Source organism: Ips typographus, linkage group LG1, assembly GCF_016097725.1.
Source record: "Ips typographus isolate SLU linkage group LG1, UJ_Ityp_2.0, whole genome shotgun sequence".
Lineage (NCBI taxonomy): Eukaryota > Metazoa > Arthropoda > Insecta > Coleoptera > Curculionidae > Ips > Ips typographus.
The window spans coordinates 31,062,426-31,121,059 of record NC_138422.1 but is presented as its reverse complement, the minus strand read 5'-3'; the positions used below and the strand labels follow the sequence as shown (position 1 = coordinate 31,121,059).

At 41.1% G+C, this 58,634-nt stretch overlaps 2 protein-coding genes, 1 long non-coding RNA gene and 1 pseudogene across 4 annotated transcripts; all 4 read right to left on the bottom strand.

The window, feature by feature from the left end:
- Positions 1-1,022: 1,022 nt before the first annotated feature.
- LOC145727562 (uncharacterized) lies at positions 1,023-1,460 on the bottom strand. The gene has a single exon (XM_081977251.1). It carries the CDS (start codon positions 1,458-1,460, stop codon positions 1,023-1,025), a length of 438 nt encoding a protein of 145 aa, XP_081833377.1.
- Positions 1,461-39,583: 38,123 nt separating this feature from the next.
- Positions 39,584-40,320, bottom strand: LOC145726663 (uncharacterized). The gene is made up of 2 exons (XR_014177639.1): positions 39,818-40,320; positions 39,584-39,735 (listed from the first exon to the last, which is right to left on the bottom strand). It is a non-coding gene; the product is annotated as an uncharacterized LOC145726663 (long non-coding RNA).
- Positions 40,321-42,230: 1,910 nt separating this feature from the next.
- On the bottom strand, positions 42,231-43,476 carry LOC145733128 (protein OPI10 homolog). The gene is given in 6 exon segments (XM_081985793.1): positions 42,231-42,459; positions 42,462-42,527; positions 42,530-42,639; positions 42,693-42,906; positions 42,958-43,087; positions 43,181-43,476. Coding segments are annotated over 6 exon segments (585 nt in total). The 5' UTR covers positions 43,217-43,476; the 3' UTR covers positions 42,231-42,430.
- Positions 43,477-44,022: 546 nt separating this feature from the next.
- Positions 44,023-53,323, bottom strand: LOC145727029 (uncharacterized; annotated as a pseudogene). Its single transcript, XR_014177771.1, has 5 exons — positions 53,132-53,323; positions 52,090-52,174; positions 51,784-52,011; positions 47,534-47,997; positions 44,023-45,275 (listed from the first exon to the last, which is right to left on the bottom strand). The product of XR_014177771.1 is annotated as an uncharacterized LOC145727029 (transcript).
- Between the last annotated feature and the right edge of the window lie 5,311 nt (positions 53,324-58,634).

Here is a 58,634-nt window from a genome sequence, read left to right as displayed (position 1 = left end):
TGCTTTGGACGCCCATATTTGTTGAAGCTCTTGCACTATCTCAGACTGGAAAACTTTTCCCCTGTCGCTTAGAATAGTACGGGGTACGCCGTGTATCAAGAGCACCTTTTCTAGCAGAAATCTTGCTACTGGCCCTGCCTTGCCGTTAGGTAGGGCCGCTGTTATCGCGTACCTTGTTGCATAGTCGGTTACCACCACAATGGTTGTCTTTCCCAGACTGCTTTTTCGAAAAGGACCCAACAGGTCTATCCCCAGCTGATCGAACACTTGTCCCACTTGAATAGGCTGGAGTAGCCCTAGGGGTTTTCTGTTTGAGGTCCTTTTCTTGCTTGACAATCCCTGCATCCCCGTATGTACTTGTGCACGTCCTTCACCATGTTGTCCCAGTAGTATTTTGGGCTTAGTCTGCTCAGAGTTTTGGTCATACCCATGTGTCCACTGGTGGGTGCGTTGTGGGCTTCCCATAGCACTTCCTCCCTTAGTGCCCGTGGTATTACGAGCGCATATTCTAAGCCGTCTTTATCTGCGGTGGCTTTGTATAATGTTGTCCCTTATTCTGAAGTTCTTTGCCTTTCGTCGTGTTATTGCGTCGCTGGTACTATTTTCGGGGTCCATGATTGCTTCTCTCAATTCCCTTAAATCCTTGTCTCTGTTTTGCAGTTCGTCTATCTTTACTGTCGAGATGGTGAAGGTGGGCACGTCATCTAACTCCTCGATTTCCATATTATCTATATGTAGAGCGGGGTTGCGAGATAGACAGTCTGCGTCCTGATGCTTGCTGCCTTTCTTGTATACCACCGAGTAGTCGAACTCAGCTAGTTTTAGTGCCCACCGTGCTAACCGCCTAGAGTGGTCTTTTATGTTGTGTATCCAACAGAGTGCATGGTGGTCGGTGACTATTACCACCGGTCTTCCGTAAATGAGATGTCTTAAGTACGTCATCCCCCATACAGCGGCCAGCAGTTCCAATTCACTTATAGAGTAGTTTCTCTCAGCTTTTGATAGTGACCTGCTTATGTATGCTATGGGGTGGTTTTGCTTGTCATCTCCTTCTTGCAATAGTATTGCCCCAATGCCCACTGTGCATGCGTCTGTGTGGAGGTGCACCCGATGTTAGGGTTGTAGTGTTTCAACACTGGGGCTGTCGTCAGCCGTTCCTTCAGTTCCTGAAATGCCTTTTCCTGTTCTGACCCCCAATGAAATTTGTTTTTCTTTGTGGCCTCATGTAAGGGCCGTGCCAATACTGAATAATTTTTTATAAATTTCCTGTAGAAGTTGCATAGGCCCAGGAAACTTTGGAGCTCTTTAGTTTTCCTTGGTGTCGGGAATTCTTTAATCCCTGTTAGCTTCCCTTCTTCGGGGTATATGCCTTCCTCGCTTACTGTATAACCTAGTATTCTTACTTGCTCTTGCAGGTACTCGCATTTGCTAGGTTTTAGCGTTAGGTTAGCTTCTCTCATCCGTGTGAATACTTTTTCCAACTTCTCGATGTGATCTTCTAGGTTTTCGGAGAATATATTATATCGTCTAGATATATCAGAATTTCCCTCCACTTAAGATCTCCAAAAACTTTGTCCGCTAGCTGCTGGAAGGTGGCTGGGGCATTGCAGAGTCCGAAGCTTAACACGTTGAACTCATAGGAGCCATGCCCTTGTGCCGTGAAGGCCGTATATTGCTTAGAGGTTTCCTCGATCGGAATCTGCCAATACCCTGAGAACATGTCCAGTGTCGTGAAATATCTGGCTCTCCCCAGATAGGTCAATATATCATCTATCTGCGGTAGGGGGTAGCAGGATTTTTTCGTCACTGGGTTGATGGTTCTCTTGTAATCTACACAGAATCTGGTGGACCCGTCCTTTTTCTTAACTAGGACTACAGGGCTTGCCCAGGGAGAATGGCAGGGTCTTATTACCCCACAGTCTAGCATTTCCTGTATCTGGGTATCTATTATCTCCCTTTCGTTCTGTGAGACCTTGTACGGGCGGCATTTTACCGGCTTGTCCTCAGTTACCTCTATCTTGTGTTCGATAAGGTCTGTTTTTCCCATGAATTTGGGTGATTTGCAGAACACATCCTCGTAACTCGACAACAGTTTTTTTAATTTTTCTTTAAAACGTCCTTCTGGTATGTGTTCTAGCTTATGATCTTCTAGGTTCACCCTTTCATCGTTTGATTGGCGGACCGAGAATACTTGACTTGATGCTGCTTCTTTTTCAATTTTTGCTATTGTGGTGCCTTTATACACTATTCTTGGCGTTGGGCCGACGTTTTTGAGTTCTATCATGGGGCTCTCTCTGTTTTGCCCGTAGTTGCCCAGTAGGTGGTTCCTGATCAACCAGTTTTCATTAGGCACCACGTGTGTTCCCTCTGTTGGAGTATTCTGTGGTCGTGTTTTTATTGTTCTTGTCTCGCCAGGCATGATGACCACGTCTTCTGTAGCCCTTAATTTAGTTTGTTCTGGCGGGATTTCCTCAAAGTAGTTCGGTAGGATTTCCCATCCTGTTTTCGCTTTACTGGCGCGTGTTTTCCTCTTTCCTTTTCCTTTTGATATCCAGATTTCTATGTTGGTGCCTCTAAACGCGTCTGTTAATTTTTCTTGTTGGTTGGCCAGCTTGTGGGATCGCCTCGTTGGCTTAACCTTGGTAAGGCGATGCTCCTAATTTCATGTTGATTCGCCCATTGTCTCAGTGCCGTGCAGCATCTTCTGAAAGGTTCGATGGCCTCTTCGATCTGTCGGCCGTTTTTTGAGAAGAAATCCAGTTCTCCATGTGGGAGTCATTCATTTTTTCTACCCCTGCGTGGCTTCTGATGACCTTAGCAATACCCCCGTCGTTGCAGGGTGTCGTGGATACTGTAAATGCCCAAGCCGTGTTTTTTCGGGAAGGAGAAAATCGATCTGGGCACCTCGTGTATGCTAGGCTCTGGTGCCCGTGAATTTGCTTGTTTTTCCCTGTTTTTTCCCGCTTTTGCTTGCTGGGTTGCTCTGCTTGGGTCACTTTTCTTGTTTTGCGGGTGTAATGTGGGTATTGTTTGCTTGCGCTTTTTGCTTGATGGCTAAACCTTATGGTTAACCCTTCTTCAAGGGTTAACGTCTTATTTGCCATGTCTATTATCGCTTTTGTATCCACCAAAAATTCCATTCCCGATGAGGGGTTGGGGAGGGTTTCTTAGTATAGTCGCTCGTATGTCCCATTTCCCTATGTAGTTCCCTACTATCTCTAGTGATGTTTTCGTTTCCCCCAGGCTGGGATCTTCTGGCCCCCTGCCGTGAGCAGGAGGGTGGAGTGTCTTGTGCTTCTTTGCTTGTCTTCTATTAGGTGGTCGCTTACTATGTTCAGCTCCGCCCCTGTGTCTATTATCGCTGGTATAAAAAATCCATTTAGAATAACGTTGATTGTTAATACCTTGTTGCACGCGGGCCCCAAGTGGAGAGGGTGACGGGACTCAGTTTTGCCACCCATTGTCGTTTGGGTGCGGCGGCCTGCTTCTGCAGGTTGCGGCGAAGTGCCCGATTTTACCACACCGGTAGCACGTGGGCCTGTTATCTCGTGCCCTTGTGGCCGAGTAACGTCTCTGAGGCGGGGGGGTGCGCCTTGTGTCATATTCCCTTCTGGGTGGTGGCGGGGTTCTTTCCCTTGTGAAAGGGCGGCGGTTTTCGTATCGTACTGGCCTTGTCAAGCTGGAATTATCGTATGCTTGACGCTGTGGGCGAAATGTGGGCGTGTCTCTGTAGCCCGGGCGGCGGGTTTCGTACCGTGCCGGTTCCCCAAAGTTTGTGTTATCATATACCCGCCGTTGTGGCTGAAATGTGGGCGTCGAGGGTCGTGGGGGTGGCTCTGTGGGGGCGTTATCCATCGTGATGCACAATAACTTGATTTCTTCTAGCGATCTAGGTGGCTGGTTGGGGAAGTGTGTGAGCCAGTAGTACCTAGCTTTGGCTTCGGTTGTTAAACCCTCTGAAAGATCTCCTGGAATTCCCCAAAATCGATATTCCGCTTGTATTCCTCGTAGCGGACCCTTAGGTCGTAAAAAGTTTCTTGTGGGTTCTAGCGGGTCCTGTGTTCTCTCTCGGACTCTTGCCAGCAGACGTAGGCTGCTGTTGCTGTCGTCGAACTCGTTTTTAAATGCCTGACATATGAGGGGCCAGTTACTGTCCGGGTGGCCTACTTTATATTCTGTGTACCATAAACTTGCAGCCCCCTGCAGAAAAGATTGAAAGTACAGAATCTTCAGGGCATCATTCCAATTGTTGGCCACTGCCATTCGGTCATATGTTGCTATGAAAGATTGTGCTGAATCTTTGCAGGGGTTGAAAGTTGGGGGGCTGATAAACTGTGGCAAAGCGGGCGTTTTTTCCCCCGTTTCTACCGTGGAGATCGTAATGTTTGCCATTGCGCCGGTAAGTGTCTTCGATTCCCTGTTTATCCCCTGGGAATGTGCTTGATTAATTTTGTTACGTTCTCTATGTCTGCGTCACTTTTTCCTGCTTCTGTGGCGTCTTTTTGCCGTACCAGGGTCAGGGTGATATAACTCGGCGATCCCTCTGTATTTTGGTTCTGAATGTTCCCAACACTCGAACTTCTGTGCCTTGGTGCAAATGGGCTGTCGGGTTTTGCGGATCTCAAATTGTACCCTTTATTCATTCCCTTTTTCCTGCGCCGTTAACTGCGTCTGCGAGGGTGTGTCTACCAATTTGGAGATTAGCAGACGGGGATGAAACGAGGCGCCTCCACCATGTCACGTTAAGGGGTTGCTCAGACGAAGAAAACCACAGGTATACAGGTAAGCCGTTTTTATTTAAGATGAATCAACAAAAGGTCTTACCCCCAGATTGCCAAGAAGGCGAGGATCATGACGTGAGGAGCGTCTGAAGGGTTTCGCGGCGAGGGCGCACGCTTACCGGGGTGAATAGAACCCTAGACTAGTGTCCCAGGGCATTCACCACGCCGAATAAGACGCGTTGGTACTGTCAAAGGGAGATAAGTCGGTACGGCAACTAATGCTGCTCGCCCGTGCTATTTCCTTTGACAGGCTGATTACCGGGTGCTTGCACTTGGTTACCAACTGTTCCACTAAAAGCTACACAGATGGTAATCCCAGACTATCCCAGAGATCAGTAATCCGTACGTGCTTTTGGTACCGTATTTATACTCACATCATGACCCCAATTCTCCAATCTTGCTGACACACACATGGTACTGGGGGGAGACCGGGGCAACTTAAGGTAACGGCACTTAGTGTAATGTCTATGTTACAATATCGTGCAAGCTGTCCGAATCAGGAACCGGGAAGCTATCATCTTGGGAGACTTTAACGCCAAATCGGAAGAATGGTGCTCTCCGGTGAGCGACCTCCGAGGACAAACTCTGGCAGACGCAGCAGCAAGCCTAGATCTTATAGCGCACAATAAACCAGGACACCCGACATTCGTCAGAAACTTTTCACAATCATACATCGATGTCACATTTACGACAAAAAACCTTGCGAGACAGGCAAACAACTGGACAACCCTAGAAAACGAACCACTTACTTACCACAAGCACATACTATTCGAAATTGGACAAAGCATCAAGGAAACTACTGGAACGTTTGAATTTAGAGGAAAGTGCATATAAACAAAATCAAATTCAGGGACGCAATGCGCAAGCACTGTGATGGGAAAAATCTAACAAGTACCCAAGAGCTAAATGCAGCATTAAAACGGTGCTACAGGACCGCCCAAACTAGACAACCACAAAGCCCGAACAGCGCCCCCTATTGGTGGACAGACGAAATTGACGAACTACGCAACGCATGCGTAATAGCTAGAAGATTATACCAACGACAAAACAAGCACTATGACACGAGAAACACACAGGCCGAAGTACTAAAAACGACATATAAGCACAAAAAGAAAGAACTGAACAACGCTATCCGCAAAAGCAAAAGTCTATGTTGGGAAAAACTGTGCAATGATCTAGAAACAGATATATGGGGCCAAGGATACAAAATGGTGATGCAGAAGTTCAAAAGTACTAAATTACCGTATACAATGACAAGCGAATTTAGGTCAGGAGTTATAGAAACCCTGTTTCCGTCTGCGGAAGAGCCTTTGATACCGGCAGCAAAAGATCCAAATCCACCTCTCTTTACCACAAACGAAATAAAAGCAGCAGCCAGTGGACTAAAAACTGGAAAAGCCCCGGGCCCGGACGGTATTCCGGCCGAAGCTGTCAAGGAATTAGCTACTCTGCAACCTGAACTTGTTAGAGACATCTTCAACAAGCTTTTAGTTGCTCAGGAAATCCCAGCAGATTTCAAGGAAGCGAAACTGGTGCTAATCCATAAAACAGGCAAACCCATGGACTTACACAACTCCTACAGGCCCCTTTGTTTAATCAACTCTACTGCAAAACTGCTAGAAACAACACTTCGAGACAGACTGTACCAGGAACTACAAGAGAACGGAAACCTATCGCCAAACCAATACGGCTTTAGGAAGGGCAGAAGTACTTTGGATGCGCTGAACAAAGTCAGGGAAATTGCAATAAACGCCAAATTTAGCGGGGCCGGTGACAGATGGTGCATCCTGCTGACTGTTGACGTGAGGAATGCGTTTAACCTCTGCTTCTTGGAATCAAATTCTCCGAAGACTACAGGCAATAAACATCAGCAAGTACTTAATAGCGATAATCAGAGCTTACTTCCATAATAGAACCATAGTGGACGCCGGCACCAGCTACACACTAACGGCTGGAATCCCGCAAGGGTCCGCAATGGGACCATTATTATGGAACATAATGTACGACCCGATTCTCGAAGTGGATTACCCTGACGGCGTGGAAGCAATAGGATTTGCGGACGACCTGGCTGCAGTAGTAGTGGCCAAAACAAGAGACGAACTCAGAACCAGAGTGAGCAGGACTATCGACAAAATAAACCAATGGATGGAACATAACAAGCTATCCATAGTGCCGGAAAAGACAGGAATAGTAATACTGAACGGTCCACGTGCACGCCGGCAGTTTAAATTTAGCCTGAACGGTACGGACATTGCCATAGCCAAGCACGTAAAATACTTGGGAGTGACTATCTCGGAAAATATGTACTATGCCCAACATGCAAAAGAAGCTGTCGCAAAAACCGGCCAAAAACTCCAGAGTCTTACCGCGCTCATGCCTAATATAAAAGGACCCAGTTTCCAAAAAAAGACGCTTGATGTACGGCGTACTACAATCAACACTGGTGTACGCAGCGCAAATATGGGGAAGCATAGTGCAAATAGAAAAATATAAGAAACTTGTCGAATCTGTTCAACGAAAAGCCCTCATTAGAATCACATCGGCGTACAGGACTATCTCCACAAAGGGCTCTCAAGTTATTGCAGGCATTGCCCCAATCGACTTAGAGATAGCTTCTAAGCATACCGCGCAAGGAATAAACGCAAAGGAGTGGATCATGGAGAAATGGCAGGAAAGATGGGAAAAGGAAGAAGAAACAGCCCAATGGACAAAAAAACTGATTCCAAACATAAAAACTTGGACGGACTGCAAACACAGACACACGGACTACTATTTGACCCAAGCACTGTCGGGACATGGCTGTTTCAAAGCCTACACTCAGAAAATTGGAAAAACCGATGGAAACTGCCATTACTGTGGAATGCTAGACACTGCAGAACATACATTTTTCAAATGCGATAGATGGATGGAACACAGGCGACGCGCTGAAACGAACTTAAACAGACAAATTACACCTGCAAACATGATCGATCTGATGATAGCATCTAGAGAAAACTGGAAATACATCCATGCCATGATACGAGACATACTTGTCAAAAAAGATTCCGACGAAAGGAAAAGACAATAGAACTAGTTTCCCACCCCCCCCACTGAAGAAATGCGCAAGCGGTCCCGGGGGGACAAAGGGGTGAAGAGAGGGAAAGGAGTTTAGTCGGTCGGTGATCCCTAGATTGGGAAGCCAACCCGGCATGCGCGAGCACACAAGAACGCTAAATGCCAGGCTCGCGTATCTGGACGGCAGATTCTCTTATCCTCTATAATCTCAAAAAAAAAAAAAAGGTTAGGTTAGGTTAGGTTAGGTTAGGTTAGGTTAGGTTAGGTTAGGTTAGGTTGAAGAAAGAAAGAGAGATCCACCACATACATACAGGGCAAACACATGCAAGGCGAGGCTAAAAAGGCCACCCTGGAAAGCTGGAAAAGCAGTTGGTCCTCATACGAGGGAAAAGCCAAAATTTTTATAGCAGACTTGGAGCTATGGCTGAAGGCAAGCTGGACCGAAACGGACCACTACGTGACACAGATTATAACAGGACATGGGGTTTTTGGGGAATACTTATTTAAAATAGGAAAAAGGGAAAACGCGTTTTGCAAATACTGCCAGGACAACACGATTGACGACGCCGTGCACACCTTACTAAAGTGCAAAAGATGGGACGAACAAAGGCAAATGTTAAATATAAAATGTGGAGAAGCCATAACAAGGGAAAATATTGCGACACTATTAGTGGAATCTAGGGATAAGTGGGAGTCAATAAAGTCGTTTATGACGGAGGTGATAAAAACAAAAATAGAGGATGAAAAAATAGACCAAATTTAAATGTGAACAGCACTAGCAACACAATGGAAAATACCCCTGAAGTAATGCCTAAAGGCGGTTCCAGGGAAGGGTGGCAGAGGGCTCCGCCCCCACCAGCGAAGTTTTTTAGTGGGTCGGCAAAAACAACGCCACCCCCACACTACCTGGCGATGGGGATCAGTAACAACGATCCCCCCGGTGCCTGATAAGCAGGTTTTTCTTCGCTATAAAAAAAAAAAAAAAAAAAAAAAAAAAAAAGGTTAGGTTAGGTTAGGTTAGGTTAGGTTAGGTTAGGTTAGGTTAGGTTAGGTTAGGTTAGGTTAGGTTGCGGGCGTAAAGTGCGGGCAATCTGTCCAGGGACACAGATGGTGTTTGCTAGTGACGCTTGACGTAAAGAATGCTTTTAATTCGGCTTCTTGGCGGGAAATACTCAACCAACTAGAAGAGAGAGGTGTCTCGCCTTATCTTTTCAATATAGTTAGAGACTACTTTACGAACCGTACCATCCTGTATGATAGCATAGCAGAATCAACTTCTGCGGGAATCCCACAGGGCTCGGTGGTCGGACCTCTTCTCTGGAACCTCTACTATGACCCGGTTTTGACGCTGCCGTATCCGGAGGGCGTGGAAGTGATTGGCTTCGCTGACGACCTGGCCATCGTGGCTCAATCTGGAAAGGCGGATGATCTCTTACATAAAACAAACCGAGCAGTACAAATGGTTGCAACCTGGATGCAACAAAAAGGACTGGAGCTGGCACCCGAAAAGACGGAGCTGTTAGTGCTAAACGGCAAACGCAATCGCTCTGGGATCAGCATAACGGTGAGCGGCAAAGAAATTAAACCCAGCAAAACTGTGAAATACCTGGGTATACACATTGGTCAGAATGCCTACATGGGCTTCCATGTACAAAAAGCAACATCTAAGGCAGAACAAAGACTCTCAACACTAGCAAGAGTAATGCAAAACGTCGGTGGACCGAGCTGCGAGAAGCGTTTGCTGCTCTATGGAGTAGTACAGTCCATTGTATTGTATGGAGCGCATGTCTGGGGCGGCATTCTTTGTATGCAAAAATACAAATCGATGCTCGAAAAATTACAGAGGCGGGCTCTCCTCAGAGTTATATCTGGGTATAGAACGATATCTACAGAGGCGGTCCAAGTTTTGGCCGGAATTCCTCCAATTCACCTTCTCATATTAGAAAGAACAAGACTGTCGATCAGAGCAGAGCGCAATGCGCAGGCTCGATCAACAGAAAGAGAGACCATAATAAGCGAGTGGCAGAAGGAATGGGGAAAGCGGCAGTGGCAAAGGATTGTGGACTAGGGAACTAATAAAGGATCTGAGTTCGTGGGTCAATTGCCAACATAAAAGAACGGACTACTTTTTGACTCAGGCATTAAGTGGACACGGCTCCTTTAAATCCTATACAAAGAAGATAGGCAAAACGAACGATACCTGCATTTACTGTCACGATGTTGACACGCCCGAACACACAGTGTTTATATGTGCAAAATGGGAAAACTATAGAAGCACAGCTAGTTTACAACTAGGATACCCACTGACAAAGGAAAACCTGATAGAGACGATGATTAAGAGTGAGGAAGCATGGAATGTCGTACACGATATGCTAAAGAAAATTATGACTTCTAAGGAGGATGAAGAGCGAATCGCGCAAGCCCAACAGTAAAATCACTTACTTGCGACAAGGAAAATGGACCTTTTCCACCCCCCATCTGATGTTAAGCCTCGCGGCGTTTCCAGAGTGGAAATCGGGGTGAAGAGCGGGATGGGTTTAGTGGGTATTAGCTGCAAGAGCAGGACTGGAGTCCCACACTCCCAGGTCAATTTACCATCAGAACACCAACGACCTGGGGTAGTGCGTAAATGCATTCCTGATCCGCTATAGCAAAAAAAAAAAAAAAAAAAAAAAAAAAAAAGGTTAGGTTAGGTTAGGTTAGGTTAGGTTAGGTTAGGTTAGGTTAGGTTAGGTTAGGTTAGGTTAGGTTAGGTTAGGTTAGGTTAGGTTCCTCCTCAAGGAGCTGTGTGACCTTGTCGTTGGTGGGGAGGCATAGTAGGTCTCTTTCCTTGCGCCCGACGGGACAGGGATGGGGACCGAAGCCAAGGACAGCTTAATCATCTGGGAGAAGGTCGGAATTCCTTCGGGAAACCGGCCTGCGGGGGGATATGCGAAGACCGTGGCTTAAAACCCGCGCGTTCGGAGCAGAAGACCCAGCCCCAGATGATCATCACACCGTAAACATCCGGCTGTCTCCGGCGGGGCGGCTGTAGAAATGCACGACGCCGCGCCGGTGGCCGCCGGGTGAACGGGGATCTCAGGATCGCGTGGTGAGGCCACTATAACACCTCCCAATTCTCAAGGTGTGTTGCGCGCTGAAGGGATGCAAGGATGGGGGGAAGCCCATCCATTAGCGGACTCGTAGGGGCCGACACCGTCGGTGCGGGCCTGGCAAGCTCGAGGTACCTTAGCTGAAATTATACTTACCCCCTAGAGTATAATTTCTCCATACTTACCATTTCCCATCCTCAAGCCGCAAGGTAATCCATGGTGGTCCAACTCCTACGGTATTAGGGCATCCGAGGGCGAAGGAGTTTCCTGTTTCTTACCAGTCCCTAAAAACAACCAAAACCTGGCAGTAGGTTAAAAATGCAAACATACAGACAGACACTATGCAATGAATCAGGGAAATGAAAATCAGTTTACGGTGCAGGGGAGGGATACCCCAGTACCGGTCGGATCTCCGGGTGCCCGAGCAGGCTCGGACCGACCGTCAGCCAGTGACTGCTTAACGACTCCAGTGGGAAGCCAGGCTGGGTCGCGGAATACTACTGGACTCGATAAAAAAGGTTGGAGTGGTGGAAGGGGCTGTGATAGAAAAAAATCACTTCCTGACGTCGACCAGGATGAAGAACCACTTCCCTGGAGATCCATGCCAACAAAAATAAAATGAGTGTGACTACATCTCCACCGTGGTCAAATAAGCAGCCAACGGCGGAAACACCGACGCTGAATAAATCTATATGTATAGATTTGTGCTGGGATGAAGACGAAGGAAAGTCCATCAAAAAGCGCAAAATTTCCGAACTCGGAGAACATCGCGGAAACAACGCCGAGGCAGAAAATTACCTAAGCACCGCGCAAGAAACAGACGCCCGCAACGCAAAATTGAAAAGCCTAAAAAAGCTGATTAAATCAATAGACGAAGCTACCCGAGAACTCTCCAAGCTGATCACAAACAATACAAATACAAAAAGGGAAATCAAAGAAGCTGCTAGCAAACTTAGGACGAAATCCAGCCTCATGAATACCGCAGATATGTGGGATTTCATTAACTCAATAAGAGCAGGAGAGGGTCTGTCGACAAAGGAACCGAGGTACCAGGCTACAACATAGACTGCAATACTCAAACGGAAGACGAAAACAATCAGCCCTATAGGCCCAGTGTAGAAACCCGAACACAAGGAACACAAACAGACTCTGCTGAAACTACGGACGAAATACGGGAACGGGATAAAATACTAGGAATAGTGAGCGATGAAAATGTAAGCCTGGATAAACTCCAAACGATAATGGAAGTAAACTGGCCAAACGAATGTTTCATCAGGACCATAAAGGAAGAGGGAAGTGTACTAGAACAATACTCGCATGACATTGTAGTAATAGCAGATGCTAAAAAACAAAATAGCAAGCTACTGGAAGAAATCGCAGAAACAGCACCCCAAATTCGCAAAATTCTGAAAGAAGGCCTATTAGAACCAAATAAAGTTTACTCGCTGGCACAAAACTCGGTGCTCAAGACAGACGATGAGGTACAAGAAGATGCGTGCTACAAATACATCTTCTTGTCTGGAGTTGACGGGGAAAGTGACGATTTAGAACTGACCAAACGCATCTGGGACGCTCTAGTCAGAATTAAAAAACTAGCTACGACAGAAAACAGAAATAACCTGGCCGTTGCGTCAAACTCAGTAAAAATGATAGGCAAAATTAGAAAGCTATGCGAACACATCTTCTATAATGACACTACCAAAAGTATTAAATCTACGGCATACCAGGAAAGACCAAAAAGGAAACGAAAAGGACGAAAAGAAATCAAACGGAAACTAACGAAGCACAAGCTGAGGAGATCATGGATATCGATCTCAACCCCGACAAGCTAGAAGGAAACTGGAGAGAAGTAGGGAAAAAGAAAATAACGAAACTCTTCTAATAAAGATTGAAAACCCTCAAGCAAACTATTCGGACGTCGTCAAGACGCTGAGAAAAAACATTAATCTGGAAGAGGTCGGAGTAAGCATCAGGGGAATAAGAAAAACGAACAACGGACATGTTCAATTAAAAATCGAAGGAGGAAAGGAGGAACGGGCAAAGTTCGCAGAAGCAGTTAAAATAAATACAGCCAATGAAGGCACCATCGAATCTATGGGAACAACACAAACTGTCTTTATAAAAGATTTGGATGAAACTGTAGATACTGAAGACCTTAAAGATGCTATTAAAACAAAATATGGTATTGCTGACGACGAAATTAAAGTGGATATTTCAAAAAAAATCAATAAATATCAAATGAGACACGCCTTTGCAAAGCTTCCAATAGAATACGCCCGGCAGCTTATCAAAGCCAGACGAATACGAATTGGATGGACAAACTGTAGGGTGGAAGAAACCGACTCCCAGCCAGATGCTTCAAATGTAACTTCTATGGCCATGTTTCAACCCAGTGCTCAAACGACAAAAAAGTGAGTAACAACATCTGCCTAAACTGCGCAGAAGAAGGGCACACGACTAAAGACTGCAAAAACGACCCAAGATGTTATATGTGCAAAGAAAACAAAGACCACAGAGCCAAAAGTATGAGTTGTCCAATTTATAGAAAAGCCGTAGAACGATGGAGGAGGGAACGTAAAAGAGTGGCCGAAGATACGATATAACAGACAACAATAAAAATACGAACATAAAAGAAAACCAAATCGCTAGAGAAAAAAAACAATAACATACAGGTGCTACAAATAAATCTAGACAACATACGAGCAGCACAGGACATGCTCAGACAACAAATGTACGAAGACAGAATAGATATTGTACTAGGACAAGAACCAAACGACAAGAACAATCAAACATATATATACGGCCAGAATAAAGACAGCTTTATATGGGTCTCCTGTAGCTATAGAATCACTAAGAAGCATTCAGGAAACGGCTTTGCGACGGTAACGACAAACGGAGCCACATGGGTTTCCTGCTACTTTTCCCCAAATAAAACGACTGAACAATTTGAAGAATACATAAACGAACTAAATTCTTTCATTAGATGCATACAAACTGAAGTAATAATTGGAGGAGATTTCAACGCTAAGTCGAGCCTCTTTGGCGCGAAAAAGACCGATAGACGAGGGCAGATCCTAGAGGAATTTGTTGAATCTAATAATTTTATACCAATAAATCACGGCGGGAGACCTACTTTCCAAAATGCCAACGGCAGTTCACTAATCGACATAACAATGTGCACACCCAAAATAGCCACCAAAATCGGCAAGTGGACAGTCGACGACACCAAGGAAAGCATGAGCGGACATCATTACATAACTTTTGTACTGGACAGAGACCAAAACCAAACCAAACCACACCAGGGACTACCACGGGGCTGGAAGATAACGGAGAAAGGACTTACTGAAATGGAAAAAACATGTCTGCAAGATGCGAACGTCTCAGACCCTAAACAGCTCATGAATAATATCCGAACACAATGTGATAAGCAATTCAATAAAAAGAAAAACACTGGAAAAAATTGGAAACCGGCATACTGGTGGACCGAAGAAATTGCAAACAAGAGAAAAGAGTGCATTAAGAGCCGAAGAGAGATGACGAGAGTAAATAGAACTACGCACACTCAGGACATCGAATATAAACAACGAGAATATCGGGCAGCAAAGCAAGACCTAAAAAAACTCATCATGAAAGCAAAGTCGGACAAATGGAAAAATCTCTGCGAGGACCTCGAAAACGACATCTGGGGGAAAGGTTACCAAATAGTATGCAAAAAAATACCTCAAAAACCAAGTAAACCTCTCCAAAGAAAATATAGTTGAGCAGTTTTATAAATTGTTCCCGACAAGACCAAGCAATGCATGGCAGCCAAAAGAAACAAATAAAGAAAACATCACTTTATTCGACAACGAGGAAATACGAACGGCTATAAACAATGCAAAAAACAAGAAAGCCCCAGGGCCAGACCAAATAACTTCGGAAATAATTAAAGCCTTTGCCAAAAAAAATGCCGAGAGTATAAAACATACAATGAACACGTGCTTACTAAATGGACACTTTCCGAACATCTGGAAAATAGCTACCCTAATCCTTATTGAAAAGCCAAAAAAGTCACCAAACGCACTGCAAACATATAGACCAATATGTCTCCTAGATACCATGGGGAAAGTTCTAGAAAGGCTCATAAAAACACGATTGGAAGAAGAGTTAGAACAAAAAAACATACTGTACCAACATCAATACGGATTCAGAAAAGGAAAATCAACCATCCATGCACTATCAACGTTAAAAGACATAGTAGGACAGTTAAAACAAGTAAGTCACCGTCACAGGCATTACTGCATTATGATAACTCTAGATGTGCAAAACGCATTTAACTCAGCTCCGTGGGAATACATCATAAAAGCACTAGAAGTATACAAAGTAAGCACTTACCTAATAAATATGATAATGTCGTACTTTACGAATCGTAAAATAGTATTAATGGAAGACGATATCCGGGATGTAACATGTGGCGTTCCGCAGGGTTCAGTGCTCGGCCCAGTCCTGTGGAACATATTCTACAACAGAGTACTCCAAGGGAAACTGCTAGGGGAGTATACAAGATAGCTTACGCTGACGACCTTGCTGTTATAGTTGAAAGCAATTCAAAAACCAACCTAAAAGAAACAGCTGAGCAAACTTTGATAGAAATAGCAGACGACCTCCAAACTATGGGTATAAAAATCGCACCGGAGAAAACCGACATGATAATACTATGCGGAAGAGCACGGTTCAAACAATTTGAGATAGTACTATCAGGCGCAACCATTGCAGCAAAGGACTCACTAAAATACATGGGCGTTACAATTGGACAGAACTTCAATATGACGAAACACATCCGACACACAAGCCAAAAAGTCAACAATATAATGAATCAATTGTCTAGGGTCACACTCAACGTAGGTGGTCCTTCATATAAAAAAAAAGGGTACTGATGACAGCAGCGACATCTGTAATAATGTATGCTGCTCCAATATGGGCTGAAGTTCTCAGATACGAGCACTACAAAAATATCCTTGAGCAACTGAGAAGGAGAATGGCGCTTCGAATAACAGGAGCATATAGAACTTCACCTACTAAAGCAATTTTGCTGCTAGCAAGACTTCCACCAATCGAACTAGCTGTAAAAGAGCGGCAAAAACTACACGCAAACGGGCCTGACGCAAAAACACAGATAACTGAAGACACACTGGACAAATGGGAAATAACGTGGAGACAGTACGAAGGATGGGCAAAAACATTCATAAAGAGTGTCAAGAAGTGGATAGAAAACAAATGGGCGGAACCAGACTACTTCATAACGCAAATATTCACGGGACACGGAGTTTTTGGCACGTATTTAAAAAGAATCGGATGCCAGTCTACGTCGGAATGCTGGTACTGCGGAGAGGAAGACTCCCCCGACCATACCGTTTTTGTGTGTGGTAGGTGGGAAACAGAAAGGCTTGAGGCAAATCTGGAATGCAACGAGCAAATAAATAAGGAAAACATATCCGAAATAATGCTAAGAAGCAGAGCAAACTGGCTAGCAGTGAAACAAATGTTTACTAAAATAATGAAACAAAAGATTAAAGACGAGGACAAAATAAAGCATGCACGCAATGCAAACTAGAGACAACACAGATAAGTAACAACTAACCAATTAACTATCTAACAAGACACAAATTAAGAACCGCCAATAGACAATAATCTACTGGCGGAAAGACTAATAAGCTGTGGAGATAAAAGCGACTTACCCTGAAGTAATGCCGAAAGGCGGTTCCAGGAAGGGTGGTAGAGGGCTCCGCCCCCACCAGCGAAGGTTTTTAGTGGGTCGGCACTTCCATCGCCACCCCCACACTACTGTGTAGATGAGGATCACAACAACGATCCTCCCGGTGCCTGGTTGCAGGTTTTCCTTCGCTATAAAAAAAAAAAAAAAAAAAAAAAAGGTTAGGTTAGGTTAGGTTAGGTTAGGTTAGGTTAGGTTAGGTTAGGTTAGGTTACACAGTGTTTATATGTGCAAAATGGGAAAACTATAGAAGCACAGCTAGTTTACAACTAGGATACCCACTGACAAAGGAAAACCTGATAGAGACGATGATTAAGAGTGAGGAAGCATGGAATGTCGTACACGATATGCTAAAGAAAATTATGACTTCTAAGGAGGATGAAGAGCGAATCGCGCAAGCCCAACAGTAAAATCACTTACTTGCGACAAGGAAAATGGACCTTTTCCACCCCCCATCTGATGTTAAGCCTCACGGCGTTTCCAGAGTGGAAATCGGGGTGAAGAGCGGTATGGGTTTAGTGGGTATTAGCTGCAAGAGCAGGACTGGAGTCCCACACTCCCAGGTCAATTTACCATCAGAACACCAACGACCTGGGGTAGTGCGTAAATGCATTCCTGATCCGCTATAGCAAAAAAAAAAAAAAAAAAAAAAAAAGGTTAGGTTAGGTTAGGTTAGGTTAGGTTAGGTTAGGTTAGGTTAGGTTAGGTTAGGTTAGGTTAGGTTAGGTTAGGTTAGGTTAGGTTAGGTTAGGTTAGGTTAGGTTAGGTTAGTTAGGTTAGGTTAGGTTAGGTTAGGTTAGGTTAGGTTAGATTAGGTTAGGTTCCTCCCCAAGGAGCTGTGTGACCTTGACGTTGGTGGGGAGGCATAGTAGGTCTCTTTCCTCGGGCCCGACGGGACGGGGATGGGGACCGAAGCCAAGGACAGCTCATACACCTGGGAAATGGTCGGAATTTCTTCGGAAAACCGGCCTGCTGGGGGATATGTGAAGACCGCGGCTTAAAACCCGCGCGTTCGGAGCAGAAGACTCGGCCCCAGGTGGTCATCACACCGTAAACACCCGGTGGTCTCCGCCGGGGCGGCTGTTGAAATACACGCCGTCCCGTCGGGGGCCACCGGATGAACGGGGATCTTGGCTCCCAGGATCGCGTGTTGAGGCCACTATAACACCTCCCAATTCTCAAGGTGTGTTGCGCGCTGAAGGGATGCAAGGATGGGGGGAAGCCCATCCATTAGCGGACTCGCAGGGGCCGACACTGTCGGTACGGGTCTGGCGAGCTCGCGGTACCCTAGCTGAAATTATACTTACCTCAAAAAGTATGATTTTTCCTACTTACCTTTTCCCATCCTCAAGCCGCGAGGCAATCCATGGTGTTCCAACTTCGACGGTATTAGGGCAACCGAGGGCGAAGAAGTATCCTTTTCTACCATTCCCTAAAACAAAACCTGGCAGTAGGTTAAAAATGCAATAAATAGAATGTCGACTGATAAATTTACATTACCCCAGGCGGGTACCGGAAGCTCCGGAGAATCCCGCCCTGCTACGGCAGGCCGTCCCATGGATTCTGGGGGGGACAATCAACCGACAAAAACGACCCATCGCTCAACAAGCGATGACGAGGAGCTACCACCGTGGAGACCAATGCCGAAAAGGCTAAGCACCACCACATCTCCACCGTGGTCGAACAAGCAGACTGAAACACCAAAGCAGAGTGAAACGCCTCTAAATAGAAGCATCTGCATTGACCTGTGTTGGGACGATGACGAGGCAAGATCTATCAAGAAAAGAAAAAGAGCCCAAGAGGAGCCCGAAAACACGAACAATCCGAAAGAAGCAGATCACAAAAAACTAAAAAAGGTTAAAGATCTCATTAAAAAAATAGAAGAAACATCAAGAGAGCTAACCAAACACGTAGCGAACAATACCAACACCAAGAGAGAAATCAAAGAAGCAGTCTCGACACTAAGAGCAAGGACAAGCCAACTAAACACCGCGGACATGTGGGCACTAATTAACTCCCTGACTTTCAACCAAGGTCATATAGAAGTAGAAGATGGTTACGAGATAGAGACCACAGAAATGTCAACACAAACGGATACCAGCACACCAGTTAGAGTTATAAACCAGACGGAACAAGGAACGCAAACGGAGCCGCCAATGGAAATTACAGAACAAGCAATAACCGGAGAAGCAGACAAAATTAACAGAATCCTACAAATAATTGGCAACGAAACCAATGAAACGAGCCTGGAAGAGGTAATAAACAAAGAATGGCCGGAGAAATGCTACCGAAAATCCGAAAAAGTACCAGGTAGCATCTGGGAAAAGGAAGATGGGGGCCTCTTCCTACTAGTAGACAGCAAGAATCCTGACGGCCGATTGCTGAAAGAGGCAGCAATGATAGCTCCTGACTTTATGAAGATGATCCAGGGAAAATCTTTTGTAAACGACAAATTATACACCGTGGTGCAAAACGAGAAATTCCAAATCGATGGCGAAGAGCAAGAAGAAAATAAAAACCGGCAAATATCGATTATTGGAATCGAAACTATAGATGAAGAGCGAGGGACTGAGCTCCAGCATATATTAGCAACGGCAAAAAAAATTAAAAAATCAGTGGCCGGAAAGGACAGCTTTGCTGTAGCGGCGACTACAACTTCTCTCATGAAGAAAACAAGAAAAGTTCTTGAACACGTCTTCCGAGACATGTTAATATCCATTAAAATATATGGAATATCAATAAAAAAATCTACTAAAGATGGTGACGGAAGCAAAAGCAGACACCCTACAAGACAAATGAGCACAGCAAGCGACACACACTGGGAATCGGCTAAAAAACGGAGCAAAGTGGAAACGTTGGTAATCAAACCAACTTCTACGAACTGCGGCTACGCCGACATCGTCAAATCATTGAAGAATAATATTAATCTAGACCAGATGGGAATACAAGTCAAGAGCATGACTGAAACAACACGGGGCTATGTCAAGCTGAAAATAAAAGGCAAAGAAATAGATCAGAAAAATTTTGCTAATGCCATCAAGGAAACTACACTGGAACGAGCTGAAGTAACTGAAATTTCACGGCAACAAACTATTTTCATCAAAGATTTAGAAGAACATACAGAAGAAGCTGAAGTAAGGAAAGCAATTGCGACAGCAGCTCAAATGGAGGACGAAGAAATAAAAATTCGACTTGCAGAAAAAACAAACCGAGCTAAACAAAAGTATGCATTTGCTACGCTACCTGTAGAAAAGGCAAAATTGTTACTGCGAACAGGAAAAGTCAGAATTGGCTGGATAAATTGCAGAATTGAAGATGCAAACAAACCAGTAAAATGCTTTAACTGCAACGAGTTTGGACACATGGCCAACGCGTGTAAAAAGGAAAGCAAGGTGAAAGGAAAATGCCTCAATTGCTTGCAAGAAGGACATGAAGCCAAAAACTGCACAAACAGTCCCCGCTGCTACGTGTGCTCGGAAAATAGAGAACACAAAGCTCAAAGTGGCCAATGTCCGGCGTACAGAAGAGCGGTAGATGAGTGGAGGAAAAAAAAGATGAATATCCCCTCTCAACATGACAAGTAGGCCTCCCCGCAAAAATAGACAAAGCATAGAGTCGGAAATATCGTTCAAATGCCTACAAGTCAACCTAAACCGATGCATAACAGCACAGGACCTTTTAATACAAAGAATAAAAGAAGAGGGTACAGATATTGTGATAGGACAAGAGCCAAACAAAGCAAGATCCAAAAATTTCTTCTGTGATATTCACTGTGATAGTTTTATTTATACAAACATACAAGAAAATATTTTAAAATGTGTACATGGTGATGGTTTTGTAATCGTGGAATACTCGTGTGTCGTCCTTGTATCGTCGTATTTCTCGCCAAACAGAGAGATCGTGTACTTTGAGACGCTACTCCATGAATTGGAAGGACAACTAAGAAGGTTCAAAAAACCAGTAGTGCTAGGAGCGGACTGGAATGCGAAGAGCCCGGCAATAGGCTCCAGCACTCGTAACGCCAAAGGAAACCTGCTAGAAGACTGGATGACAGCTAACAACATGATTGTCTGCAACCAGGGAGAGACACCTACCTGTTCTAGAGGACAGGGATCAGTAATAGATTTTACTGCAAGATCGGAAGACTCTTTTCTGTTTATTCAGGGATGGAGGGTGGATGTGGAAACCGAAAACTTCAGCGACCATTATACAATACAGTTTAACATTAACCTAAAAAAAAAAGTAACTAGGAAAAAAGAACTTTCTGTAAAAAAATGGAAAATCTCACCTACTGCACTGGAGGCCTTTGCCGGGACAGCCTCGGAGATCTTCTCTGCTGGGGAACCCGAAACACCTGAAAAACTGATGGAGCAAATAACAAAACACTGCAATAAAACTTTAAAGAGGTCAGGCTCTTCTAACCCGAAATATTTACCGGTCTACTGGTGGAATCAATCTGTGGCTGAGAAGCGAAAGGAGTGTCACATCATCAGGAGGAGACTTACGAGGCTACGAGCAATGCCGCACACAATCACGGATGAACAGGCGCTAGGAAATAACCTAAAGGAAGCAAAACTTCGGCTAAAAAGGGAAATTCGCAAGAGCAAACGTGAAAAGTGGAAGGAGCTCTGCAGAGACCTAGACGAAAATATCTGGGGAAAGGCCTACAAAGTTGTCATGCAGCGACTTACAGGACAAAAGTCAGCCACTGTGGAAACAATTAGGAAACAGATAACCAAATTGTTCCCGGCTCACGACAGAATCGCATGGCCAGTCAGGACTGCAACTTGCCAATTTCCACCCTTCACAGAGGCGGAACTTATGACGGCGTCACTGCAAATAAAAAAGAAAAAAGCACCAGGGCCAGATGGCATACCACCGGAGATAGCGGTGATTAGCGCTCAGAGAAATATGCAAATATTTCTGGACGTTTTTAATAGTTGTCTTGGAAGGGGAGAGTTTCCGAGGATCTGGAAGAGGGCTCATCTGGTCCTCATTGAGAAAACCAAGCCGGAGGCGGTGGAGAAATCTTATCGACCGATATGCTTGTTGGACACCGTGGGCAAACTCTTGGAGGCTGTAATAAACAACCGACTGATCCAGGAGTCGAAGCACAAACACATGATCAGCCAATACCAGTTTGGATACCGAAAGGGCAAATCGACAATAGATGCGATACGCACAGTCCAGGATGTTGTGGATAAAGTGAACGAAACATCATACACGCATAAAAAGTTTGCCGCCATGGTGCTGATTGACGTCAAAAAACGCCTTCAACTCGGTTTCGTGGAGCAGAATTATACAAACCCTAGAAAAGCATAACATAGAAGAGTACTTAATAAAAATAATACAGTCATACCTCTCGGAAAGGATAATAATCGACGGACTTGGGAACGAGCACATCATGAGCTGCGGTGTTCCACAGGGGTCAATACTGGGACCTACTTTGTGGAATATTTTTTATGACAGAATCCTCAAAACGACAGTGGAGAAAGGGGTAACCCTGGTAGCCTACGCCGATGACCTGGCTATGGTAGTGACTGGAAAAAATAAGGAAGATCTAGCAAGCAAGGTACAAGATACGATGCGGCAAATCACACGTGAGTTAGGAGAAATGGATCTGGAAGTGGCGACGGAAAAAACTCAGATAGTAATCCTTGCAGGAAGAAGAAAATGTCTGGACATTACCATAAACATGACAGACATAGAATTTAGAAGCGAAAAAAGCGTCAGATACCTTGGCGTACATATCGACAAAGATATGAAAATGAGGGAACACGTCAAGCAGGTGAGCCAAAAGTGCCATCAACTAATAAACAGGCTCGCAGGAATAACATCTAAAGTGTCGGGACCTCGGCAAAGTAAGAGAAAACTGCTAGCCAGTGCAGTTCTATCTACACTACTGTACGCAGCACCTGTTTGGCGAAAAGCTATTGAGAAGGTCAGCTATTTGAAAATCCTTGAAAGGATTAACCGCAGAGTGGCTATAATGGTTTCAGCTGCGTATCGCACAGTGTCTACTGAAGCGGTCCAGGTCATTGCAGGAATTCCTCCTATAGACCTGCAAATAATAGAAAGAGAGAGAAATTATGGCGAAGCTAAAGAAGAACAAATAAAACACAGAAGGGAGCTGATGCAGGAGTGGCAGATGAGGTGGAACTCCTACCAAGGATGGGCTAAAACCTTTGTCAAGGATGTTGACAAGTGGATAAATCGTAAATGGGGAGAGACAAACTATTTCCTCACGCAAGCGATGACAGGGCACGGCACTTTTGGGACCTACCTCTATAAAATTAGGAAAAAAGAAAATCCCACCTGCTGGTTTTGCGAGTTACCTGACGATGTGTCACATACCATTTTCCACTGCAGAAACTTTTCGGATAAACGAAAACTGGCGGCCGAAAAATGGGGACAGACAATAACGGAGACTAATATTCGGGACGTAATGATGGAATCAGAAGAAGGATGGAATATAGCTGCTCAAATGATATCATCTATAATGAAGGAAAAGGCAGACTATGAAAAGCGGATAAACCCGTAAGAAACAACAAAGAAGTTGGTTTCCACCCTCCACCTGAAGTAATGCTGGGAGGCGGTTTCCGGAGTGGATAAAGGGTGAAGAGAGGGAAGGAGTTTAGTTGGTCGGCCTAGTAGCCGGAGTCCAACAGTACCTAGGGCGCTAGAACATCCGAACATCAATGCCCTAGGTCTGCATAGATAAGCATTCTCTAAACCTCTATAAAAAAAAAAAAAAAAAAAAAAAAAGGTTAGGTTAGGTTAGGTTAGGTTAGGTTAGGTTAGGTTAGGTTAGGTTAGGTTAGGTTAGGTTAGGTTAGGTTAGGTTAGGTTAGGTTAGGTTAGGTTAGGTTAGGTTAGGTTAGGTTAGGTTAGGTTAGGTTAGGTTAGGTTAGGTTAGGTTAGGTTAGGTTAGGTTCCTCCCCAAGGAGCTGTGTGACCTTGACGTTGGTGGGGAGGCATAGTAGGTCTCTTTCCTCGGGCCCGACGGGACGGGGATGGGGACCGAAGCCAAGGACAGCTCATACACCTGGGAAATGGTCGGAATTTCTTCGGAAAACCGGCCTGCTGGGGGATATGTGAAGACCGCGGCTTAAAACCCGCGCGTTCGGAGCAGAAGACTCGGCCCCAGGTGGTCATCACACCGTAAACACCCGGTGGTCTCCGCCGGGGCGACTGTTGAAATACACGCCGTCCCGTCGGGGGCCACCGGATGAACGGGGATCTTGGCTCCCAAGATCGCGTGGTGAGGCCACTATAACGCCTCCCAATTCTCAAGGTGTGTCGCGCGCTGAAGGGATGCAAGGATGGGGGGAAGCCCATCCATTAGCGGACTCGCAGGGGCCGACACTGTCGGTACGGGCCTGGCAAGCTCGAGGTACCTTAGCTGAAATTATACTTACCCCCAAAGTATGATTTCCCCTACTTACCTTTTCCCATCCTCAAGCCGCGAGGCAATCCTTGGTGTATCCGACTCCGACGGTATTAGGGCAACCGAGGGCGAAGGAGTATCCATTTTCGTTCCACTTACCTAAAACAAAACAAACAAAAATTATCATGGAAAAGTCTCATAAGGATAAAAAGTTTACGATGCAGGGGAGGGATACCCCAGTATCGGTCGGTGAGATGGTGCAGGCGCAGGCCACCCCCGACCGTCAGCCAACTACTGCGGCCACGTCAGCTACTGACGTAAACAACCAGACACTAGAAAACGACATTTTTGTTATTGAGGAACAGGAAAGCCCAGACCAGTTTCTGCGTCGACTTGCTTGCACAAACAAGCGGAAGAGACCCAACTCTCCCGAAACGGAGGAAGGCGAAACAAAACAAGGTGCAAAACAAGGCTGCCAGACAATTACCAAAGCCAGGGCCATCCTAGATGGATTCATGGTAATTTCTCAACTCTGCGAGAGACTGGCGGACAACATAGATAGAAACACGAAAAAACAGATCAAGGATATTAGCATCCAGCTATCCCGGAAAGCAGCCAAGCTCAACCGAATGGAGATGTGGGACTGGCTCGAGGAAATCGTGGATAACTCCATAGAGACCTGGAATAAACCCGCTACGGCAACAGTACAGGATAAACTAGTTACACTTGAGCAATCGACTCAGACAGATCCGACCGAAGACTACAGTAAGCCAATAACGGTCGATATGGACGATCAATACTACACCGTAGGCCCTATCCAGCCTAACACGCTAGAGGAACTCAAAGCCGTTCTTGAAGAAAACTGGACCGAAAAATCATTCAAGCGCACGACACTAGTAGTTGGAAACCCTTTAACGCACAGAGAAAAACCTGACATTGGCATACTCCTGACAGGCACCGAAACAGCGCTGGATACAGGCATTTATAGGATCCTGGCAGACCACATCCCAGAGCTGCGAGAGGACGACACTGAGGACACAAACCCGCGATGTATCAGACTCTCGACTAAATACAAAAAAGAGGGCGCTTGGTTGGAGAGGCACAGGAACATCTACAAAATGATTATTCAAAACAGTGAACCCAAAACAATACTTACTGCACTTCAAACTCTAGCAGAAACCGCCAGCGAAGATGGATGCACAGATCTGTCAGTCCCATTAATTACCGAGGCAGACCCGGAGACGATCAGGAAACTAGCTGAAATTGCCACCAGCGGGAAAAACCTGAAAATAAAAATACACGGACCAAAATCAGTAATGGACAAGATACTTACCGAACAAGGACGCACCACATCGTTGAGGAAACCACAGGTGGAAACTGTTGGGCAACCCACCGCTACTCAACGCCGCCCATCACGCAGCGGAAACGTCGCTCCCAAGGAAAGGGTGGACCCTAGAAAACAAAAGACGGCCGTAATTGTCAGGACTCAAGGCAGGGAATATTCTCAGGTACTCAAGTCTATCAAGGACACTATCTCAGAACAAAAAGACAAACCTACACTCGACGGGATCATAAAAACCAAAAACGGTGACGTTCTCATTACAATGGACAACGGCATCAATGCCACCCTATTACAAAAGACTCTCACCAACAACGCATTTGCTAAGGAAGACGTTGTGCTAAAAACGGGCAAGAAACGTATACTGCACATAAAAAACATAGATGCCATAACAGACAAAACTGAAATAGAAGGGGCCATAAAATCCATCACTTTGGGCACCCAAGGCACTATGGAAGTCACAAATATTAGGCCATGCTATGGCGACTGCCAAAATGCCACTGTCAGGGCTGACAGTAAAATTGCTGAACGGCTATTGCAGTGCGGATCGGTTGTAATTGGGTTCACCCGATGTAGGATAACTGAGAGGATAGAAGTTGCCAAATGCACCAGATGCTGGGCGTACAACCATTCCACTAAAAACTGCAACGGCCCGGACCGTACACAGATGTGTTTGAGATGCGGACAACCAGGACATAGAGCAGCAAGTTGTAAAGGACCAGTGTACTGCCCATTATGCAACACTGAAAAACACTCAGCCGTCAGCCTACAGTGCCCCCACCACAGTAGAGCCATACAAAGGACTCGCAAGGGCAGACACGACAATAGTAACAATGACATATAACGACCACACTACTACCGAGACCCTTGGACAAGTAACACGAACAACTAAAACGCAACTAAATCTACTACAGACTAACCTCGGAAGGAGCTATGCAGCACATGACATAGCATACGCCACGTCTCTCGAAAAGGATGTTGATATATTAATTGCTGCGGAGCCCAATAAAAAGATCGCAAGCGGGAGAAATTGGATCAGTGATAATAGAAGGGACGTCGCGGTAAAGCTTATAAACAGCAATCTGCAAGTCCGCCGTGTAGATAAAGGGGAAGGTATATTGACGATCAGTTTCGTTAACTTCGACCTTGTCTGCTGCTATGTCACACCAAACTGCCCTGATAGCGCCTTCGTGAATTCGTGAATAATCTCGGCACACGGATGAGGGCAGGGAACAAGAGCTTTATCCTACTGGGAGACTTCAATGCGAAGTCTCCAATGTGGCGGTCTCCCAGTAGCGACCGAAGAGGCGACGTGCTGGCTGAAGCCGCCACAACCTTAGGAGCGACACCTATAAACGCACCAAACATGCCAACCTTCGTGAGAGGAAGCTCACAGACATACATAGACGTGACCTTTATATCAGATACCCTGTTGACATCACGCGGTGGGCTGGACCACTCTGGATAATGAGCCAATGACTCACCACAAGCACATTTTTTTCCAACTCCAGAAAACAACACCAACGAAAAGAACCTTCCGGGAAAAGACCGTCATCGACAAAAACAGATTAAACGAACTACTTACCACTAATGACTTCAAGACATCAATCTCTGACCCCAAGCGCTGCTCGGGCGCGGCTAGGCAACTTTACTTACAAGCGTCTGTTAGAGGAAGGCAGCTGCAGAGAACCCTCCCATATTGGTGGTCCGACCGGATAAACCTAAAAAGGAAAGAATGCATCTTTAATAGGCGCAAATACTCTAGACTACTTACCAACTCTGGAGGCATAGACTCGATCGCTGAGGCACTCGCATCCTATAAGGACTGCAAAAGGGAGCTAAACCGACTGATTCGTGAAAGCAAGCGACAACATTGGACAGCTCTTTGCGCCGAGTTAAACAACGATACTTGGGGAAGGGGCTACCAGCTGGTGGTGAGCAGCCTCAAGGGCACTAAACCAACTTTCCAGCTCACTGAGGAGAGGAAAGCGACAAATCATCGACTCCTTGTTTCCAACAAGGGCTGACATCCTATCAAAGCAGACCCATACCACTGAGATCCCACAGTTCACGATGGGGGAATTACAGGAGGCTGCCGCGAAGCTGAAAACTGGCAAAGCTCCAGGCCCAGATGGAATTCCTGCGGAGTTCGTCAAAGAACTTGTTAAGCTGGTCCCTGAGCAGCTGCTGGAAACCATGAACGCCGTTCTTAACCAGCAGAAACTTCCCAGGAGCTGGAAAAAAGCCGGACTTATACTGCTCCAAAAGCCAGGTAAGAGTTGTCGCTGGACAACTCTTTCAGGCCGCTCTGCTTAGTCAACTCCCTTGCTAAACTGGCCGAACACCTGATCAAAGAGAGATTAGAGCAGTCTCTAGAAGCGGGAGAAGGACTGTCCGTAAACCAATACGGCTTTAGAAAACACCGTAGCACTATCCAAGCCATAGAACGGGTTTTAGACTTGGGGAATAGCCAAAGAACCCACGGAAGGGGCCAAAGGTGGTCAGCTATGATCACCTTTGATGTAAAAAACGCCTTTAACAGCGCTCCTTGGACAAAGATTATTGCCGCCCTGGAAACTCGGAACACTCCTCGCTACCTAATCAATTTGGTAGTGGATTACTTTACCGGCAGAGTGGTGGAGGATAGGAGCATAAAGCACAGAATTTCGGCCGGCATTCCGCAGGGATCAGTTCTCGGACCCCTCCTGTGGAATATTCTTTATGACTCCTTGCTTAAATTGCCATTCCCAGAGGGAGTGGAGGCTGTTGGTTACGCGGACGACTTGGCGACAGTCATCAGCGCTGAGGACACTTTTGAACTGGCCGAAAAGATAGACCATACGGTGCAAATTATTCTCACCTGGATGTCCAGCAATCACCTGGAACTCGCCCTGGACAAAACCGAGTTTCTGGTGCTGAGTGGGAAGAGAGACAGATCTAATCTCTCTTTTAACATTGGTAACCACACAATTACACCAAAGAAGCACGTGAAATACCTTGGTTGCCACATAGGTGAGAATATGAAGTTCGGACATCACGTAAGCGTCACGGCGTCGAAGGCACTGGAAAAGGTCAACGCAGTGGCGAGACTTATGCCAAACATTGGCGGACCCAGCAGCCAGAAAAGGCTGTTGCTGTATGGCGTGGCGCAATCCACAATAACATACGCTGCAGAAATATGGGCCGACATAGTTTCCATTGCCAAGTACAGGATAATCCTGGAAGGAGCGCAAAGAAAGGCGCTACTCAGAGTTTCATCGGCATATCGCACTGTCTCGTCCGAGGCATTGCAGGTGATAACGGGGACACCACCCATCGACCTAATCCTGCAGCTACGCAGGGAGTGTCACCTGGAGAGGAAAGAAGGACGCAGAATATCTAGGAGTGATCAAGAGAACACACTTGTAGCAAAATGGTCCGCAAGATGGAATGAGACAACTACAAAGGCGGCATGGACAAAGAAAATAATCAAAAATATCTCAGATTGGAAGCACTGTGAACACAGACGAACGGACTTTTACATGACTCAGTTTTTAAAGCGGACATGGAGCATTTAGGACTTACACCAAAAGACTAGGAAAAACATGATGATGTGTGTATTTACTGTAACGCAAAGGACGACGCGGAACACACGATCTTTACTGCCCACGATGGGACACAATACGGACTGATACAAACGAAAACTGTGGACTGAAACTTACATGTAACAACATTATAGACACGATGGTCAGCTCTAATGAAAAATGGAACGACATACATAACATGATAAAAAGCATCATGTCAATTAAAGAAAAAGAAGAAAGACAATGGGAGTCGTTATAAACCGCATGGCCTAATAAAAACTTACTCGACGGAAATCTATTCAGATAGTTCCGAGTAAGAAGTTATTTTCGAAGACGCAGAAAGAGGAAAGCAGTTTAGTCGTTCGGTGATCTCTGGATTGGGACGGCCAACCCGACACTATGTGAGCAACCAAGATCGCATTACGCCAAGCTCACAGTCTGGAAGGCAGATTCTGTCAACCTCTATAAAAAAAAAAAAAAAAAAAAAAAACCTAACCTAACCTAACCTAACCTAACCTAACCTAACCTAACCTAACCTAACCTAACCTAACCTAACCTAACCTAACCTAACCTAACCTAACCTAACCTAACCTAACCTAACCTAACCTAACCTAACCTAACCTAACCTAACCTAACCTAACCTAACCTAACCTAACCTAACCTAACCTAACCTTTTTTTTTTTTTTTTTTTTTTTTTTTTTTTTTTTATAGAGGTTTACAGAATCTGCCTTCCAGACATGTGAGCTTGGCGTAAATCGATCTAGTGTGCTCACATAGTGTCGGGTTGGCTTCCCATCCAGGGATCACCGACCGACTAAACTGCTTTCCTCTTTTTTGGTCCTGGTAGCGTACAGTTGTTCTGCGGAAACATCTTGGTGAGATATACTTCACAGAGCACTTACGAGTGTCTGGTCTTAGCTATTGGTTCGACCACAGTCTTTCTTCTTTTTCTTTCCCAGTCATGATTGCGCGTATCATGCTGTGTAACGCATTCCAGCTTTCCTCGTCGCTGATCATTAAAGCTACTAGGTTGTCCGGTGTCAGTTCCGCATCACAGTATGTGGCTGCTTCCGCCCTTTCCACAGACCATCTAGGGCAGTGGAAGAGCGTATGTTCTGCATCGTCCACGTCGTTGCAATATATACAAGTATTGTCAGTCTTTCCAAGTCTGTGTGTGTATGCCCGAAAGGAGCCATGTCCTGTTAGAATTTGCGTCAAGTAGTAGTCGGTCCGTCTATGCCCACAATTTTTCCAGGTTTTGAGGTCCGGTATAAGTCTTTTGGTCCAAATTGCGTTCGTGGTGTTTTGTGACCATATTTCTGTCCAAATGTCCATGATACGGTTGTTGATGCCCGTCCTAGACCATAGATGTCCCTCTTTTTGAGAGAGGTACCTATGCCTGCGTCCTTCGCGTAGGGTCAGATCTATAGGTGCTATGCCAGACACCACCTGGAGGGCCTCATTTGAGACGGTCCTGTACGAACAGGCAACTCGTAACAGGACTTTACGCTGCGCTTTTAGGAGCATGGTTTTATATTTGGTTAAGTTGGTCCAGTCGGCCCAAATTTCGGCAGTGTATGAGAGCATAGATTGAGCTACCCCGTACAACAGAAGTCTTTTTTGCGTGTTTGGCCCACCCATGTTGGGCATTATCCTTGACAGTGAGTTAATTTTCTTTTCAGTCTTCTTTACCGTGTTGTCTATATGGTGACCAAATCGCATATTTTCCCCTATATGGCAGCCTAGATATTTTATGGATTTGCTGGGTTTTATTGTAATTCCCCCGATGTTTATGGCAAGGTGACTCCGATCCCTTCGACCGTTGAGGACCAGGAATTCAGTTTTTTCTAGAGCCAGCTTCAAACCATTGTTTTCCATCCACCTTTGTATTAGATTGAGGGTTTGTACAGTTTTTTGGTTTAGTTCCCAGCTATCGGGAGCAGTTATCACAGCCGCCAGATCGTCAGCGTAGCCCACGGTCTCCACACCATCCGGATAAGTGAGATTCAGCACCGGGTCGTAAAAGATGTTCCAGAGTAGTGGGCCCAGTACCGAACCTTGTGGTATACCAGCTGTTATTCTATGGGTAATCTTTCCATCCTTGATTACCCTGCCAGTGAAATAGTTCACGACAAGGTTTACCAGGTATGGCGGAATGTTTCTCCTTTGCAGGGCCTGGATTATGCCAGCAAAAGACGCGCTGTTGAATGCATTTTTGACGTCAAGCGTGACCAGCACTGCCCACTTCTGGCCTCTCCCGTTTAGTTTGCCGTTTCTACCCAGTTCCAGGACTCTGTCAATCGCATGGATGGTACACATGCCCTTGCGGAAGCCAAATTGGTTTTTGGCCAAGTCTCCATCTGACTCCAGCGCCGTTTCAACTCTCGATTTTATGAGATGCTCGACTAGTTTTGCCAGTGAGTTAATGAGGCACAATGGTCTGAAGGAGTTGTCCAGGTCCATGGGCTTGTCTGGTTTGAGTAGTAGCAGTAGTCTTGCTTTTTTGAGGTGGTTTGGAATCTTCTGTTCTTTCAGGATTGCGTTCATGGACCGTAGCAGTGGGATAGGGGCGCACTTAACCAGCTCCTTCACCATCTCTGCAGGAATGCCGTCCGGACCCGGAGCTTTTCCTGTTTTGAGCTTGGCTGAAGCCTCATTTAATTCTTTTATAGAGAATTCCGTTGGCTCTTCTTCCAGATCCTCTTTTGTTAAAAAGTCTTGTCTCGTAGGGAACAATGCGCCTATAATTTTCATTTTACGCTGTTCAGCTAGTTGGAAGGGTAGGGGCGTGCTTTTTAGATTTTGCATCACCAGGCGGTAACCTTGCCCCCATATGTCATCGTTTAGCTCACTGCAAAGCCCACGCCAGTGTTCGCGTTTGCTTTGCCGAATTAGTCGGTTCAGGTCTCTTTTACTGTCCTTGTACTTTGTTTTCGCCGCTGCTGCGAGGTTTGGATTGCGTGTGTCACTAAGTAGTCGCGTGTACGTTCGTCGGTCGGAAATGCACTCTGCTCTTTTGCGCTCAATGTCGTCGTTCCACCAGTAGGGAACGGCTCTCTCCTGTCTCGTCGCTCCGCCGGTGTTTGCTAGCTGGTATAGTTTCTTGATTGTGAATACGAAGCGCTTAGGATCCTCTAGTTGGGATGTGTAATTTGCAGAGTCGAGTAAAATCTTTAACTTTTCCCTGTCTAACCTCACTTTGTCCTTGAAGAGCCTTTTTGGAGGTGACTCATCTTTTACTGCAAAGTATATATGTTTGTGGTGAGACAAAGGTTCATTTTCTAACGTCTGCCAGTCAGTCAAACCTAACCTAACCTAACCTAACCTAACCTAACCTAACCTAACCTAACCTAACCTAACCTAACCTAACCTAACCTAACCTAACCTAACCTAACCTAACCTAACCTAACCTAACCTAACCTAACCTAACCTAACCTAACCTAACCTAACCTAACCTAACCTAACCTAACCTAACCTAACCTAACCTAACCTAACCTAACCTAACCTAACCTAACCTAACCTAACCTAACCTAACCTAACCTAACCTAACCTAACCTAACCTAACCTAACCTAACCTAACCTAACCTAACCTAACCTAACCTAACCTAACCTAACCTAACCTAACCTAACCTAACCTAACCTAACCTAACCTAACCTAACCTAACCTAACCTAACCTAACCTAACCTAACCTAACCTAACCTAACCTAACCTAACCTAACCTAACCTAACCTAACCTAACCTAACCTAACCTAACCTAACCTAACCTAACCTAACCTAACCTAACCTAACCTAACCTAACCTAACCTTTTTTTTTTTTTTTTTTTTTTTGATGAGGTGGTTTGGGCAAATGCATTTACGCACCATGAGAGGGCCTTGGTGTTGGCGTTGTTGGGCGGCCCTCCCGTGTGTGGGGCTCGGCGTGCTAATCAGGCCACTACCCACTAAACCACTTCCACCGGCGGGGGACATGCGCAGTTCGCGCCCGCCCTTCGCCCCTCACTATTCTGGAACCGCGTGAGCATTACATCACAACAGTGGGGGCGGACAGCCTTCCTGACGCCGTTAAACAGCTGTTCGCGTCGTTTCCTGTTTAGAGAGTCCTAGTCGTTGTCCTGTTGTTGTAGCAGTTCGTCCTTTTCCTTGTCCTGCATAATGTTTTTTAATGTAGCGTGTATGGTGCTCCATGTAGCTGAGTCGCGAAGCATAAGGCCTATCATGTTCTCCTTGGTGATGACTGTTCCAAGTTTACGGCTTGCCTCCGTCCTGTATTCATCCCATTTGACACAGTCGAACAGAGTGTGTTCTGCGGTGTCTACTTCGTTGCAATACAAACATCGGTTGTCCGTTTTCCCCCAGCTTGAAAGTGTACGCTTTGAAGGAACCGTGTCCACTCAGAGCCTGCGCCAGAAAGTAGTCCATTGTTCTATGTCTGCACTCAATCCAAGTTTTCAAGTCTTTATCAGTGTTTTAGTCCATTGTCCTTTTGTTGTGTTGTTGTCCCAGTCGGTTTGCCACGTTTGTATTGTCGTCTGTCTCTCCAGGCTTCTGGTATGGTTGTCTGGTTTGTCGATGGTTTTTTTTCCGCTCCTGTATGATCAGGCTTATTGGGGGTATACCAGCCAGCACTTGCACAGCCTCGGTGGAAACAGTCCGGTATCCCGAGACGACCCTGAGCAGGGCACGCCTTTGGAGCCTTTCCAACATTTTCCCGTATTTCTGGATGGCAATGACACCACCCCAGACGTGAGCACCATACAGGACAATTGACTGCACGACACCATACAGTAACAATCTCTTCTCGCTGCTTGGTCCATTAATGTTTTGCATCACTTTGGAAAGGGCGGAGAGCCTCTCTTCAGCCTTGGTAGTGACCATCTGGACGTGGGGGCCAAGGTAGCCATCTTGTCCAATGCAGATTCCAAGATATTTCAGCTGCTTTACTGGTTTTATTTCCTGTCGATCTATTTTGACAACAATTCTGGACCTGTCCCTCTTGCCGCTAAGCACCAGCAATTCAGTCTTCTCAGCTGCCAGTTCCAGCCCTTTACTTTTCATCCAGCCATCAATCAGGATAAGTGCTCGGTTTGATTTGCTTATAAGGTCGTAGGTGTTTTCCGCCTGTATAATAACGGCAAGATCATCAGCAAAACCCACCGCCTCCACATCTTTGGGGTATTCTAGCTTCAAAACCGGGTCATAGAACACATTCCAGAGTAGGGGGCCAATTACGGATCCTTGGGGGATTCCTGCTGACGTGGTTTTGATTACTTTATCATAAGTAATCGCTCTAACCTAACCTAACCTAACCTAACCTAACCTAACCTAACCTAACCTAACCTAACCTAACCTAAAAACCTCTCTAATACCCCCCCATTCTTTCAATTTTTTTGAAAAGTGAAAAATTTTAAAGTGCTTTTTTTGTGCTTATCTCACCTAATTTAATGTTCTTTTGTATAAATATGCCCTTTGCTGTGCATTGGAACCCTTATAGAGCAAAATAAAAATTTGCCAAAATTGCACTTTTGACAAAAATTGAATTTTCAGACTTTTTGAAAAATCGTAGCTCTTTTATTTAAATTCGCAGAAAATTCGTTCCAACGCCATTCGAAAAAGCATAAAAAATACTACAAAATGGGTTAAAAATGGCCTCTGTAGCTCCTCCCGTTACCGAGATATTGAATTTCAAAAAGTACCTAAAAAACCTCTCTAATACCCCCCCACTCTTTCAATTTTTAGAAAAGTGAAAAATTTTAAAGTGCTTTTTTTGTGCTTATCTCACCTAATTTAATGTTCTTTTGTATAAATATGCCCTTTGCTGTGCATTGGAACCCTTATAGAGCAAAAAAAAAAATTGAAAATTTTGACAAAAAATGGCATTTTTTCGAATTTCTGAAAGGTTCAAAGTGGTTATTTCCCTTAATTTGAGGTCCTTTGCTATAAATATATCCTTTGCTGTGCATTAGAACCCTTATGGAGCAAAATAAAAATTTGCCAAAATTGCACTTTTGACAAAAATTGAATTTTCAGACTTTTTGAAAAATCGTAGCTCTTTTATTTAAATTCGCAGAAAATTCGTTCCAGCGCCATTCGAAAAAGCATAAAAAATACTACAAAATGGGTTAAAAATGGCCTCTGTAGCTCCTCCCGTTACCGAGATATTGAATTTCAAAAAGTACCTAAAAAACCTCTCTAATACCCCCCCATTCTTTCAATTTTTTTGAAAAGTGAAAAATTTTAAAGTGCTTTTTTTGTGCTTATCTCACCTAATTTAATGTTCTTTTGTATAAATATGCCCTTTGCTGTGCATTGGAACCCTTATAGAGCAAAAAAAAAAATTGAAAATTTTGACAAAAAATGGCATTTTTCGAATTTCTGAAAGGTTCAAAGTGGTTATTTCCCTTAATTTGAGGTCCTTTGGTATAAATATATCCTTTGCTGTGCATTAGAACCCTTATGGAGCAAAATAAAAATTTGCCAAAATTGCACTTTTGACAAAAATTGAATTTTCAGACTTTTTGAAAAATCGTAGCTCTTTTATTTAAATTCGCAGAAAATTCGTTCCAACGCCATTCGAAAAAGCATAAAAAATACTACAAAATGGGTTAAAAATGGCCTCTGTAGCTCCTCCCGTTACCGAGATATTGAATTTCAAAAAGTACCTAAAAAACCTCTCTAATACCCCCCCATTCTTTCAATTTTTTTGAAAAGTGAAAAATTTTAAAGTGCTTTTTTTGTGCTTATCTCACCTAATTTAATGTTCTTTTGTATAAATATGCCCTTTGCTGTGCATTGGAACCCTTATAGAGCAAAATAAAAATTTGCCAAAATTGCACTTTTGACAAAAATTGAATTTTCAGACTTTTTGAAAAATCGTAGCTCTTTTATTTAAATTCGCAGAAAATTCGTTCCAACGCCATTCGAAAAAAGCATAAAAAATACTACAAAATGGGTTAAAAATGGCCTCTGTAGCTCCTCCCGTTACCGAGATATTGAATTTCAAAAAGTACCTAAAAAACCTCTCTAATACCCCCCCATTCTTTCAATTTTTTTGAAAAGTGAAAAATTTTAAAGTGCTTTTTTTGTGCTTATCTCACCTAATTTAATGTTCTTTTGTATAAATATGCCCTTTGCTGTGCATTGGAACCCTTATAGAGCAAAAAAAAAAAATTGAAAATTTTGACAAAAAATGGCATTTTTCGAATTTCTGAAAGGTTCAAAGTGGTTATTTCCCTTAATTTGAGGTCCTTTGGTATAAATATATCCTTTGCTGTGCATTAGAACCCTTATGGAGCAAAATAAAAATTTGCCAAAATTGCACTTTTGACAAAAATTGAATTTTCAGACTTTTTGAAAAATCGTAGCTCTTTTATTTAAATTCGCAGAAAATTCGTTCCAACGCCATTCGAAAAAGCATAAAAAATACTACAAAATGGGTTAAAAATGGCCTCTGTAGCTCCTCCCGTTACCGAGATATTGAATTTCAAAAAGTACCTAAAAAACCTCTCTAATACCCCCCCATTCTTTCAATTTTTTTGAAAAGTGAAAAATTTTAAAGTGCTTTTTTTGTGCTTATTTCACCTAATTTAATGTTCTTTTGTATAAATATGCCCTTTGCTGTGCATTAGAACCCTTATGGAGCAAAATAAAAATTTGCCAAAATTGCACTTTTGACAAAAATTGAATTTTCAGACTTTTTGAAAAATCGTAGCTCTTTCATTTAAATTCGCAGAAAATTCGTTCCAACGCCATTCGAAAAAGCATAAAAAATACTACAAAATGGGTTAAAAATGGCCTCTGTAGCTCCTCCCGTTACCGAGATATTGAATTTCAAAAAGTACCTAAAAAACCTCTCTAATACCCCCCCATTCTTTCAATTTTTTTGAAAAGTGAAAAATTTTAAAGTGCTTTTTTTGTGCTTATTTCACCTAATTTAATGTTCTTTTGTATAAATATGCCCTTTGCTGTGCATTGGAACCCTTATAGAGCAAAAAAAAAAATTGAAAATTTTGACAAAAAATGGCATTTTTTGAATTTCTGAAAGGTTCAAAGTGGTTATTTCCCTTAATTTGAGGTCCTTTGGTATAAATATATCCTTTGCTGTGCATTAGAACCCTTATGGAGCAAAATAAAAATTTGCCAAAATTGCACTTTTGACAAAAATTGAATTTTCACACTTTTTGAAAAATCGTAGCTCTTTTATTTAAATTCGCAGAAAATTCGTTCCAACGCCATTCGAAAAAGCATAAAAAATACTACAAAATGGGTTAAAAATGGCCTCTGTAGCTCCTCCCGTTACCGAGATATTGAATTTCAAAAAGTACCTAAAAAACCTCTCTAATACCCCCCCATTCTTTCAATGTTTTTGAAAAGTGAAAAATTTTAAAGTGCTTTTTTTGTGCTTATTTCACCTAATTTAATGTTCTTTTGTATAAATATGCCCTTTGCTGTGCATTAGAACCCTTATGGAGCAAAATAATAAATTGAAAATTTTGACAAAAAATGGCATTTTTCGAATTTTTTTTGGACGCTAGAACGCGTCAAAATTCTTTTACCCTAAAATCACATATTTTGGGACACACGTCGCTTTGACCCTAAATAACTCTCTTATTTGACAAGTTACGTCAAAATGTCATAGAAAACAAAAGATAGAGCAGATTTCAAGCTTTCTAAAAATGTCCCCCCTTGAGCTGATTGATAACACCGTTTGGACGCTAGAACGCGTCAAAATTCTTTCACCCTAAAATCACATATTTTGGGACACACCTTGCTTTGACCCTAAATAACTCCCTTATTTGACAAGTTACGTCAAAATATCATAGAAAATAAACGATAGAGCAGATTTCAAACTTTCTAAAAATGTCCCCCCATCAGCTGATTGATAACACCGTTTGGACGCTAGAAGGCGTCAAATTTCCTTTACCATAATATCACATATTATATTGTAAATATTTTTCCGTCAGATTTCATGTCTCTTAATCCGGCCGAGTTCCTGGCAAAGAAATTTTACACAATTAACACAGTCAGTTAAAATGTTAAATTTTAGATATAACTCTGTTAGTTTTTGAGATATCAAAAAACCGACTGCACCAGAGTCTTTTCCGGGACATTTTAACATAAAATGACACCGAGACGTCAACTGTAACTTGACAAATAAAAAAGTGGTATTTTTTGACAGTTCGAGGCCGCCATTTTGAATTTTGTGTCAAAATATTGACTTGCACCTCATTTTAAAGCAAATTTCACGTAGTTTCAAGAAATGTCAGACAAAATGGCGTCCCAGGCAGCCATTTTGAATTTTCGAATTGATAACGTCGTTTGGCTGCTAGAGGGCGTCAAAGTTCCTTCACCATAAAATAACATATTTTGTGACACTCGTTGCTTTGACCCTAAATTACTCCCTTATTTAACAAGATACGCCAAAATGTCATGACCCCACATTTTTGGAATCCTCATTCAATAACATAAAAAACCACTAGAAAATTTTGTACAGTGAGGGCGAAAAGCGGTATGAAGGTTTGAATAACTGTCAGGAACACAGTTTGAAAGGACAGTCAGCAAGAAAGTCCAAATTATCACCGCTACACGCAAAATGCCGTGTATGGTTCATTTTTTTTTCCGTGGCGCTTACGTCATCAAATGCTCCGTCCGCCATATTGTCACGTTTAGGGGTGCGTAGTAAGGGATGGATGGTCGAGATCGAAACACTCAGGTCACAAGTAAGTAAGCCTCGTTTATTATAAAAATAAAGTAAGTAAGGTACCTATAAAGCGGCGGATGATATCTGGGGGTAATAAGGTATATTACCCGCAGATGAGATGGGCCAATACTGCAGTAATTGCCGTCGTGTGCATGAATGTAGGGGGAGGGCGAGTCTAGTTCAGCCCCGTAAAGGGTGACACGCAAGGTGCTCTTTAAGTTGCGAGAGAACCCTTCTCTTTTTAGAGACATGAATAAATACTTTTTTTTCAAAATCGGTCCGTTTAGGTATTACTGCAACAAACAATACACTAGGTTCACATCTGCTCGTGGAAGATGTGGCAACATAGGGCACAGTCTCAACTGACAGTCGGCGGCTAAACATTTTGAGGGTAAGAATTTTAAAAAATTTAAAAACAGCAAAAACTACATACAGAAGAAATAAAAACTTAATTTAGGGTTGTTGTTTAAGTTTATTAATTAGTGTTGCAACACTTGGTGGTAAACAAACCAATTAAACTTTGGCTTGGGAACAACCACATTCAATTTTAATTATCTGGAAAGAGCACTGGAGCACTGGAGGTGCATTCAAACGAGTCCTCATTAACAGCCCAATCCATAAAATTTGCAAGAAACGAAAGGCAGGCAATGTGTGTCCAATCCTGGAGACTATTAGGAAGTTCTTGCAGTTTGGTGATGATGTAGCAGTGTTTTAACTTACAACAGAATTGTTGCTGTTTTAACAACTTGCTTTTGTGATTTAAATTGCTTATTTAGGTATTTTCTTTTGTAAATTTACTCAGCAGCATTAAATACATATCAATTTTGTTTTGTTGTGTGATTTATTATACCAAAGAGCAGGTAGGTAAGTTATCAAATTTTATGAAGAAAACTAGACTTTTGATAAAAAATAAACTCTTCTTAAAGATTTTATTTGTATATTTCATAATGAATACAATTAAAATAGTAATTTAACCTACTATCTGATGTAAAATACTGTATTTAACAGTAGCACCATCTGTTTCTAGCCTTATAGGTAGTCAGAGAAGTATAGGCAAGGGGGGCTAATTCTGTAAAATAATGGCATTTGATCAAATTTACATATTAAGTAACATAGTTAGGTACCTATGTCCTATATCTTTCTAATGTTACCTGAAATATTTCAACACTCTGCATATGGATTTTGACAACACCATTATAACCATTGCTTCAAACACCTTTCGTTGTTCAGTCACCAGGAGTCTTTTACAGCAGCCGTTGATAATGGGACCCTTTCAAAGCATGATAAGCAAACTCCAGAAAGGTACCTACCTGAAACATAAGCTATTTAGTATTAGCAGCTCATTAAAAGGTAGGGGCCTTCCTTTTTATAATATTAGGTAAATCACCTTGTCAGCATCCATGTTTCTTTGATTGAGAAACAACCACTGGCTTGAATAAACTTGGTTCTTGGGACTAAGTAAATAGGTACCTATATGCATGGGCTGTTTCATTGTGATTGTGTGTTTTTTATTAGAAAAGGCATTCTTTTCTGTTTTCCTTCAGAATGTTTCACTGGGCCCCTTGATAGTTGCAAAGTGTAGGTGGGTGGCATTTTCAAAACTCTCTTCCCGAAACATACACACACAACACACACACACATTATCTAGGTACCTATCTAGGTACCTATCTAGTATCGCAGTAGTTACATCGAAATATTGTAAAATTTACATCAAAAATAAAACATTTCGCTTTGTTTACTATTAATTTGCCAACAATGGCGGCCGATGACGTCAAAATTCTATCGCGCTCGGAACGCACGTAATAGACAAGAAAGGCAAATGATGACGTAACCGCGACGGGAAAAAAAATGGACCATATCATAGAAAACAAAAAATATCCCCACATGAGTTGATTGATAACAACCGTTTGGCCGATCTCGAACTAAGTGACAGCTACTGTCATTTTGACAGCTGGAATGGATTCCTCGTCCCCAAATTAGTCGAAAATGAGTACCATCAACCCTAGTGAAATCGGACTGGTTTTGACGTTATTAGCTGTCAAAGTGACAGAATAGCAATAATGCATCTCAAGTGCGTTTTTTATCAAAACAAATCGAGTGAAGGGTGGTTTTGGCTAATTTTGGGGCGCCCAATCCATTGGTGAAATCACTTTTTTGATATCTCCACAAATCGCCAGTGTCTCGAATTGAGTGACAGCTACTGTCATTTTGACAGCTGGAATGGATTCCCCGTCCCCAAATTAGTCGAAAATGAGTACCATCAAGCCTAGTGAAATCGGACTGGTTTTGACGTTATTAGCTGTCAAAGTGACCGGAACAAAACGTGTGTGAACTCGCGCCAGAATACAAAATTAAAAATATGCGAGCGTCTTGGAAAACGGAGGCGAGGCCAGAATGCGATGATGGACGGAAGGACACGAAGGTTGCCTGGCGCGCGCGCTGACAGTAATAACCAAGATTAGAGCCAGCGAACGACAATTTGCGACGTTGCCAAGTCGACATGCACAACAGTCAACCTAACCTAACCTAACCTAACCTAACCTAACCCAAACCTAACGCAAACCTAACCCAACCTTTTTATGAAAACAAAATGTTAGTAAGGTTGGTATGTCAAATTACTATTTTCGCTTTATTGTGCAAAGCACAATAACACAGCACAAAATCAATGACCATTAATAATATATTATGTTATTAGGAGTAGAAGAGATCTTTAAGTGGTTAAGGTTAGGTTAGGTTGGGTTAGGTTTGGGTTATATAGAAAACAAAAGATAGAGCAGAATTGAAGCTTTCCAAAAATATCCCCCCTCGAGTTGATTGATAACGTCGTTTGGCTGCTAGAGGGCGTCAAAGTTCTCTTCACCATAAAATAACATATTTTGTGACACTCGTTGCTTTGACCCTAAATTACTCCCTTATTTGACAAGTTACGTCAAAAAATCATACAACGATAGAGCAGATTTCAAGCTTTCTATAAATGTCCCCCCATGAGCTGATTGATAACACCGTTTGGACGCTAGAAGGCGTCAAATTTCCTTTACCATAATATCACATATTATATTGTAAATATTTTTCAGTCAGATTTCATGTCGCTTAATCCGGCCGAGTTCCTGGCAAAGAAATTTTACACAATTAACACAGACAGTTAAAATGTTAAATTTTAGATCTAACTCTGTTAGTTTTTGAGATATCAAAAAACCGACTGCACCAGAGTCTCTTCCGGGACATTTTAACATAAATGACACCGAGACGTCAACTGTAACTTGACAAATAAAAAAGTTGTATTTTTTGACAGTTCGAGGCCGCCATTTTGAATTTTCTGTCAAAATATTGACTTGCACCTTGACCTGCGGTCTCAGGATTTTATCGTCGAATTATTTAGTCTCAATCATTTTCCAAGCAAAATTTTGCAAAAAATCACCTATGCACAGTTTACCCGATAAAACTTGAACGTCTGGGGATATAACCTATGAAAATTTTAAAGTGCATTTTTTGTACTTATTTCATTTAATGACTGATTGAAGAGCTGCTGCAACTCTTTAGGCAGTGAATCTAAGTAAAACAATATTGTATGATAATAAACATTTAATATAAAAAGATCACATCCTCACAAAGACAAGCCAGTAAAACTAAAAAATCATTTGCAATGTGTGAAAAATAAATCTGATGCATTTTGAAAAGCATGTTACAATAAGTTAACAAGTATAAGACCAAACTTATGACTTAAGACTTACTTTCTGAAACATAAACTTTGCAAAAATTGTTAATTAAGACTTCCAAAAATTTGGATGCTGTGCAAACGCCTTTCAAAGTTTGTGTACCAATTCTGCACAGTAGACAGAGGGACATATGTGCAGTGGGATCTGGAACCATATTGGCCTGTGTTATGGTGTAGGATAACACATAGTCCATGAAACTTTTCAACATTTTTGAGCAAATGTGACTTGGGTTTCTGGTCCATCTGTTGAAGGGACTTCTTGAATATTTGCTAGAGGTTCTAGAATAATTACTGTTATTGATAACACAAACGGTTGATAAATCAAGTAAAACTAACCAATACTAATTCCTATTTGGGCATTGTGAACTATATGGGATTGTCCAAACATCATATTTGAATAATCACCCATTTCATGTAATCTTTTCAAGTTTGATATTTTAAAAATAGCTGAAGGCTTGTTATTTGAAAGGTAACCCAGTAGCTGCCAGTTTGGAGGGGCATTTGGATCAGGCCAGCTGAAATAAACTAAAATCCATGTTGTACTTAAACAACCCAGTAATGTAAGGTAGTTAGTACCTTGCCCTGCCGTTCCTTCTGGGAATGGAATATTTCCTGTAAGGAATACAACTATATGATTAATATTATCTGCATCTGCAATTGTGGTTACACATTGCTTTTCATTCAGCTGCTGAAATTCTGTCTGGACCTGTGAAAGTAAACATGTGTTTAAAGTAAAGTAGGCTTTAAATCACCTATTCATATTGCCAAATAATTATTACTGCTTTAAATTTGCACTTACCAATCGTCCAGACACTATAAGACCAAACATAGCCATTTTGGTAACCTGGGACCGGAATTTAGGTGGAAAAAACTCTAGGGGAATTCAAAAGGTGAATTAACAGAATGTATTACTAATAAAAACAGTAGCCGTTTCTGATTTTTTCACAAGAAAAATAGAGGCGAGTAAACTTACAAGAAAACAAACAAAATTTCAAGCATGCATTTGATTTTTCTATATTTATTCTGCAATATTCCAGTCAATTCGACCAATCACAAACACAAAACCAAACTACCAAAAGTACCAAACACAAACAACTTCACTCTTCAGTCTTCCTTAAAAACTTATTTTTGACAGTTGGACATTGACAAAAATCCATCAGTGATCAGTCAATCCCATGGAAGTGGATCAAAGAACAAAAGTTCTAAACCAGTGATTAGATAGGTGGCAGAGACTAGGTGGTATGAATATTTCAAATTCAAATAAATACTAAAATCTGCTAGAATCATCTAGAATACAGTAAACCGTTTTCAAGCAAATTGCATTTTTATTTACAGAAAATTCATTATGCACATTGGTAGAGAAATTGGGGTGTTTTTTAATAAATTTGTAATTTTTTTTGAAAACTGACACTAACGGAAAAAGTTAGAGCTGAAGCTTCTAAATTAAACAAGGAAAATTGAATCAAAATAAAAAAATTATATCCTGTAGGGTTTTGCAAAAAGTTGGCTTATCCAATTACTTATTTTCAGATAGAATACGCAGTTTAAAATTTGCGTATTAAAACCTGAAACGCCTTGTATAGTACCTGTGACAGTACTTACATCAAATTGGTCTGAATGGGAGAAGAAAAACACAAAAAAAAACTTTCAAGTAACACAATTTTATTAAATGAACATAATATACATATACCAATAGAATACATATTTATCCCAGAGTACTTGTTCCTGTCTGAAAGTAGAACTGTTTCCAGCAAATTCAACGGTGACTGTAATGGAAACGTTCTCCCAACAGTCAGAAACTCGAATTTTTAGTTGTAAATAACTCTGGAAACTCAACATACAAAGTAAACTAAAAAAGTTCTTACGTTACAAACGAGGAATTACTGTTCTTAGAGGAGGTCATTCCCAACACTGTTTAGCCACTCCCCTAACATGCGATTAAAATATAATGTATATAAAGTAAACATAATAATGTTCAAACACCATTTAAGGAAATATAGAGGTATAAATTACAAAAGAGTACAAAATAGAGCCGGTACGCTAATATAGTGTAGTCCACTAAAAAAATTGTTCTTAAAACTAGTTTTTAATTAACATTATTAACAAAAACTTCCAGGTATGTTATAACAATTACCAGTTTATTGTGCTACATTGTAGCAAAATAAGTAGTGTTCGTAAAATATTTATTATACTGACCAAGCCAAAGTAATCCAAGTGGCTTCTTCAGTGTGTATAGAAGATATAACATACATGCCAAAAATAACAAATCATAAGCATTCAAATTCAAGTTGTTATAAGAAAGTTTACACTTTTAAAAAAGATGAATACAATTTTCTTTCAGTTACACGCTAATAGAATGATAATTAAACAAACCTGTCTATTTTGCAACTAATATTTTAAATAAATTATCCCTAAAATGTGCTGACCATTTTTTCCAGCTCCTCTACTTGCGCCTTAAGTCTAATATTCTTCATGTGCAACTCGTCCGCCTCCTTCTCGTACTCCTGGTCCTTGATTTTGCGTTTCAGACGGGATTTTCGCGACCGCTTCGTTATTTTTGTCTCTCAATTCGCGGTACCGCGACACATCCTGGTCTTTCGATCCGTCACTCGACACCGAATCGGCGCGACGCGGTGGCCTGCCGCGCGGTTTAACATTTTACGCGCGATCACTTTCTGATGTATAGTACGAGTCTTGAGAATCGCTCGAATCCGGTTCTGAAGACGTTTTTTTCGTTGGCGGAACGTACTCGTCGTCGTTTTCTGAGTGTTTTCGTTTCCTGGTGGGGTTTGGGTTGTGGTTCGCACGAAGTGGGACGCTGATTCTGATGAGAAGACTAGAGGGCTAGTCAGTGCCGCTAGGAGGTCGTCATCAGGTGTTATGACGGTAATATCCTGAAAAAGAGTGTTATTTACAACTTGTTAATAGCAATATTCAGGCCATGATATAATCACTCAAAAGCAAACCAATTAAAAGCCAATATATAGCACTTTACAGCTTTTCAACAACAAAACTTTAAGGATTGCATTGTTGAAAATGATAGAAAATACACGATTAGAAAATTGAAGGAAAAGCTACTGTTTGAAGTATTTTTATTTAAACAGGGTGTAACCAATTTAAGATCGATAAAATTCTCATTTTTTTGTTTGCTTACACTCTGATATGCAATGAATATGAATATTTCCCTCATGTGTTAAATGTCCCATATGAGCAGTGCATTTCACCAGAATGACAGCGATAATTGCATTCTAAAGTGATAATTGCATTTCGATAATTGCACTGTACGTATCTATAACGACTGCATTGTTGTAGAGCCTATTGCTAGTATACTAATTGTTGTCTTGCGCAGTTTTTGACTTTTATAAACCAAACAATGTCAACGCGATGTCAACAATAAATTAATGAACGGTTTGATTTTGTTCATGAGCTCCATTGAGCAATCTATAGTTGCAGCAAAACCAAAACATTTTCTTTATCGGGAAATATTCCCAAAATTACATTGGTGCCTTAAAAATGACCTGATAATTCTGCGTTCAAACTTGTTATCTTTGCAAACTGCATTCGGTCATTTTCATATTTTTTTTCTAAAAAAGCCCTCACCTTCGGTGTCGGGCTCTTTCGCCAAAAAAATATTGAAAATAAACTCATGCAGTTAAGAGATAACAAGTTTAGGCAAAATTATCGGTAATTTTTATGCACTTGTGCAATTACCCCGAATATTTCCTCATGTGTTAAATGTCCCATATGAGCAGTGCATTTTCACCAGAATGACAGCGATAATTGCATCTAAAGTGATAATTGCATTTCGATAATTGCACTGTACGTATCTATAACGAACTCTGCATGTTGTAGAGCCTATTGCTAGTACACTAATTGTGTCCATGCGCATTTTTTTGACTTTTTATATAACCAAAAAATGTCAAACTCGATGTCAACAATAAATTAATGAACGGTTTGGAACTTGTTCATTGAGCTCCATTGAGCAATCTATAGTTTGCAGCAAAACCAAAACATTTTCTTTATTCGGGAAATATTCCCCAAAATTACATTCGTGCCTTAAAAATGACCCTGATAATTCTGCGTTCAAACTTGTTATCTTTGCAAACTGCATTCGGTCATTTTCATATTTTTTTTCTAAAAAAGCCCTCCACCTTCGTGTCGGGCTCTTTCGCCAAAAAAATATGACAATAAACTCATGCAGTTAAGAGATAACAAGTTTTCATGCAAAATTATCGGTAATTTTTATGCACTTGTGCAATTACCCCCGATAATCAACGTTTCTATGTCAATAATGTTTAAAGCTATACACCTATATTAAAAGTCAAAAATTTTATTCCTACAATAAAAAACGCTGCAAACTTGGCATTAAAAACAGCAACTTTTTCCTAATTAATCGAGCATAAATCTTTGATCATTTCCACGGTAACAATAATGCATGTATTTTAGCAACATTGTATTATGTTCTAAACGACACTTTTTAAAACCTTTCAGAACAATTTCTTCACAACCAAATACCATTTTTTGCTGTCTTTCGGTTACTTTACTTTTGTTATACGCAGGGGCGGATGACCCGAAATTAGTGTTCCAGATACATCAACTGTCATGTTGACCTCTGATGTTTTGTACAGGGTGTCCCAATACAAACTGTACACGCGTCTGTTTCTCAAAAACTGCATATGTATACATATAAAGAGCAAATTTATCTATCTGAATATTACACATAGCAATAACGTTTTGAAAAAAAATCTGTCTTATAACGTAGCCACGAGGAAAACGCTGGAAAAATTTTCAGCTTTCTAAATCTACTGCTAGAAAGCCTCTCAATAGCACTAAAATAAATGTCCGAAAACTCTGAAAATTTAAATGGAATGGTATAGCAAAATACGATGAATCTAATTTCTGTTTCTCGACGAACAATTTTGCTACTTAACTTTTTGTCTACCTCCTCAATTAAAGTAGTAGGAGTGGTTCAAAGCGTGCTTCTAAAGAAATTAAATGTCTCGAAAATGGCTGATGGTTACCAAAACAAATGAAAAGACGAATTCCAAATATGACGTTTAAAAAAAGAAAGAGTTGTCCTGGCTGGTACATAAGCAAATATGAGACAACGCCAGTCTCAACGAGTTTGTAAATAATTACAACTTTAACTTACCTCGTTAACCAAATCCAAAATATTAAAATCGCTCCCCATTTGGACAACTTCATCGATGACATCGGGAGTGTTTAATGTGGACATTCCTTCTTGTTTGACGGGAAATTTGAACCGTTCTAGCATCAAATTCAATCTGGGTTTGGTGTTCTGCGTATAGTTCGAAATTCTCCGGACCGAAAACTCTTCAGCTGGGGAAGATATGCAGGAATATCGGTCTTCTTGGGGTGACGTTCCAGTAGAGTTAGAGATTTTAATAGTATTGTTATTATTAGAGTAAACGCTTAAATTACTAGCGAACGAGTTTCCATTCGCGTTTTTCACATTATTACTATAGTTATTGAGTAAATCGTGGGCGGTTGACGGATACAAATACATGTCGGTTGATTCCATGCCCACGTCGTTATGCACCTGATTATCCAGGGCTAAACTTAAATCTTTAAAAATGGCTGGGCTCTTGGATAGTTATTGTATTGTGCATTGTAGTATTCGTCTTTAATTTTAAGCCTGATGGTTTTGCTGATGGCGGCGGCGTAAAGTCAAATGCCTCCTTATCTGGAAAAGGAAAAACCAAAAAAGTGGCCGTCAGCATCGTTTTGCTCTAAACTAAAATTAACAAGTTGACAGCGGAAAATGACGCTACTAACCAAAAAACGGGAGTGTTTAATTCATCTATAGAGCCGGTTAAATCTATTTTTGGAGGTTTCGGTCGCCAAAAGGGCGGAAAGATCGCTGAACTCCTCCATTTTCAGCTGGTCTTGTGGTGTGTCGATTTTTTGTGTTAATACGTAATCTGGATTTTGCACTCACCTAAAAAGACATTAAGACTAATAAGTACATGTAGGTAAATGACCGGCCATTTTTTTAAATTAACGAAAAGTTGATGTCCTTCCAGTCATTTGTTTTTGCGGAATAGGGTACCAAAACACAATTTAAGTGCCTTTTCCCCTATTCCTATTTAAGTTGTAGGTCACTTCGGCAATAAATCGATTCTGTGGTTTAAATTTTTTTGCTGTTATAAGTGTCGACGATGTCACACATTGAGAAATATCGTGTCTCAACTCTTCTAACAAATAAGTTGATACTTTGGATTATTATCTAATTTTTACTAATTCATAGTATATAGCATAAGTACGTATGTTGGCCAGTCTAATATCTATACCCTCTGCATCTATAACTTCAGATGTATTTAAGTTCTTGAGAAAAGTAAAAATAGTTATTGAGCTCAAAAAAAAGCTTCTCCCACACTTTTTTTTCACAAATTTTATTAGGTATTCATATGGGTGTTTCATTCACGGTATAAACTTCTTCAGTTTATTTATGAAACCCCTATATATTACGAAAAATATATTTATAATGGAATTAACATTTACACGGAAAATCAAACTAGAAGAAAAGTAGGATAACGTCACAAATTATAAAAATGTATACCAAAATTCAGAGATATGGACATTTTTAAAACTATTCATAAGGAATCAATATGATAGATACATCAAAAAAAATCTTAAAAGTTTAAAAAATTTTAGAATAAAAAAATCTATCAATAAAGAAAGAACTTAAATTAATTAATAAAATGGATAGGTATGCTTCAGCCACTTTACAGCATAAATTCATAAAGTTACAGAATCGGTATTATTATGAAGTTAACCTGTCACACAATCTGATCGATCATGTTTGAAGATGATCTAAGAACTTGAAATCAGTTTTTTATATACGCACTGTATAGCGCACTGATTTTTACTTAAATCTATTTACACATCGTAATGCGTTAATGTAACTTAAAAGTTCTAAGTTTATTTTACTTCACTTAGAGTGCTTTACTAATTGGAAACCTTATTTGGATTTAGGAATAAGCTTGTCGTCATCCGTATCGTTGACGCCACCGCAACTGTTCTAGAGCAGAGAATAATCAACATAAAAATTGTCGTTAAAAAACAAATTTATTTTATCACCTAAAAATTGGTATAAAAACAATGAATGAACAAAAAAACGGATACATAGAAAAAATTGGTTTGAAGCGTTCGTCACCAGCACTTATCTCGGACTGAATTTCCTGCATCAGTGCGTGAGAATTTAATACCATCTGATTTCAAACGTGTTTCAGCATGTTATTGATGAGTCACAATATACGGCACACATAGAGGTGATAAAGTACAATTTTTGCCAGCAACTGCTGAATGTACCAAATGCGAATGGTTTTTACAAGGTTGTCAAAACAAAATTTGAATCTTTTGATGTTCAGGAGTGAATCAAAGATCTACTAGAGTACTGTGCTAGAGTTTTCAAGCCACAAAAGTGTATAATTGTAGACTGTTAAAATTATTAACATTACAAAATCGTTATTCAGCAGGAATATAAATTAACTTAACAAGTCATGTGACCTTAGTGATGGCCCCTTAACGAAACATTTTCTTAATAATATGTTTCGCTTTCTTTGTGGTTTCGGATCCCAACGCGTTATAATTCAAAGATCACGTGACCTTCATGTGATTATGGTATCATAATGTCATGTGATTTTTAGATCGTAACGTCTTTGGATTCGAAATCATAGTTCAAAAAACAGCTGCTACTGCTAATGGCGAATTCGACTGGGAAGCACTATCCGAGTGCACGGCCTACCCCAGTTCAATTCGTATTTTCTCAGTGCCATGTAAAAGTTGCTCTAACTCCGATTAGGTGCAGTTAGCACGCTGCACTAAGAAAGTGCGAGCCACATCAGTGCAGTTATTAAAACGAGGTTGATTCGACTGGGATTGACAATTAACAGAAAATTTATCTAATTTATCAAATTGTCCCAAGCAGGCTAACCACTCTTCACCATGACCTCCACCAGGATGACCAGCTGACGAAGAAAGAAGAATTCAAGACAAGAAGAGCGCAGAAGAGCCCCGTTGTCAGCCGGGGCACTCTCACCCAGGACAGGGGACACCGTTGCAACACTGGTAATTCCCGAAAGGGAAATATTTCAAGGGAAATACCAGTGACTGTTAATGGAGTCCTTCTTCCGGACCTTTCCTTTTGGTCTACAGCGATGGGAGGGTAAAAAGCAGTAGTCTTGCTTGACCCGCTTATCTGAGACCATTCTCTCCTGTCATGTATAATAACCACTCTTCATCTCAGGAATCACTCTTGGTGCTAGATGACGTGTTTATTAAAAATTCTTCAAGTAAAGCCGTTGACACCATTTCTATTTATTTGTTTTGTTTGTATCTCTAGACAGAACTGAACTAGAACTATACTACAGCACAGTTCTAAAATTTTGCACTAAGTGCTAAAACACCGCACCAAATGCAACCCAGCCGAATTCTCACAGACCGCACTAAATCAGTGCATTTCCGAGACGAACATAAATATTTTCAAAACCAGTGCAGAACTTTGTCAGTCGAACAACCAGCACCGAGCGAGTGTGCTTTCAGTGCAGAATAGTGCGCACTAGTGCCGCCAGTCGAATTCGCTATTAATCTCATCGCAGTGGATAGTTTGTGATTAGTCAAAGAAAGCAGCTTTCAGCTTGCTGCTTTTTTTGACTAATCACAAACTACTGGTGTCTATAACTTTAACTTTTTTTAAATTTTGCGTTAAGCTCAGGCACAGTGGGGGTAGTTTGTGATTGGTCAAAAAAGCAGCTTTTAGCTTGCTCTGCTTTTTTTACCACTCAAAATCTACCAATACTGTGATTTACGCAAATACTTACTGCTCATCTCATGTGAATCTATCATTAGAGTCAAAATCCTAATTTAAGGTTTTAACCTTAAATGGAAAATAATCTCACTCACATGATGACAAGCTCAAAAGGTTTAAAATGTAATAACCGCTCTTTAATGTCAACAGAAATGTCCTAAAGCCGCCATTTTTACCAGCCAACAATCAATTGCCAATGTCAATAATATTAATCTCCTGGAGACCAACAAACTTGTACGGCCAGTAGTACAACAGTGGTTTAATCTTTCAACCTGTTTCAAGTCAGGAACGTCACTTTGACAGCAATGCATTTCTTATGAAAAAGTTCAACAATCATCAGTCGCAGTTCAACTCAACCGGTCTTGGAACTGTGATTGTACAACAGGGCCGTAGTGTATCAGGCCAAATCTCACACTAATTGATTCGATATGGGTTTAGCAAAACTGTACAGTACTTTTGAAACTTCAATCAATCAAAAGTTTCACTTTTCCCTTTCAGACAACCCCTTGTGACGTATACAAAATCCTTTCAGGTTCCATATTTAAATTAAGAAACTGCCAAGAAAAAATTACCTGTGAGACAACATTCGCAGTGTTGCTGATGTGCATAATTGGATTCACATCGTACGGATTGACAAACGTCTCCATGTCCAAATAGTCGTCCATGTCTTGCATTTGTGTACTGTGAGGGCGGTATATTTCTGAGTAGTTCCTGTGGGGTTGCGATAAGTAGGGCGGAGGTTTCTCGCCATGACGCGGCTTGTGCAGGCACAGATTGGGTGAAAACCATGATGAAAGGGACTGAAATAAAATAAATTTGTTGGAAAAAAAACCATAAAAGATTTCACTAATAAAACTGTTGGTAGAATAGTAACTTACATTAGATTCGCCTTTTCTGGTTGCTGAAATTTTTCTAGCCTTGGAGGCCTACCAGAGAAAGAGTTGAGGTTTTTTAACGCTCAACCTGTAACAAAGTAACGGTTATTAAAAACACTTATGAGAATTGGTAAAAAATCTGTGTTTAAAAAATACAAATACTCATTTTACTGCTAAAAAACTTCAACTTATGGCTAAAACCAATCCTCTTCATAACAATGACCTGCCAATAAACTATTGTAAGTGGTTATGTACCTACTTTTTGATAAGCACATCACATGTCATTATACTGTGTGTTAAACGAACTAGGTGTTTTTGTCTGGAAATATGTCTAATAATGGTGATACTTATTTGTTATTCATATTTTTTTACAACTTTTCCAGTTGTTGCGTTTTATATTTGCATCGAAAAATTATCGGCAGTCCTTAAATTATACCTCAATTAGGTATTTCCTTAAATTAGGTATATGTATGTGTTTTAATGTGAAAATGATGTTGTGGTCAAAGCGTTGGTGTATAAGATGTCTGGAGTCTGGAGTGCAAATTTACTTTACTTACTGGAACGTTTTTGTTAAGCGGAAAGCTAAAAATAACGCCATTCTCAGAAAAACCGATCGATTCGAACGTGGATTCAATAATAAATACTTAAAAAATATACACTATGTGGGCTTTTTTGAACTTTAACCGATAAAATCGAAAAATAGACTTTCGCTTTGCACGCCACTGGCCACTGTCGCCGATGAGTCGCTGACGTCAGGTAGCTTAATAAGCAAGCTCGGACAAGTTAAGTTAACTAACCGCAGATTTCACTTTGCGATGTCACACGAAAATCTTATAATATAAAATAACATGTCTTTATTGTATTACATATTAAATAATTGACCAAATAGCGATCCTAGCAACAAATAAAGCACTATGCGCAACATTTATAATAGTTAATCATTCAAAATCAAGGTTACCAGCCGCATTATCTTATTTATAATAATAGGTAGTTCAATTATGCTGCACCCGCAAAACATATGTTTCTAGTTTTCCTGGTTACTTACTCTCGAGAAGGCAGCTTTGAAACTTCTCCCGCAAAAATGTGAAGGAAACACCAGACACCAATAATAATCGAATCTTTCAAATAAAAACTGAACGGAATTCTTTTAAAAAAATTTGTAGAGAGCGCGAAATGGAACACGTTCGAACTCGCACAGAACCGCAGGAATTATGAAACTGAATGACGCGGACGCGACGCGGCGTGAAAATCCTGGCAGGATTCGACAGAGAAGGTGCATCGTCGTATCTTTGTCTTATTCACAGAACGGAGCTTTCATTGGCATAACATGGGTCAGCGTCAACCAATCAGATAACAGTTTGCTATTGGTTTGCCAATTCCGAGAATGACTCAATGAAATTTCGGTTTGGTCTGTCGAACCAACGTTGCGGCATTGCCAACTCGCTAAGTTTATCTGCCTTGTAGTAGCAGGAACTGGACTGTAAGTCAGTTGTAGGTCAGTGTAAATGTTTTGCAATCTTTAAGTTTTTCGGGTTACTTAAGTCAATTCAGACATTTCATATAATGGGTTTTTTGCTAGAATTATTTTCTGTTTTGAGTTTGAAATTGCCTCTAGGAACAGACCTAATAATTACTAATTTTAACTTATTATATTCGCAAAAGAATGATCATGTGACAAACTGTCTTATGATAATGCTACGTTGTAAAAGGAGGAAAAATGGCACGGTAAAATTTCATTTATTTTTAGTTACATCAGAGTAATTATAGCCTTTCTAATGTAGATTTGGTAGACAAAAGCAATTTACAGGCCTGTTTTAAAAATAAAACTTTATAAGCAAATAAATAATAAACTCTTTGTAACACTTCTTGTCAGGCAGATATACCTACTTAGTATTAAGCAAAATAAAATTGAAAGGAAGTGTCAAATGCATGCCTGATAATTTTAATAGATATTTACATTACTAGTGGGTATGAGCATTTTTATAGTCACGAGTGGGAAATATTGACACGACGAGGTCGTAAACTGAGTTGTGGTGAGCACACGAGTTTTTTAATTTGCCATACCACACTGGAATTATTACTTTATCTACCTAGGATTAACTCAGAATTTGGTCATTTTTTACTCTAACTTTGAGCTGCGTAATGAGAGATTTTACAATTACTAGTGCGATAATAAATTGTTTTATTGTACTCGTACCGTGCCTTACCACACTAGTGCAATAAATAAATTATTATCGCACTAGTGTGGTAAAATCGATCATTACGTAACATGATAGTCCTAGATAAAAATAATTGCATGGCAACTCCAGCAATAACCTTCTCCTAATAGAGGACTCTTGGAATTAAAAAAATACATAGACACAAATAAAATAAAAGATAACGAGTTTTAAACTATAGCGCACGTTGCTTTCACTTTGTCACTGAACCGATCAGGTGAGATATGTATAGATGACTCATCCAGTTTTAATTTAATTAGCAATGAAAAGCGGTTATTATTTTTTTCAGTGCGTCATTCTGTTTTGGTTCCAGCGAGTTCTGGAATCATCCAGATTATGACGCAATAATAAAACTGGGGTTGGAATTTAAAAAAAACAGCTTACTTACGTCATTCCCATTTTGGTACCTCTTGGCCAATTTTCGCAAAATTTTCTCGATGATTTCCTACGCGTTACGGTAACCGAAACAGTCTTTTGCAACAAACTATGAAAAATGGTGCTGTTTTGAGGATAGGAAAATTCTGGTTTAAAATCGCTGTGGTGAACGTCGTCGACCATAGTATACAGGGCACACAAATTAACGGAACCACTTATTGATTTCTAATAAAGTTCTGTGACAAATTTACACACTTATTACTAAATAAAACGTGTTTACTATATTGAACAAGAAACGCACTCGCACAAGCGTTTCAAGGATAATTAAACGTTGACGTTAGTCTGATATTCTGATGATAGGGAGTGCGATGCTTTTCCTCTATTTTTGTCCGAACACTGTTGCCAATTTGGTTTATTTAAATTTCCTTCTGTGTTTATAGACACTGAGATCAGAGATATTAACAAAACTTTGCGTTGCGCAATGTTTTTAAGTTGAGTTATGGACAAAATTTCATATTAATAACTACCAACATAGAGCTCGAATCAGATGAGAAAAGGCCACCGCATCATCAATGACGCAGTTTTTAAAACTATTTCTTTCTCCTTCTACAGTTGCCGTCGCATTAGATATAATCAGAGGCGTCCTATTAAAATATTCCCGAAAATATATTGTTAAGCGGTCAAAAAGCCACTTGGCAACGTAGTACGGTTTTTACTTGGACACAATTAAAACAGATGCGGCAGCGGCCAGGGACATTTGGACCTTTTTATGCTTTTACTAGCCGGCACTCTAAACGGTGTTGCCAAGTTTAAAAAAATGTAGTGGCGGACAGGGAGACTTAGGGGGTTAGGTTAGGTTCCGTTTTAGTCTGGTGTTTTGGTTGTATTGTTGATGGTCGCAGTTGAAGTTCACATAGTGTTATGAATAAAAAACGTTATTTTGTCAAAATGTCTTTCAAAAGGTTGGAAAGAAGGTGTTATCATACACAGCCAAGGCCGTGAAATCGTCAGTAACAATTTATGAAGAAAGAAGCAGAAGGAGTTTCCATTCCTTTGAAAAACTTGTTGTCTTTTATTTTCTTTATTAAAAACGACGAAAATGTTTCATTTTACTGATAAAATAATAGCACGCCACTGACTGGCTGCAACAACTTGGAAAGTAACGAGAGCAGCAATATTTAAAGCGAGACGTACAGAGATCGTGACATCATCGTTTGATGACGCCTGTGGCCTTTTCTTAGCTGATTCGAGCTCTACATTTTTTATTTTACCTAAACTAACAAACAAAATCACGCGAGTAATCACATGCGGTGACCTAGAATATCATGGCAAAGTTTCAGTGATATTCCTAAAAAATGTGTGTAACTGTTGACTTGTGAGGTAACTTGTTGATTTTCCCATAAAAAACGTGACAATGAGATTTCCTTGAACTGTTATTTAAAATTATCTTACTTACTTACTTACTTTTAATTATATTGAAAGTGCTTTTTTTATCTGTCCATTTTAAGTCGAATCGGTGATGTTTGTTGTTCACCATGACTCTGGCTTTTACTAGGATCCTGTCTGTCGATAAAAAGTATTTCAGTAATAAGTGATCTATTGAAATGTTTTTACGTAGAATTGATTAAGTATTATTTTTTTTAAGAGAGAGTAATAAAAGTTGTGTAACTTATTACGGGTACTCAAGATTCGAGATTTATCTAAACTCTAAAGGATTTTGTGATTTATTACAATCAGTGGCGTTTAGTTTTTAGGAATACGAGCAAACGAATATTGATTAAAATGTTAGTTAAAAAAAAGCATTCTTGTCTCCTAGAAATAAGCAAACTGACTCCATGTCTGTTTAATACCTCTGTATACTTATAGCATGTCATCAGTACTCTTTTCAGATTTTAATAATTTTAAAAACCCTCTTTTAATAATTTTATCTAACAATCTTGGCTAATAATGTATTTTTTGAATCATGCACTCTATTAATAATTACTTGTGTAGGGTACAGATAACAATTTGTTGAGTGGAATCAGTGTTGGGCTAAATTTGAAGAACATCATATTCTACGACTTGCTATGACGTTGTTTATTGATTAGAATAAAAGTATAGTTTAAAGTTAGTTAGGTATAGTCCGACAGTTTTTATAATGGCCTCAGGAGCTCCTGGTCTACCCTATCGACCTCATGCATTATTGTCTTTATAATGCCCGTTTGGTATCTTAATTACTATAAAATTGCAGTTTTATGGACAAAAATATCAACCATATATTTTAGCCAACTCGACTAATCTAAGAATATCACAGATTTATTAATTTTTCTACTTTTTGATTGATGTGACTGAATAAGAAATTTTTTGCTGTACACAAGATGAATTTCTTCGCACTCACAGTGATAAATTGAGCAATTTAATTAGTCACTTTCTTATCAAAATCACACTGTTTACCAAGGTGTATCTACCACTATCTGATGTTTACCATCAAACTCATTGATTAGAAATTAAAAGTACTCGACTTAAATTTCCTCTTTATTTAGAGTATCAATACTACTCAATTTTATACACAATTTTGGCAAGGAATTTTTTGGCAGTGCGGCAACATCACATTGAAGAAAAGATGATGCAATATGCAATAGCAAAACGAGTCCTGACGTGTCTTTCAGACAGGGACTAGCCAAACAAAGTCCTACTCTGCCTCACCTTGACCCCGGGAAATCGATTATCTCGTGATCGTCCTGCTGGATTGCCACATTTAATTAAAATACCAAAGTTTAAGGAATACAAAATGTGTAAATGGTACCATTACAATATCCGGTACCAAAAAACAAAAAACTAAATAAATACCGTTCTCAACATACTTTAATACACCTAGGTATAAAGGGTTTAGAATATGAATATGAAGTTGGAATTGCATAATGCTGAAACGCGTGTGCTACGTGGATCAAATAAACAAACATCTGCAAATATGTTATTTTTATGTATATCAGTTCCATCTTAGTCAGGTTTATGCACACAAAATAATCTACATAATAAGTATAATTTGTATATTTCCCACAGTCATTTTGTTATCATTATAAATTAAGATACCTATATATTTTTGCTTGTTGCAAGAATTGTCATACACGAATATCTTTTGGGATTCTGGGTTTAGAATTCTGTGATCCAATCCGGTTTTTTGTGATAAATATCTCTTTTAGTGTAAAAAAGTCTCTTATGCCCGGTTTCTGAACATCAAGCTCTATTGGTTCAACAGTTATCGGTCCCATATATTTATTTAATCAATTTTAAAAAAACTTTAATTGGGTTTCCGACCTATAAAATTGTGGAACTGATAAAAATTGGACAGATATTTTTGTGGTTAGTATGCCGAAAACGATTTGGCCGCCTTATATACACGACTAGCATGGACAATTTCATTTTTTTTTTACTCTCTAGCATGGACAATTTTCATGACCTCTTCCTCAGAATAAGAGGAAACACTGAAATATTTATCTGATAAAGAATTAACAACAGAGAACAACAAATTACTGGAACATTAAAAGTTAAGTGAAGGTCATTTGACAGTCTGTTGAAGACGTATCGTATTGACATTAGTGTTCACATTTTTACTGCACTGTTGGTAGTTTGTGATTGATCAACGAAAAGCAACAAGCTGAAAGCTGCTTTGTTTGACCATTCACAAACCAATTTAAATAATAATGCACTTTTTGCGTCCAAATTTCAACAAAAGTTACCCTTTTGTGAGTACTTTATTGCTCATTGTCAATGGTAACGAGCTATAAAACTACTTTACTAGTACTACAACCTGTGACTACACCTCGTTTGGCATTATTATGCATTTCGAGCAATATGTCTTTTTTTGCTCTCGAATGATTGTCATTTGTTTCAGATAACAGAGTTTAGTTTTTTTAGATATGTTGAGAACAACTAAATCTAAACTAGTTGGTCGTCTCCAGAAGTTCAGCGGTTTCA

Bases quoted from the DNA above. Each gene is read 5' to 3' on its own strand.
- LOC145727562 (XM_081977251.1), bottom strand. From the start codon at position 1,460: ATGAGAGAAGCTAACCTAACGCTAAAACCTAGCAAATGCGAGTACCTG.